Source organism: Mustela putorius, unplaced genomic scaffold, assembly GCF_011764305.1.
Source record: "Mustela putorius furo isolate JIRA1106 unplaced genomic scaffold, ASM1176430v1.1 tig00003870_pilon_pilon_pilon, whole genome shotgun sequence".
In the NCBI taxonomy this organism is placed as follows: domain Eukaryota; kingdom Metazoa; phylum Chordata; class Mammalia; order Carnivora; family Mustelidae; genus Mustela; species Mustela putorius.
The window spans coordinates 1,696,951-1,767,573 of NW_025422022.1; the positions used below are offsets into that span (position 1 = coordinate 1,696,951).

The 70,623-nt window shown below is 41.1% G+C and overlaps 3 protein-coding genes across 8 annotated transcripts; 1 reads left to right on the top strand and 2 right to left on the bottom strand.

Annotated features, from left to right (window-relative positions):
- Positions 1-371: 371 nt before the first annotated feature.
- FAM217A (family with sequence similarity 217 member A) lies at positions 372-15,304 on the bottom strand. Its single transcript, XM_004753635.3, has 9 exons — positions 14,950-15,304; positions 13,049-13,281; positions 8,628-8,753; positions 7,413-7,500; positions 5,252-5,336; positions 5,080-5,093; positions 4,383-4,457; positions 4,234-4,301; positions 372-2,016 (listed from the first exon to the last, which is right to left on the bottom strand). Exons 1-9 carry the CDS (start codon positions 14,965-14,967, stop codon positions 798-800), a joined length of 1,926 nt encoding a protein of 641 aa, XP_004753692.1. The 5' UTR covers positions 14,968-15,304; the 3' UTR covers positions 372-797.
- Positions 15,305-15,370: 66 nt separating this feature from the next.
- On the top strand, positions 15,371-52,591 carry CUNH6orf201 (chromosome unknown C6orf201 homolog). 3 transcript variants are annotated; one of them, XR_199518.3, is made up of 6 exons: positions 15,371-15,654; positions 31,026-31,224; positions 37,035-37,257; positions 41,793-41,878; positions 42,401-42,591; positions 52,352-52,591. XR_199518.3 is itself a non-coding variant. In XM_004753642.3 (5 exons), the coding sequence occupies exons 1-4, from the start codon at positions 15,462-15,464 to the stop codon at positions 41,874-41,876; spliced, it is 699 nt and encodes a 232-aa protein (XP_004753699.1). In that variant the 5' UTR covers positions 15,371-15,461; the 3' UTR covers positions 41,877-41,878; positions 42,401-43,706. The 3 variants fall into 3 exon arrangements, 2 of the variants coding, with proteins under 2 accessions (XP_004753699.1, XP_012912240.1); XM_004753642.3 differs by lacking the exon at positions 52,352-52,591 and having other exon boundaries at positions 42,401-43,706; XM_013056786.2 differs by lacking the exons at positions 42,401-42,591; positions 52,352-52,591 and having other exon boundaries at positions 41,793-41,897.
- ECI2 (enoyl-CoA delta isomerase 2) lies at positions 37,368-58,161 on the bottom strand. Of its 4 annotated transcripts, XM_045066982.1 has the most exons (11): positions 58,050-58,130; positions 57,752-57,804; positions 54,977-55,131; positions 53,006-53,104; positions 52,585-52,773; positions 50,661-50,730; positions 44,907-45,009; positions 43,755-43,875; positions 40,003-40,092; positions 38,290-38,433; positions 37,368-37,620 (listed from the first exon to the last, which is right to left on the bottom strand). In XM_045066982.1, the coding sequence occupies exons 1-11, from the start codon at positions 58,103-58,105 to the stop codon at positions 37,465-37,467; spliced, it is 1,236 nt and encodes a 411-aa protein (XP_044922917.1). In that variant the 5' UTR covers positions 58,106-58,130; the 3' UTR covers positions 37,368-37,464. The 4 variants fall into 4 exon arrangements, with proteins under 4 accessions (XP_044922917.1, XP_004753695.1, XP_044922918.1 ...); XM_004753638.3 differs by lacking the exon at positions 57,752-57,804 and having other exon boundaries at positions 54,977-55,130; positions 58,050-58,161; XM_045066983.1 differs by lacking the exon at positions 57,752-57,804 and having other exon boundaries at positions 54,977-55,221; positions 58,050-58,133.
- Positions 58,162-70,623: the final 12,462 nt, after the last annotated feature.

Genomic DNA, 70,623 nt, shown 5'->3' on the forward strand with positions numbered 1-70,623 from the left:
CAAGTTAAGATGCTTTCCCTGCTTGCAGGGGGCGGGGCAGGTAAGACTTGCAAGAACAAAGAACTTTGGGAAAGTTCCATTAACATGACATTTCGGCTGCTCTGTGTACATCAACCTTTTCTCATTTTTCCTTTGACATTCCAAAACTGTTGTTAGGTCTGAGTGGAAGAGGGTTGTTTCATGCCTACAACTAGCTTTTAACCCCAAGAGAATGGATCTTGCTTTCATGTATGTGACCTGGGAAAGCAACAATTTTTAAAACACTGGAGGATCTAGAGGACCTTGCATATTAATTCAACAAAATCACAAGTAGTTTAGCTTTTAATGGCCAAGCAAATACCAAAAGATAGGTCAAGATGATAGACAAAGGAGATTTTTAGAGATAGTAAAGGAGAGGAAAAAAAGGTATCAGAGTGGGAAAAACTAAAAAAATAAATTCACTAAGAGGTAATTTACTCTTAAAGCTGTAACGGAAAATGAAATACACCAGCCACCAGTCGATTACAGCATTTACTGATGATGGAATTCTACTGGAAAACACAACAAAAGAATAATCTTTTGAATAGTTTACTAAGGGAAACATTCCTTTGAAACACGACATGCAAAAGAATGTCAAATACGTCAGGATGGAAGCTCTTGGATTTATATATAGACACCTCACCAGTGCTTTTCACAAGTTCCACTCCACAGCACAGCAAGTTCTTCACGTGTGTAATACCTGTATCTCGGCATGATGAACCGTATTTTTTAGCCAAGCTTCTTGGCAATAGATTTGCTCACATTGAGATATAGAAAAGTTACTTTTGATCAATGGGTGAACACTTGTCCTTGCCTACAAAGGAAGGTGATAAACAGTTTAACTTCTGAATATAGAATGGTTTGTTCAATTCTATGTTTTTCTGATAAGGTTTCTTTTTGGTCCTTGGTGCCTTATTGTCTTCTCTCTGATTTTCGGGAAAAGACAGAGGTATAGGCGAAACTGGTATTGGAGACCTTGGTGGCAGACATCTTGTTGAGACCATTTTAACCAACGATTGAGTTGTTTGGGAACTAGTGGGCTTGGCTGAGAGTTCTTGGCATTGATTTAAAATGGAGCTTTTGAGATTCCTAATGTCATCACAAGTTGGAATCAACTGTTTGGTGGTGGCTGAACTTTTTAGAGGTGGTGGTCTAGAAGTCCATTTGCATGTGTTGCCAGCATTGCTCCAATTCCATTTTGAAGCATTTTGTTCAAGTTTGCAAGACCCAGAACTGCTTTTTCTTTTTTCACGACTTTTATCTACACAAGTTGTCTGAAGACTCAGAGAGTCTGAAAGTTTTGGCTGTCTCATTTTGGGGACAGCTTTGGAGGAAAAGGGTCGTTCAGTAGCTGCTGGAGCACAGAAAGTAGTTTGTAGTCTGGGCCTTTCTTTTTGTATAGTCGTGTGTTGTAATCTTTCCATTTCCAGTAAACGGGTTATCAAACGTTCAACAGAGCTTTCTGGAGGTTCCACCGATGCTTTCCAATTTTCAGATTTTGAGAGGGCTAATTTGTGCAAGTCCAGACTATTGAAAGGAGAAGGGAGAAAATCAGGATATGGAAATACTTCAGTTGGTTCCTCTGTGAAAGATTCCTCAACGTTTTCTATTGTTTCTGGCTTTAAGTTCAGATCCATCTTTTTAAAATAGCTGAGCAAACTATCATTTGCTTTTTCACTTTCTGATAAATCACTTTCATCTGTTAAGTTTTCTTCCATACTGCTGTTTCCGTATTTCAAACTCCAATTTGGGGCAGATAAAGTTTCACCATTATTGTTTTCCACAGCTGAACATAAATTAATATAAGGCTCATTTCTGTCCTTAAAAAAGTCTCCATCAGCATAGGGCCAGCAAAGGCCCGATGGCACCTGTAGGCCAGGGTAAGAACCAACTTGCTTATCTACTGAAGCAGTAGTCAGTGAGTGGTTCAGTGTGAAGAGCCTCATGGGGTTATTGGTTACGTTAAAGCCAGTTTCCACTGCAGACTTCTTGAAATCCCTTTAAAAAATGATTTAAATAGTGAATGGTTTGTTGACTAGAATTCAAATGCTGTTAAAATGATAATCAATAAGCAAAATCATCAAAGACTGGGTAATGTTTGGTTTCTAATGGCCTATGCGTATCTATCTGTGAGAGATATATTCATTTCAAATATGCTCAATTATATAAAACTACATACGTTTTTTAAAGTATAGATTACAATATTAACTAGACAACCCTCTGTACATGTCCAGGTGACTAGATCATTCTACCCACAAATGGCTAGCTGTTTGTATGAATGCCCACTAGGGTAAAAAAATGGTAATTATATCTATTTGCCCATGAATATATTGTACATGCAGTGATGAGGTCTGAGACGGGGGCTCTCCAACTCAAACTGAAATTACAGTGAACCATTTAGGGACCTGGGATTAGATGAAAGGAAACTCAAAGAATGTAATTAGGTTACTCAATAAAGTCTACTTTAGCCACTGTGGTTTTAAAAAATTATACTAACATAAAAGGAAGCAAAACAATGTTTACCAAAAATTATCCCTTAGTAGAAAAAGGAATGAAGGAAGAATGGAAGGGAAGGAGGGAGGAAGGAGGAAAAGAAGGGAGAGAGAGAGGAAGAGAGAGAGAAAAGAGACTAACTACACAATTACAAATTATCTCATAGTAATTTTCATTAGATGGTGCTCTTTTATGAGTAATGCTCCTAGGTAGTTTATTAGAATGAAACTGTGAAAGAGAGATGCCATAGAATATTGAGTTTCGAGTTCTTTTTTTTTTTTTTTTTAAGAGCCTTCCTCTTTTTTTTTTTTTTTTAAAGATTCTATTTATTTATCAGAGAGAGAGAGGGAGCGCGAGCAAGCACAGGCAGACAGAATGGCAGGCAGAGGCAGAGGGAGAAGCAGGCTCCCCGCCGAGCAAGGAGCCCGATGCGGGACTCGATCCCAGGATGCTGGGATCATGACCCGAGCCGAAGGCAGCGGCTTAACCAACTGAGCCACCCAGGCGTCCCTCAAGTTCTTTTTTTTAAAGCTTATTAGAAATACCGACATTGGAAGAGCTGAAGCATTAATTGACATATATATAGTCTCACCCTCTTCTCGCTCCTTTAATGCCAGTTTACAATAAAGACAGCAAAGTATTCTTGAGGGATTTTGAAAAACACTTTTATTTCTATAGAAAATACTAAAAAAATTACTGATTCAGGTAAATATTAGTTAAACTCACTTGCCTTTGTAAAGCAATAGAAAAGTCACTTTAAATCTACAATTGAGAAGAGACACGATCCCTGTTGTTTAGTGAAAAGAGCATGGAATCTGGGGGTGAGGACATAGGTGTGAAACCCTTTGCCGCCAGAGGTAATGATAGTACCAAACTCGGGGTGTCTGAGAAGCAAAACAATTACATGAACATACTTTGCAAAAACGTTAAATGCTAAAGGAAAGGTATTTTATTCTTTTTTTTTTTTTGAAAGGTATTTTATTCTTGATGGCATACTGAGGAGAAACATTTCGGTAAGGGAATATTTCACTGATACGGGACTTCCAACTCAACAACATACTCAGGCTTCCCCAGGATTAATAACAAATACCTAACAAACATCGGATTCTGTTTAGTCCTCACAACAACCCCACAAGATAAGCATTATTTTCTTTTATGGGAAAGGGAACTGAGGCACAGCGTGGCTAAGGTCACACATGCAGTAAGGGGTGGAGGTGGGATTTAAACCCAAGTGGCGGCGCCCCGCGCTGGTAATCCTAGCCACTGCCCTCCACTGACTCAGTTTCCGTTTGCTGTGTGTTAGCAGGGTAACATTCAATTCGTTTCATTTGACCTCTGACCTTGAAACCCTTGTTCCCAGCAGAGTTCGTTCTAGTCAAAGTAGCCTTTCCTATGCCCCTCACACTGACGTTCCCTTAGGACATGAGTCACGGTGGTCCCTTTAGCACTTCTTGGATTCACGCCTCGAATTTTGGCATGACGCTGAGTTTTGTCCTGAGCCTCCTGGAAGGAAAGTCCTCTGGGAGACTGCTCCTCAGAAGCAGGGACAAAACTGAGGAACTAATTCTAGTTCTGATCCAGAACTTGGGCTCTCCATTAAACCACACACTGTATGTTAAAGTGACCCGGTGTTCAATAAACGGAATCGCCACATGTTTTTTCTCCTTGTAATTAAATGTATCTCACTAATTTAGGGGCTTACGGAAATAAATATTCTCTCACCTGTTCTCCATGGTACTTCCTTCGTTAAAAGGATAACTCCACAACTGAAATATCCCTTGTTTACTATTCTGATAACAGAAAAACATGGACATTTTAGTAACTGCACGTGTTGAAAGAAAAATACTTTGAGTATGATGAATAAATCTCACCTGTGTTCTTTTGTGAGCATGTTCTGACAAATTTAGGTCTAGCACCAGTTGCTCTATTGGTATTTCCAAATGGTTCTATAAAGCAGCAGAAGACTTTTAAACACAATACATCTCTATTCCCTGTTATTGTTCTAAGAATGTATAGTTCTTGTTCTAACCAAGAAATATATAGTAAGGTCATATAATACTCCCTTTTATACATGCAGATATCACTTGTTTTTACTGACTTCAGCAGGAATTAGCATAATCTGTTACAAATACCAACACTGTGAACTAATGAGCCTCGAATATCATTAAGATTATCTTTATTTTAATAACCATTAAGTGTTTTATATTTTGCTCAAAAAAAGTAGATGAAAGATTAATTGACTCACCACTTCAAAACAAAACATTAATCATTTTAACTGCCTCATCATATCTTAAGAGCTGAGACTACTTTTCTTTTGGCAATGACTACGAAACACTATGGTCACTACAATGTTAATTTCCATTTCTGACATTACTATATTGAAAAAATATATAATAAAATATTAACTTAATGACCAGTTTGCAGCCCTGTAGAACAGAAAAGGCTTTGACTTGTTTGAAGAACTCTACAGAAATGAAATTGAAATTTTTAAAGAAAATTTTTTAATGAACATACATATAATTTCAAAAGTGTTTTGTGAATTATTTAAAGCCAAACATTTATCCTTACCTTGTTAATTTTGCCTGAAAGAATGTATATGGAAAAAATGACAATTAATAGTTACATAAAACTGGTTGTATGAAAAACAAACCCCCTTTAATATGAGTGGTTATTCATATTATAAATATGAATGAACATAAATTTGCAGTATGTATAAATACACACATCTAGGATTTCTTACCACCTGCTGCACTGTCCTTTCCAGGTGGGAGATTTTTATTTTCAGGAGCAGGTACTTCTGAATCCAAATTCCAATGAGACAAGTTCTAAAACAATATTTGTTTTAGAATAAACTTAATATTAAGAACACTTTAAAAGCTCAAGTACATAATTTTTCATGTCTGTGGCTAAAATATGAGAAAAGCATAAAATTTTGTGACCCATTCTCCTTTGTATAAGGACACTACCAGTATTTTTGAGAAGCATGCAAATTATTATCAGCTTGATAACACCTATTAGGAGATAGACTTTTACAATAATTTATGGGTTCATTCTTATTTTGTTAAAAATAATGACACACAGGTTTTCAAAATTCATTTAAGAAGTTTAAAAGTTTAAAAATTTTATATTTTAAATTTTAAAAATATAATGAAATACCTAGTTCAGTGTGTCCCTGGTACACAATGGCACATTCACCCAATTTCCTGTATCTGAACACCAGATCTATAAAATCTTTCCGTCCACCAAAGAAAATTCTCTAATCTTCAAATTGTACTCAACACTGACCAGTCTTCTACTCATTCTAGACTCCAGACATTGAAACACACTCAGGAAATATTCAAAAGCAAGTGAAAAATTGAATAGGGAATGGTACTAATATGTCCCAGTATTTATGTTCCAGACATTGTGCTGAATGCTGTGGGGGGGAAATGTAGGGTGTGTGCAGAAGAGGATTATAACAATTTATCCTAGAATAGGGAAAGTGAAGAGATGAGGAATTGATTTTTTTAAAGTAATTTTTAAAGAGCAAACTCAGTTGTTTTCTATCTCAATGGAGAAAATCCTTTGTAAATTAAACTCAGCAACACACAAATAAAATGTTAAGTATCACCCCCAAACTAAAGCAGGAACAGGGAGAATCAGCTTAAATATAGTACAAGAATTTAATTGGCCCACAAGAAAATTATGTCCTGCTGAGAAGGTAGCTGAACCTTGGAAGGTAGGCTGCAGATTATTTTTGGAGATTAATTCCCTGTTCCCCAAGATGACACGTAAATAGGTCTAGTCTCTGTGAAAATCACCTGGGGAGCATTTTAAAAATGATACTTGAGGGGCACCTGGGTGGCTCAGTTGGTTAAGCATCTGACTCTTGATTTCATCTCAGGTCATGATCTCAGGGTCATGGGATCAAACCCCAGTTGGGTTCTGCACGCAGTGGGGAGTCTGCTTGAGATTCTCTCTCTCGCTCTAGCTCTCTCTGCCCCTTCTCCTGCTTGCGCTCTCTAAATTAAATACACCATTAAAAAATGATACTACTTGATGTGGCGCCTGGGTGACTCAGTGGGTTAAAGCTTCTGCCTTCTACCCGGGTCATGATCCCAGGGTCCTGGGATTGAGCCCAGCATCAGGCTCTCTGCTCAGTGGGGAGCCTGCTCCCCCCTCCACCCCCGCCTGCCGCTCTGCCTACTTCTGATCTCTGTCAAATAAATAGATAAACTCTTTAAAAAAATAAAAAATAAAAAATGATACTACTTGAAAAAAAATTGCTGTAAGGTCTGACTCAGTAGGATTAAGGTAAGTCTCAATTATTTATATTTTTAAAACCATCCTGACAGATTATTAGACTTCTTTCAGCTCTCTGATCCTGGTTCACTAATGTACAAAATAACATGTGGCAGAAATACCCTTATAGTGACACGAAAAGGGAAGCTGATAAAAACTGCAAGGTGAGATCTTTTATAAGATTAATATAACCCAATCTGTCAACCGGTAAGGGAGGCTATCAACTACACACGAGGTCTGCTGGATTGCAAACTTCTTACAGGTTGGGAATTGATAACGCTTTCTGACATCCCCCCAGCCTTATCAACATTTCTTACAGAATACCTATGAAAGAATAAAAAAAGGTGAGCACAGCCTGAGGAAGCAAGGTAGCATCTTTCAGGAAATTCAGTGCAATAAGAACCGTTTCCAAATTCGGAGAGAAGCTGGTTAATTTTTCCTTTGTTAAAAGAAAGAAAAAAATTCCCATTTGATATTCCAAAAAGTGCCAAGAGGACAACTCAGTGCAAAATGCTCACAGAGAGAGAAAGCTGCAGGGATGTAGGCAGTCAGATTCAGTGGGAGGGAGATCTTGACCAGGGGAGGGGCCCAAAGGCTCAGGTTAACACCATTAGCCTTACCTCATGGGAGATGTTGGTTGCACGCGGGTTGGTACCACTGTTCTCACCATTTCTTCTCCCCATTTTGCTCCTCTGTTTCCTTAAAATCCTATACAGGTTGTGGGACAGGCACATTTATGGGTAAGGTACACAACGCTTGTTTTAAAACCTTGAGCTTTGGTTCCAGTCTAAAGGAGGTCCAACAGTGCTTCAAATTCAGAATGGGACAATGAGGGCACATGAGGGCTAACAGTACGAAATCAGCCAGAAACAAGGGGCAAGCCAGTCCAAAAAAAAAAAAAAAAAAAAAAAAAAAAAAAAAAAAAAAAAAAAAAAAAAAAAAAAAAGAAAAGAAAGAATAATAAGAAGAGAAAAGGCACCGGGAAAAGCAAATTGTGAGATCTAACTGATGGAAGATGAGGAAATTAAGGTCTTAGGTGAGAACAGAGACATTATCAGACAGAAAGATAAAATACAAATTAGAAAGAACATGGTGAATTATCTGGAACTTATATAACAGGGCCATGAACTCTGCTTTTAATTATTCAAAACAGATGCTACGTTTGAAAGCAGGATTAACCTTACAGGCAGGACAGGCACCCCGTGTGGGTTTCGGGGTCCCTAAAAGGCCCACAGGGCCAAGCACCACTCTCCAGGCCCAACTACCGCGGTATGTGAGCCCACTGCTGTTTAAGGTAGAAGGATCCGAGAACTACCAGGTAACAGGAGAACAACCAACCACCGGGTTAAGGTAGGACTATCCGGAAAGAATCACAAATTAAAGCCACCGCAGTAATCAGTGTATTTGCGAATTGTTTACAATTTATTGTCTCCTAGAGGGAAAGGTGCATCCTGAAGAATCAGAGAATACAGTAAGTATTGCTCCCCCTGCTCCATGCTAGGCCTGGGATGCGACAATGAAGAGGAGGGAGTATGATGAACAGGTGGCGCTACGTGGGGACACCCACGTGTGTGCCACGGAGGAGGGCGCCGGGCGCCTGGAGGCGGGGCCCGAGGACACGGGGCCTTCGTGATCAGGGGTCAGGAAAGGAGCCTCGGGGGCCGGAGGGCAGGGAGGTGCAGGTGGACGGCCCAAAGCCCGCGGGAGAGCAACCCCTCCCTCTCGTACCAAGCCCCCCCCCCCCGCCTCCCCCGGGCCAGGGCCGCTCGGTCGCGAGCGCAGAGCAAGGGGCAGCAGGTGGGGCTCGCGGGCGCGCCCCGGCCCCGGCCTCTTACCCCACCGCGCCGCAGGCCCACGTGTCGTCCTCGGCGTCGTCTCCGAGGGCACTGCCGCCCCGAGGCCCGGGCACCTCCGCGTGCGGGGCGAAAGGCTTGACGGGCGCCCCCTCGGACTCGGCCTTCCTGCGGCGGGAGGACAGGGAGGGCAGCGGGCGGCGGGCGGCCGGGAGCACGGCCCCCTCGGCGCTGGACGGCCCCCGGGCCGCCGGGACCCGGGCCGGGCCCAGTGAGGCCAGCCTCGGCCGGGGCGGCGGCTCCGCGGGCCTCCCCCGCGGCCGGGTCGCCCGGCAGCTACCATGGAGCGCGGGCGCCCCCGACGGCTGGGCGTTCCACCGGGGCCACCGGTATTCGGGGGTCACCAGGCCGCCAGGCCCGCGGCACGGGCGGCGCCACCGGGGGAGGGCGCCGAGCCAGAGCCCGGGTCGCTGCGCCCCTCCGCGCCTCCCCAGCGGCGGCCTGGCCCGCTCGGACATCGCGCGTGGAGGGGCCGCCCTCGGGCTGCGCAGGGGCGGAGGTCACGGCCGCCGGGGCCTTCCCAGTCCTTCTCGGGGCCCTGACCTGACCCTGACCTGAGAGCTCTGCGTGGCGCCCCGTGGGGCCCTGGCGCCGGTTCGAATATAGCCAGCAGCTCGGGGGTGCAGTGCGGTAGACCAAGCTCGCTCTATGTATTTGCACCCATCATGTACGGTCCTGTCTGGGCTATAGTATATGGTTTTTAAATAATGCAGATGGAGAAGGAAGGTATCCCAGCTGAGAGCAAGCCCACCGCTGGTCGTTCCCGATCAGTCCTTGGTCTTACAACAGAAAGAACAAAAGCTGATTTTTTTTTTTCTACCTGGGGTACATGTAGATGATATGAGGCCAATTTTGCCCTCCAAGGGCCTATCTCTTACTTCAGTTCACTGAAATAAGTGTGTGGGGTGGCAGAGGGAGGAATAAATATATAGAGAGAGACACACACACACACACATAAATGGATATATTATAGATATATATGGATATATATGTGGATATCATATATATGGTTATATTACGTATATATATACACGAATATAATATGGATATATACACATTATTTGGTACATATGTATATAACAAGTATCTATATATGTGAATACTTACATATTTATGATTGATATGTGGGTGTAAGTAAACAAAATGTTTACTAAAACATTTACTAAAAATGTCAGATATTTTTTATAATGAGGCACTGACATTTGAGAAGACATTTTTGCAATCCTTTGCTGATGATATTATTGCATTCTGTTGGGTTGAACATCTGACTGTGGATTCAAGCCCCAAAATGCTTCATTAAGCATCTAAATGCACTGGTTCTTAACATTTGGGGGGAAGCGATGCCATGCTCTTCTGAGAGTCTTCCCAGAAAAATGCACATAGAAAACTAAATGTCCAACATAATTTCAAGGGTTTGTCAGCTCTTGGATCTCCCTCCCCCACCTCCTACCCAGAGGGGTCTGTCTCCTTCTTCTGCACATCTGTTTTCCTTTAGTAAGGCCAGCTCTGGCCCAACTTCAAATACACCTTCCCATCCACATGACTCTATTTCATAACACCCTGTTTTAATATTTTCTCTACTCTTCACAGTCTTGTTAATCCTGTGTGGTTTTCTATTGCCTGTTTCTTCCCAGTAGAGTACAAAACTATGATGGCAGAGGCCTTGCCTGTCTAGTTCATTGATACACCCCCTCACTTTAAAACTGTGCTAGGCATGGGATGCCTGGTGGCTCAGTCAGTTAAGTGTCTGCCTTCTGCTCAGGTCATGATCCCAGGGTCTTGGGATCGAGTCCTGCATTTCGCTCCCTGCTCAGTGGGGGAGTCTGCTTCTCCCTCTGCCTGCAACTCTCCCTACTTGTTCTCTCTCTGACAAATACATAAAGTCTTTTTTTTAAAACTGTGCTAGGCACATAGTAGGAGCTAAGTAAATATAGGAGAATGAATATAAGATTAGCATAGGCCTCTTCGGAGGCCTCCCTCCTAGGTGCTCTCTTCTCCTTCAGACTATTTTCCATTCTGCTGATAAAAAGCACTGATCTGCTCTAATGCCCTCCTGATCCCAAAGAATAAGCCAGGCTTTAGTGTCTGCTTATCACTTCCAGTGCCTACGTATATGCAAACACCTCAGATATTTTGCAATTTTTCTAAACACTCTGTCTCCTCCAGGACATACACCCCCCCCCCATAATAGCTCCTTCTTTTTTCCCTCCTCCCTCCTTTTACCCACCTAGTTAAGTCCTATCCATATAAATCTAGCTCACAAATCATCTTCCCTGTTCCCTCAGGGAAGGATAAATTGCTACCTCTTCCAAGACCCTTCATTCACATTATTATGATTTATTTGCTTACAATTCCCTTCTCACAATTACATTATAATTATTCATTTACAATATCTCACTCGCTATATTTTCCAATGCCTTAAAGGCAAGACCTGGCCTTATTCTATCTGGCCTGGTACCTGGCATATAGTAGGTACTCAATAAATGTTGGAATTAATTTAATTACTCCAAAAAATAACATTTGCAAGAAATAAAATTTGGTTACCATGGGGCAGGCCCAATGTTGAACATTTTATGTAGATTAATCAATATTATACTTTTAACAACACAGTGAAATTGGTCCCACTAGTTATTCCCACTAGTTATTCCTATTTTACAAATGAGCAACTTGAGCCTTTTCCTTTGGCTTCAGAACATGGACTGATCCCTGATCCCTTAAAATCCCTCTGAGAGTCATCATCCATAAATACATCCAAGATTCTTTCTCTCTTTTTTCTTGACAGAACATATTCCTAAAAACCTTTATAAATTCGTCTCTCCTTCCTTTCTCCGGAGACTTTTTGAATGCTTTGACATCAGCATAAAAATCATAAAGTTTTAAAATGATAGTGACAGTCTCGTCCCTGTAGAAAGTTCTACAGGAGAGCACGCAGTCGGGACAGTGAGGAGACACGGCTGAGAGAGAGGGAAAGTAAGAGTGAGACACTGTGGTCATGGGAAATATAAGGGCAACGATGAGAATCATATGCACTCCAAGACTTTGAGTCTGGGTTGGCTGTCATCCAGCCTTGAAGGAAGTCACTAGACAGTGGACTGGTCTCCAGATCGGGGGCAGCTCTAACATCAGTCCTTAGTGCAACAGAACACACCTTCCTTTGAGGCCTCCCTAAGGCCCCTCTGGGAATTCAGCTCTCAGATGTAGCATCAGGCTTGCCTTACTTTAAACCTGTATCTCTTTAGCTAATCCAGTGAGGAAAGGTGAGGTGATATTCTGTCTCGTGGCGTTGAACAAGCTCTTACATTGATGACCACAGAGGTGGTCTGAATTGGTGGAAAGAAGGGAAGCCGTGGGCCCATCCCTTGGTCGGTAAGCATGCTTTGCTGCTCACCTCAGTTTCCCCTACTCTGAGAGAGGTGACAGTTTGGGCCCACAGAAGACACTTTCGGAAAGCACTTTGATAAGACATTCCTTTTTGTAGCCCAGGGTGAGGCAAAGAAATGTCAGTGTCGACACTACTTAGCCTCTCATTATCCTGTGGGGAAATCCTTCCTCTTCAGTCCACCTCTTTCAAAACCTTTCATATTTTTAGGTAACCCGCGTGTTTGCCTCCACCTCCCTTTCTTTGCCCCTGCTGCATGGTCAGCATCACGGCTGGCTATTTACTGCCATGGAATCTTGTTCAGTGTAATTATGTAAATATTTTTAGGAGGTCAAGACCATATTTTCTAATTAATGACATGCATTTTGTTCTCAGGTACATACAAGGCTATGCAGTGGGAAACACTGCAGTTCATTGCTGGGCAATTTTATTTCGTGTGTTCCCCTGTTTTCAGCTTCTGCTTTCTCTTTTACAGGTAAATGTTCACAGAAATGGAGTCCTCAGTTGGGGACAGTCAGATTTATCCCCAACTGAGGCTCCATTTCTGTGAACATTTACCTGAAATGTCCTAACTTTCTGGGGCGCGTACAATTCCTTTTTAGGAAATACGTATAAAAATATTATTTTTAGTTAGAAGTTGTTTTTCTCTTTTAAAAATTCACCTTGAACACTTTGCTTCCTCGTCTAGGAGACCATGATTTTGTTGCAAAAGTGTCACAAATCTTTAAAATATATTCATTCCTAGAATGAATGTGATAGAGCTGCCAGGAATATCTTTCCAAAAGACAAACAGACCCATGGGCAAATTCTACACCTTTAGAAGTTGCAGCCAGGACTTTAGAATAAATTCTCCACTGTATATGTCCAGTTCTATTTTAGATTTTTCTGCAGGAATTGATGCCTGCCGTTGGAATAACTTTATGGCTTCCTGTCCTTCAGACATGTCTATGCTCTGCAGTCGTGTTTTCTTGGCCTTACATCACCAATACACTTGGAAGCTTTAAGTTTCAGGGTCAGGACTTACTTTCTGGTGCCAGGAAAGGTGTAGCCTGGGTCCTCCTCCTGGCGGCTGGAACCCTCCCACCTCATCTGCTTTGATCGGAACACTCTCTTTAGAACGCTTTCTTTAAGAAACTTGGAGATGATCTTTTCCCTTTGGACGTTACTGAACACTTTGCCTTCTGGAAGCCAGCTGATCTTGTCACATCCGCCGTGACAGAGAGGAAGGGGAAGGTGTTCCGGAGACACAACAGCCCTCTTTGGAACAAAAAAAGGAATTGCCGTTTACCTAAAAGTCATGAATAAGAGATCAGCCTAACTAGAAAAACAACCCCATGTCCTGCAGGTGATATGCTGTGGGATCAATTTAGTTAATAACACAACTGTTGCTCTACCTGAGCGGCGCGGCTGGCCCTTCCTAGCAACTCACGGTCGCCATAGAAAGGGAGGGACTGGCTTAGGAGGATTCTCTCTCATCTTTTCTTTGCGAAAATAATTATATGGTACCACTGTGGTTGTGGAAATGGAAATGCATCGATCATGGAAGAATGGTGTTGGAAATAAGCCAAAATCCAAACAAAATACAAAATAGAAGGGTCTGTTTCATCAGAGCACATTCCTTCTGGAGGCTGAGACCTGGCTGGCTGAGTTAAGATTACAGAACTAGTTAGCAGCAGGGGGGAACTGAGGTCCTGAACAGTGTTCTCTCCACTGCGGCACAATTAGAGAAAACCGAAGGAGATAGATTCCTTGGAGAAGTCTTATTCGTTGCAAAAGACATGTGTCCATCAGATAGTTTACTTAGAAATAAAATATCATAATTATGGCCTACTTCTGATTTCAGTCATTAAACCAGATAACTAGAAACACTCCATCAGTTGCTATGTAAAACCATGATTAAGAACATATGGTGGGGATGAAGGGTACAGTATAGGGAATACAGTCAATGGTATTGACATTGCATTATATAAATACATCTTCATCGATTAATTTATATTGATATATAAATTTATATATAGCATTATATATAATAGCATTATATATGTGTATCAATCACTTTATATTGATATATCAGTTTATATATAAATACATATATAAAAATTTACACGCAGTATAAAGAATCAATTTTAATATATCACTTCCTTGGCCTGTTGAATGGCTTAAAACATGGTCTGTTCTTTTTGGTTTAAAATACTTAGAGTAATACACTCAAGTTTGCTTAGAAGAAAGAAGTCTCCATCTATCAAAATATTCTACCCCTCCTCACTTCCACCCATTCCCTTCTCTTCCCCAAAACACCTGTGACATTATGAGAATCACATTCCATTCAAGCGGTTCTGATTCTATAATATATTTTAAGTATATTTAAAATACACCTGTTTGTGTATGTTTAAAAGTCTTAATTTTTAAGTTTGCAAATGGAAAATGAACCCGAAAGTTAAGAAGTGAAAGTTGGTATCTTCTGCTCTGGGCACTAACATATCCTACGATGTAATCCTGGAGTTTTTATAGTCTTGGCCAAGGGGTTTTACGTTTGGTAAAAAGCTGGCCAACTCTCCCAGCGCTTGCCCTCTGCAAGCCTGGCCCCCATGGCTTTCCCTGTTTCTGATCACTTTGCGATTTCCAGCCAGTTCATAAGACAGAGCAATGACAGTGAACCCGGCCCCCTGGGTGCAGCATGCTGAGATCAAATAGTAGCTAGAACCACCCTTAGTATTTGCATGTTTGCCCCAAATCTGGGAGGAGCCCGTGGCACCTTCTGTCTTGCTCTGGGCTGTGCCATCGAGTGTGGGAACTTAAGATGATTTAGTACTTCTGTCCAGGGTCCACAGTGAAGCATGGCTTCTGCCAGTCAAGCTAGAATTGAGCATTTGGTTTCCTCTGTTCAGTCTGGAGAAGAGAATAAGCAGCAGGTGGGCTCCTTACCTGTGTTAATCTGGACATTTCCTCAGTTTGGGATGATGGAGCTCGTTCCTCAGTTCTGCTCGGGAACTGTGTTGATGTCAGCGCTCTCCCTCAGGGCCCCGTCTGTCTGTGGAGTCGTAATTAGGCACACCCAGGTGGCATGGCCCAGGCGGAGCCCCAGCTGGAGAAACGGCACTGGAGGCGTGCACCCTGGCCTCCCCTCATCCCTTCGGGAAAGCGCGCTGTTTTCCTCAGGTATTGCTCATGGTCAGACAGGAAACCGGAGTTTCTGCCTGAAATCCCTGTAAGACTTGGCAAGGTGTTTTTGACTGGCCGATTTCCTCTGGTTTGAAGATAGGAGGAGCACTCAGTGTTCCAGACCAAGGTCCAGGCCATTGTGACTCTCAGAACGCTAAGCGATCAGAGACCAGAGAAGGGATTCCATAGCATCTCCTCAGAGATGGAGAAAAGTGTGGAGAAGGAACAACGACAAGGAGTCCCATCTTTTCTTGTCTCGAACTCAGTGGGTCATTATGGGGACAGCCAAGAACAACCACTTCCCACTGAAACTTCCTCTCCTAGGCAAACCCAAGACCCTGAAAAACTATGCGCAGCCCGAGGTTCTGTGTCACACCTTCGAGACTCTGTCCAGCCTTCACAGACTGCTGCCTAACCATCTGATGGAGAAACTTTATTCCTACAAGAGTGAAGAGGACAAACAAAACTGTACGTGGGTAGAGAGTGCTGTGAGTTCTTTTAACAAACACACACCTTACACTGGCACAAACTCCTGCTTCCTTTAGCCACAAAGACTGTTTTTTGTTTGTTTGTTTGTTTTGTTTTGTTTTGAGAGACAGAGCAGGGGGTGGGGCAGAGGGAGAGAGAGAGAACCCCAAGAACACTCCCCACAGAGCACCGAGCCCCACAGGGGACTTGATCTCACAACCTTGGGATCATGACCTGAGCTGAAATCAAAAGTTGGATGCTCAACCGACAGCCACCAAGGTGCCCCAAGAACTGACTCCCTACAAGGTGGGTGTGGTCCATCCTGGAGACCCTTGGTCCTATGCGTAGCCTGCCCAGCAATGGCCTCCACCATCACTCCTTCCCATTCCTTTTCTTTCACTGGTCTTTTATGATCTGGGATAAGTCTATAACTCTTCTCTCAGCAAAGCTTACCTATGGAATGATGGAAAGTGGACTAAGTGGGAAATAACCACAAAATTTAAGGTGTAGATGTGATTTTGAGATGAGTGAGAGAACTTTAAGTTGAAGGTCAGGCCTTTGCTCTCTTTCCTGCTGCTTCTTCCTCCATTTGTACCTCTCCAGAGAGAAGCCGGATATTCTCCCCCACCCCACGAGGCCTACAAATGACCTTCTCTTTCTGGAGTTTGGAGTGGCCCACCACTGCTGGAATCCCATCAGGACAGTTGATAACTGGACTGATTTGCAGAATTGAGTGGAGCTTGGCTCCTGAATTGTCATGTTTCAATGAAGCAAAGGTAGCTGGTAGCCACTTGTGCCCATGGACTTTAGAAAGCAAAGTAGCAGCTGCCACAGTGATTAAGACACAAGTCATGGGTAGGAAGGTTTGATGGCAAATTTGTCCATTTGTATTCTGGTTAGTCCTTGGTCCCTGAAAACACAGTCTTATGAATTGACCTCAACATCTAGATTACACTAACAATTACATAAAAATAATCAAGGAAAATATAACAAACCTACTAGAAGTGATACATGTCATAGATAGGCAATTCACAAGATGAAATGCAAATTATCGATAAGCACGAAAAATGTTCAAACACTCTGGTAATGGAGGAAGTAGAAAATAAATCAAGGTGGTATTTTTTAGGCCATCATACTGGTCAAATCTTGAAAGATCAATTGTGATGAACAAGTGGGGAAATTAATACCCTCACAATCAGTATTATCATGCTTATTGATTCAGAATTTTTTTTGAAGATAATTTGAAAGTCTGTCAAAATTTAAAATGTATGTTACTGACTTATTAAATGGGTTGAACTTGGCAAAGAGTAAGTAGAAAATAATTTTCATTTTTCTCACAACGTTCCTCTTTGGCCCATTCTCTTGCTCTTCGCTCATCACCTTTGGGTGAAGTTACGAGCAGACCTTACAGCTTTCCTGGTCATGCTCATTCAGATAACAAAAAGTCCACTGTAGTGTCCAAATTCCAAACACCTCAACCAGAGTAAAAACTTCCCTGCTCCCTACTCCTGTGACATGGTGGGGCCTTTTATTTTATTTTTTTTCTTTTTCTCTATGGCTCCTTCCCTGCTCCCTGGCTGATATTGGGTCAACAAGGGTGAGGGTAGGAAGAACTGAAAAGACTTCCTTGACTGTGAAATATCAAATTGTCACCAGTCATTCTAGGGATGGCAGCTTTCCAAAGCTGGCTTCTTTTTTCCTGGGCATTTGGTGGGTTCCCTTGGTGGAGATCTCTCATTCACTCAGCCTCCTGCTGACATTTCCCCTCTCCCAACCCCACCCCTGCCCCAGCTTCGGTAGGCTGTGCTCCCAACGTATTTCAGTGGAGATTGCCTCACCGGTTGACAGAAGCCGTCTTGAGAGCTTATTCAAGACGACTCAAACTCACCCATTTCGAGGGGTTTGCATATAGCATGTAGAAAACTTGACCCCTTGTCCTTCACACCTTCACCCAGCTGCTGGAAATGGAACCGGCTCCCAACACTGATCTCTGTCCCTGTGGCCACAGGCAGCTGTGCTCCTAGCCAATTATCTTATACTCTGAGGTGTTAGGGTTGAACTGCATCCCCCAAAATGATATGTTGAAGTCTTAACCCCCCAGTATCCCAGGGTGTGAATTTATTTGGAAATAGGGTCTTGAGAGAGGTGCAGATGTAATTAAGATGAGATCAGATGGGAGTGGGGTAGGTTCCTAGTCCAACACGGCTCTCCTTGTAAGAGGACAGAGATACAGACGGAGGAGATGGCCCTGTGGCAACAGAGGCAAAGACTGGACTGATGCTTCTGCAAGTCAGGATAACACCAGGAATTGCAGCAAATACTAAAACCTAGGAAGAGGCAAGGAAGAATTCTCCCCTAGAGGTTTCAGAGGGAACAGGGCTTGATTTCGGACTTCCAGGCTCCAGAACTGGGAGAGAATACATTGTTGGTTTTAAGCAACCCAGATTGTGACACTTCACTATGGCAGTCCTAGGAAATGAACACATCAGGCATTAGGGGACACAGCCCAGCTCCCCAACTGGTTTTTTTACTTATTTATTTACTTGTTTGCTTTTTTATTACTATTATTTTTTTAAATTTAAAGTTAGGCCACTAACTTTAAACCAAGATTGGTTTTGGGAGTAGAATTTAGTGAATCATCATTTACATGTAACACCCAGTGCTCAACACAAGTGTCTTCTTTAATGCCCATCCCCCATCTAGCCCACCCCTCCACCTCCTCTTTAGCAACCCTCTTAACTATGGTCTCTTATGTTTTGCCTCCCCCCCCTTTTTTTTAAGATTTTATTTATTTATTTTATATAGAGAGATTGGGAATAAGCAAGTGAGTGGAGGGGCAAAGAGAGAGGGACAGGGACAAGCAGACTCAGTGCTGAGTAGGGAGCTTGACGTGAGCCTTAATCTGGAGACCCTGAGATCCTGATCTGAGCTAAAATCAAGAGTCCAGTGGTCAGCCAACTGAGCCACCCAGGCACCCCTTCCTCTCTATTTTTATCTTATTCTATTTTTCCTTCCCTTCCCCTATGTTCATCTGTTTTGTTTCTGAAATTCCACATACGCGTGAAATCATATGATTTTCGTCTTTCTCTGAAAGACTTATTTCGTTTAGCATAGTACCCTCTAGATCCATCCATATTGTTACAAATGGCAAGATTTCATTCTTTTTCCATTGTACATGTATGCCACACCTTCTTTATCCACTGTCGGTAGTGCTGCTGTAGACATTGGGGTGCAGGTGCCCCTTCAAATCAGCACTTTCGTATCCTTTGAGTAACTGTCTAGTAGTGCAATTGCTGACTTGTAGAGTAGCTCTACTTGTAACTTTTTGAGGAACTGCCATATTGTTCTCCAGAGTGGCTGCACCAGTTTGCATTCCCACCAACCTTTTCTCCACAGCCTCGCCAACATTTGTTGTTCCCTGTCTTGTTAATTTTAGCCATTCTAACTGGTATAAGGGGGTATCTCATGGTGCTTTTGATTTGTATTTCTCTCAACCAAGTGATGTGGAGCTTTTCTTCATGTATCTGTTGGCCATTTGTGTGTCTACTTTGGAGAAATGTCTATTCATGTCTTCTGCCCATTTCTTGACTGGATTTTTGTTTTTTGGGTGCTGATTTTGATGAATTCTTTGTAGATTATGGTTACTAGTCCTATATCCAACATACCATTTGCAAATATCTTTTCCCATTTCATAGGTTGCATTTTGGTTTATTGATTTTTTTCCTTCACTGTGCAAAAGCCTTTTATCTTGATGAAGTCACAATAGTTCATTTTTGCTTTTATTTCCCTTGCTTCCAGTGATGTGTCTAGTAAAAAGTTGCTATGGCCAAGGTCAAAGAAGTTGCAGCTTCTTTTTCACCTGTAGGATTTTGAGGGGTTCCTGTCTCACAGTTAAGCCTTTCATCCATTTTGAATTTATTTTGCGTATGGTGTTAAGAAAGTGATCCAATTTCATTCTTCTGCATGTGGCTGTCCAATTTTCCCAACACCACTTGTTGAAGGGACTGTCTTTTCCATTGGATATTCTTTCCTACTTCGCCAAAGATTAGTTGACTGTAGAGTTGTGGGTCGCAGGTCGTTCTCTTAAAGTACCTTCATCTGCCAGGGGGAGGAGAGGTGCTACAGTGCACAGCATTACAACAACTCAGCCTAAAGAAATCCTCACATGCCTTAAAGAATGTTTAGCTTTTTCTTGTTTGTTTGTTTTTTTAAGATTATATTTATTTGTCAGAGAGACAGCACAAGCAGGGGGAGCAGCAGGCAGAAGGAGAAGCAGGCTCCTAGCTAAGCAAGAAGCCTAATGTGGGACTCAATCCTAGGACCTTGGGATCATGATCTGAGCCAAAGGCGCTTAACTGACTGAGCCACGCAGGTATCCCATGTTTAGCAATTTTTTTAAAAAAAATAAATAGGTATGCTGTACATAGGTAAGAAATTCCCATCTACAAGATTTTCCTCAGACTGTGTGGCCTTAGGAAAAAACTGAAACAACATAAAAACTCACATTTTAACCTCCCATTACATACCTATGCCCTTTGACTTAGAAGTTCCCCTTCCAGTTAGTGTCCTAGAGAAATTCTTGCACCTGTGCACACAGATGCAGGAAGGAGTGTGTGTGCTGAAGCATTGTTTATCATGGTGACAGATTATAAATAGCTTCATGTCATTCAATGGCAGAACAATTAAATAACGGATGCATCTGTATTAGGGAATACTATTAAAAAAGAAGCTGATGTTTAAATATTTACAAAACACACTGTAGAATATTAATAAATAATCTGCAAAATAAGAAACACTGATTCCATTTATACCAAAAGAAGACTGTATACCTGTACGTACAAACATGTGTGTACACGCAGAGGGAAGAGTTCTGGAAGGGGACATATTCCAGCTCTTGGCTACCTCTGGAGAAAGAGGAATGACATGTTTCCTTTAACTATGTATACTACTTTAAGTTGTCTGACTTTATTCTGATGGAAATTTATCCTGTACTTTTGCAATTAAAATGCAGTTTTAACATTGAATATGCATTCAGCATTTATGTTAGGTAGCAGAATCAGGTTTTGACTCTCTTGTGATATTTCAGTTATATGTTGATTTCAGTTTTGTTCCCTTAGCCTGCCAATGGAGACACTGATAGGTATTGATACACCTTTAGCCACTGGGAGTGTTCCTGCCAGGTAAAACTGCCGCTCCTGAGCACTGAGATGGCTTTGTTTCAGAGGGGTTGGGCCGCAGGACTCCTCACTGTGGTCAGAAGTCAGTTGAAAGTGAGTGACGTAGCTGAGGTGAACGGCGTTCTCAGGCAGAAATGTGTCCTCAGAGTCCTGTGTCCTTGAAGGACCCGGGCCTGAGGCAGAATCCAGTCATTGAGGGGACGTTAGCCTCTGAGACCTTGAATTCTTCACTCAAAGACTGTTTCATTTCCAGAATGCCATTTCCAGTGATTGCCTTGATCTGCAAGAGATGACCCCATTTCTCACACTTTCGTCCGTCAGATCATGAATTCAATAATGGATACCAATGGCTCCCTGCTACATGTCTAAAGCCTCTGTCTAGTCGAAATTTCACCTGGCCTTAAAATGGGTTTTATTTCTTCTCACGCCAGCCCCATCTGCACCTGCTGGGGAGCTTTGCCTGCATTAGACTGTAATTATTACCCAGAGCCATCAGAAGAAAAAAAAAACAAGAGAGAGAGAACTAAACATTTATAGTTAGAAACACAGGGTCTTTTTTTTTTTTTCTGGATTTTAAATAATAGGAAGTTAAATCATATGAACAACATAAAATGAGGAATGAGGAGCCATTATACTATATGCGTTTAGATCTACCCTGCCCAGATAGCCGTCCCCAAACATCAAAAGCGTCTGTGAGTGACCCTCTTCCTCCTCACCCCGCGTCGCAGCACGACAGTCTAAGGAGCTATCCTGAGATAATGTTAGTATTGGTTCTATGATTTTTTTTTGTTTGTTTGTTTATAAACATATATTTTTATCCCCAGGGGTACAGGTCTGTGAATCACCAGGTTTACACACTTCACAGCATTCACCAAAGCACATACCCTCCCCAATGTCCATAATCCCATCCCCTTCTCTCAAACCCCCTCCCCCCAGCAACCCTCAGTTTGTTTTGTGAGATTAAGAGTCACTTATGGTTTGTCTCCCTCCCAATCCCATCTTGTTTCATTGATTCTTCTCGTACCCACTTAAGCCCTCATGTTGCATCACCACTTCCTCATATCAGGGAGATCATATGATAGTTGTCTTTCTCTGCTTGACTTATTTCGCTAAGCATGATACGCTCTAGTTCCATCCATGTTGTCGCAAATGGCAAGATTTCATTTCTTTTGATGGCTGCATAGTATTCCATTGTGTATATATACCACCTCTTCTTGATCCATTCATCTGTTGATGGACATCTAGGTTCTTTCCATAGTTTGGCTATTGTGGACATTGCTGCTATAAACATTCGGGTGCACGTGCCCCTTTGGATCAATACGTTTGTATCTTTAGGGTAAATACCCAATAGTGCAATTGCTGGGTCATAGGGCAGTTCTATTTTCAACATTTTGAGGAACCTCCATGCTGTTTTCCAGAGTGGCTGCACCAGCTTGCATTCCCACCAACAGTGGAGGAGGGTTCCCCTTTCTCTGCATCCTCGCCAGCATCTGTCATTTCCTGACTTGTTGATTTTAGCCATTCTGACTGGTGTGAGGTGATATCGCATTGTGGTTTTGATTTGTATTTCCCTGATGCCGAGTGATATGGAGCACTTTTTCATGTGTCTGTTGGCCATCTGGATGTCTTCTTTGCAGAAATGTCTGTTCATGTCCTCTGCCCATTTCTTGATTGGATTATTTGTTCTTTGGGTGTTGAGTTTGCTAAGTTCTTTATAGATTCTGGACACTAGTCCTTTATCTGATATGTCGTTTGCAAATATCTTCTCCCATTCTGTCAGTTGTCTTTTGATTTTGTTAACTGTTTCCTTTGCTGTGCAAAAGCTTTTTTTTTTTTTTTACTCAAATTTAATTTTTTATTTTTTATAAACATATATTTTTATCCCCAGGGGTACAGGTCTGTGAATCACCAGGTTTACACACTTCACAACACTCACCAAATCACATACCCTCCCCAATGTCCATAATCCCACCCCCTTCTCCCAAACCCCCTCCCCCCGGCAACCCTCAGTTTGTTTTGTGAGATTAAGAGTCACTTATGGTTTGTCTCCCTCCCAATCCCATCTTGTTTCATTTATTCTTCTACCCACTTAAGCCTCCATGTTGCATCACCACTTCCTCATATAAGGGAGATCATATGATAGTTGTCTTTTTCTGCTTGACTTATTTCGCTAAGCATGATACGCTCTAGTTCCATCCATGTTGTTGCAAATGGCAAGATTTCATTTCTTTTGATGGCTGCATAGTATTCCATTGTGTATATATACCACATCTTCTTGATCCATTCATCTGTTGATGGACATCTAGGTTCTTTCCATAGTTTGGCTATTGTGGACATTGCTGCTATAAATATTCGGGTGCATGTGTCCCTTTGGATCACTACATTTGTATCTTTAGGGTAAATACCCAATAGTGCAATTGCTGGGTCATAGGGCAGTTCTATTTTCAACATTTTGAGGAACCTCCATGCTGTTTTCCAGAGTGGCTGCACCAGCTTGCATTCCCACCAACAGTGGAGGAGGGTTCCCCTTTCTCTGCATCCTCGCCAGCATCTGTCATTTCCTGACTTGTTGATTTTAGCCATTCTGACTGGTGTGAGGTGATATCGCATTGTGGTTTTGATTTGTATTTCCCTGATGCCGAGTGATATGGAGCACTTTTTCATGTGTCTGTTGGCCATCTGGATGTCTTCTTTGCAGAAATGTCTGTTCATGTCCTCTGCCCATTTCTTGATTGGATTATTTGTTCTTTGGGTGTTGAGTTTGCTAAGTTCTTTATAGATTCTGGACACTAGTCCTTTATCTGATATGTCGTTTGCAAATATCTTCTCCCATTCTGTCAGTTGTCTTTTGATTTTGTTAACTGTTTCCTTTGCTGTGCAAAAGCTTTTGATCTTGATGAAATCCCAATAGTTCATTTTTGCCCTTGCTTCCCTTGCCTTTGGCGTTGTTCCTAGGAAGATGTTGCTGCGGCTGAGGTCGAAAAGGTTGCTGCCTGTGTTCTCCTCAAGGATTTTGATGGATTCCTTTCGCACATTGAGGTCCTTCATCCATTTTGAGTGTATTTTTGTGTGTGGTGTAAGGAAATGGTCCAATTTAATTTTTCTGCATGTGGCTGTCCAATTTTCCCAGCACCATTTATTGAAGAGGCTGTCTTTTTTCCATTGGACATTCTTTCCTGCTTTGTCGAAGATTAGTTGACCATAGAGTTGAGGGTCTATTTCTGGGCTCTCTATTCTGTTCCATTGATCTATGTGTCTGTTTTTGTGCCAGTACCATGCTGTCTTGATGATGACAGCTTTGTAATAGAGCTTGAAGTCCGGAATTGTGATGCCACCAACGTTGGCTGTCTTTTTCAATATCCCTTTGGCTATTCGAGGTCTTTTCTGGTTCCATATAAATTTTAGAATTATTTGTTCCATTTCTTTGAAAAAGATGGATGGTACTTTGATAGGAATTGCATTAAATGTGTAGATTGCTTTAGGTAGCATAGACATTTTCACAATATTTATTCTTCCAATCCAGGAGCATGGAACATTTTTCCATTTCTTTGTGTCTTCCTCAATTTCTTTCATGAGTACTTTATAGTTTTCTGAGTATAGATTCTGTGCCTCTTTGGTTAGGTTTATTCCTAGGTATCTTATGGTTTTGGGTGCAATTGTAAATGGGATTGACTCCTTAATTTCTCTTTCTTCTGTCTTGCTGTTGGTGTAGAGAAATGCAACTGATTTCTATGCATTGATTTTATATCCTGACACTTTACTGAATTCCTGTACAAGTTCTAGCAGTTTTGGAGTGGAGTCTTTTGGGTTTTCCACATATAGTATCATATCATCTGCGAAGAGTGATAATTTGACTTCTTCTTTGCCGATTTGGATGCCTTTAATTTCCTTTTGTTGTCTGATTGCTGAGGCTAGGACCTCTAGTACTATGTTGAATAGCAGTGGTGATAATGGACATCCCTGCCGTGTTCCTGACCTTAGCGGAAAAGCTTTCAGTTTTTCTCCATTGAGAATGATATTTGCGGTGGGTTTTTCATAGATGGCTTTGATGATATTGAGGTATGTGCCCTCTATCCCTACACTTTGAAGAGATTTGATCAGGAAGGGATGCTGTACTTTGTCAAATACTTTTTCAGCATCTATTGAGAGTATCATACGGTTCTTGTTCTTTCTTTTATTGATGTGTTGTATCACATTGACTGATTTGCGGATGTTGAACCAACCTTGCAGCCCTGGAATAAATCCCACTTGGTCGTGGTGAATAATCTTTTTAATGTACTGTTGAATCCTATTGGCTAGTATTTTGTTGAGTATTTTCGCATCTGTGTTCATCAAGGATATTGGTCTATAGCTCTCTTTTTTGGTGGGATCCTTGTCTGGTTTTGGGATCAAGGTGATGCTGGCCTCATAAAATGAGTTTGGAAGTTTTCCTTCCATTGCTAATTTCTGGAACAGTTTCAGGAGAATAGGAATTAGTTCTTCTTTAAATGTTTGGTAGAATTCCCCCGGGAAGCCGTCTGGCCCTGGGCTTTTGTTTGTTTGGAGATTTTTAATGACTGTTTCAATCTCTTTACTGGTTATGGGTCTGTTCAGGCTTTCTACTTCTTCCTGGTTCAGTTGTGGTAGTTTATATGTTTCTAGGAATGCATCCATTTCTTCCAGATTGTCAAATTTGTTGGCATAGAGTTGCTCATAGTATGTTCTTATACTAGTTTGTATTTCTTTGGTGTTTGTTGTGATCTCTCCTCTTTCATTCATGATTTTATTTATTTGGGTCCTTTCTCTTTTCTTTTTGTTAAGTCGGGCCAGGGGTTTATCAATTTTATTAATTCTTTCAAAGAACCAGCTCCTACTTTCGTTGATTTGCTCTATTGTCCTTTTGGTTTCTATTTCATTGATTTCTGCTCTGATCTTTATGATTTCTCTTCTCCTGCTTGGCTTAGGGTTTCTTTCTTGTTCTTTCTCCAGCTCCTTTAGGTGTAGGGTTAGGTTGTGTACCTGAGACCTTTCTTGTTTCTTGAGAAAGGCTTGTACCGCTATATATTTTCCTCTCAGGACTGCCTTTGTTGTGTCCCACAGATTTTGAACCATTGTATTTTCATTATCATTTGTTTCCATGATTTTTTTCAATTCTTCTTTAATTTCCTGGTTGACCCATTCATTCTTTAGAAGGATGCTGTTTTGTCTCCATGTATTTGGGTTCTTTCCAAACTTCCTCTTGTGGTTGAGTTCTAGCTTCAGAGCATTGTGGTCTGAATATATGCAGGGAATGATCCCAATCTGTTGATACCGGTTGAATCCTGATTTAGGACCGAGGATGTGATCTATACTGGAGAATGTTCCATGTGCACTAGAGAAGAATGTGTATTCTGTTGCTTTGGGATGAAATGTTCTGAATATATCTGCGATGTCCATCTGGTCCAGTGTGTCGTTTAAGGCCTTTATTTCCTTGCTGATCTTTTGCTTGGATGATCTGTCTATTTCAGTGAGAGGAGTGTTAAAGTCCCCTACTATTATTGTATTATTGTTGATGTGTTTCTTTGATTTTGTTATTGATTGGTTTATATAGTTGGCTGCTCCCACGTTGGGGGCATAGATATTTAAAATTGTTAAATCTTCTTGTTGGACAGACCCTTTGAGTATGATATAGTGTCCTTCCTCATCTCTTATTATAGTCTTTGGCTTAAAATCTAATTGATCTGATATAAGGATTCCCACTCCTGCTTTCTTCTGATGTCCATTAGCATGGTAAATTCTTTTCCACCCCCTCACTTTAAATCTGCAGGTGTCTTCGGGCTTAAAATGAGTTTCTTGGAGGCAACATATAGATGGGTTTTGTTTTTTTATCCATTCTGATACCCTGTGTCTTTTGACAGGGGCATTTAGCCCATTCACATTCAGGGTAACTATAGAGAGATATGAATTTAGGGCCATTGTATTGCCTGTAAGGTGACTGTTACTGTATATGGTCTCTGTTCCTTTCTGATCTACCACTTGTAGGCTCTCTCTTTGCTTAGAGGACCCCTTTCAAGATTTCCTGTAGAGCTGGTTTGGTGTTTGCAAATTCTTTCAGTTTTTGTTTGTCCTGGAAGCTTTTAATCTCTCCTTCTATTTTCAATGATAGCCTAGCTGGATATAGTATTCTTGGCTGCATGTTTTTCTCATTTAGTGCTCTGAAAATATCATGCCAGCTCTTTTGGCCTGCCAGGTCTCTGTGGATAAGTCAGCTGCCAATCTAATATTTTTACCATTGTATGTTACAGACTTCTTTTCCTGGGCTGCTTTCAGGATTTTCTCTTTGTCACTGAGACTTGTAAATTTTACTATTAGGTGACGGGGTGTGGGCCTATTCTTATTGATTTTGAGGGGCGTTCTCTGAACCTCCTGAATTTTGATGCTCGTTCCCTTTGCCATATTGGGGAAATTCTCCCCAATAATTCTCTCCAGTATACCTTCTGCTCCCCTCTCTCTTTCTTCTTCTTCTGGAATCCCAATTATTCTAATGTTGTTTTGTCTTATGGTGTCACTTATCTCTCGAATTCTCCCCTCGTGGTCCAGTAGCTGTTTGTCCCTCTTTTGCTCAGCTTCTTTATTCTCTGCCATTTGGTCTTCTATATCACTAATTCTTTCTTCTGCCTCATTTATCCTAGCAATGAGAGCCTCCATTTTTGATTGCACCTCATTAATAGCTTTTTTGATTTCAACTTGGTTAGATTTTAGTTCTTTTATTTCTCCAGAAAGGGCTTTTATATCTCTCGAGAGGGTTTCTCTAATATCTTCCATGCCTTTTTCGAGCCCGGCTAGAACCTTGAGAATTGTCATTCTGAACTCTAGATCTGACATATTACCAATGTCTGTATTGATTAGGTCCCTAGCCTTCGGTACTGCCTCTTGTTCTTTTTTTTTTGTGTTGAATTTTTCCATCTTGTCATTTTGTCCAGATAAGAGTATATGAAGGAGCAAGTAAAATACTAAAAGGGTGGCAACAACCCCAGGAAAATATGCTTTAACCAAATTAGAAGAGATCCCAAATCGTGAGGGGGGAGAAAGGGGATAAAAAGAGGTTCAAAAAGGAAGAAAGGAAAAAAAAATGAAAAAAAGAAACAAAAAAGAAAAGAAAAGAATTAAAAAAAAGAAAACAAATAAGAAAAATATAAAAAAGAAAATATATATATATTGGATAAACTAGTTAAAAAAGAAAAAGGTAAAAGTTAAAAAACAATTTACCAGAAGGCGAGGAAAAAAAATAAAAAATGAAAAAGAAAAAAATTAAATTAACTGCAAGACTAAAAAAAAATCACAGGGAAAAAGCCATGAGTTCCGTGCTTTGCTTTCTCCTCCTCTAGAATTCTGCTGCTCTCCTTGGTATTGAAACCGCACTCCTTGGTAGGTGAACTTGGTCTCGGCTGGATTTCTTGTTGATCTTCTGGGGGAGGGGCCTGTTGTAGTGATTCTCAAGTGTCTGCCCCAGGCGGAATTACACTGCCCTTACCTGGGGCTGGGGTGAGTAATCCGCTTGGGTTTGCTTTCAGGAGCTTTTGTTCCCTGAGCACTTTCTGTAGAGTTCCGGAGGACGGGAATACAAATGGCAGCCTCCTGGTCTCCAGCCCGGAGGAGCCGAGAGCCCAGGGCCTCACTCCTCAGTGTGCGCTCAGAGAACCGCGCCCAGTTACTCCCATCTGCCTGACCTCCGGCCGTGCTCCGAGCTCACCGAGCCTGCGACCGGTTCAAGGTCACCCCCAGCTGCGAGCTTACTGTCGGCTCTGTCTCTGTAGCCGGCTTTCCCGTTCCAATACCCGCAAGCTCTGCGACACTCAGACACCCCCGATTCTTCTGTGACCCTGCGGGACCTGAGGCCACGCTGACCCCGTGTGGGCTTTGCCCCGGGTAGCCTCTGGAGTGATGTCCCTCAGCAGAACAGACTTTTAAAAGTCCTGATTTTGTGCGCGGTTGCTCCGCCGCTTGCCGGGAGCCGGCCCCTCCCCGTCGACGCTTTGGATTCACTTCTCCGCCGGTCCTACCTTTCAGAAAGTGGTTGTTTTTCTGTTTCCAGAATTGCTGTTCTTCTTCTCTTCGATCTGCCGATGGATTTTCAGGTGTTTGCAATCTTTAGATAAGCTATCTAGCTGATCTCCGGCTAGCTGAAGTAGTCTCAGCCTGCTACTTCTCCGCTATCTTGACTCCGCCTCCTTGTTCTATGATGTTTTTTAAAGACTGTCCAAACCAATGTTTCAATGACTGGCACCAAACCAAAAAGTAGAAAGTGGGCAGAAGTTTAAGGCTTTTGTATGTTGTTTTTAATGCTTAAGAAGATGACTCTCTTAGCTAATTCACTGCTCCCCACACCCCCGAGCCCAGATGCTTCAGGAGGCTGCTTAACTGGATATAGGGAAGGACGAGGCAGGTGGGAAGAGTGGTTTCCAAAAGAGTGAGTGGGCTGGGGAAGGAGACCAGTTGGGCAGCTCTTGAAGCAGTGTGTGCATGTGTGTGTATGTGTGCACGCGCACACATACGTTGTTCACAGTCTGGCCAGCCACCGAGGGCCACCAAATCCATGACTTCCGTGTGTAGACTGGAGAAGACAATTAAGATATCTGAAAGCAACAAATCATTTTAAAGCCTGAAGTTCTAAGTTACTTATTTTTACTGCCTCTGGTAAATACACACACGCACACACACACACACTGGCTTGTGTACTTGCCTCAGGTACTTATGTACCTGATCTATGCTGATTTGTTTTGTGATTACTAATTCCTCCACCCATTCTTCTGTCTATCCATCTGCCCATCTCACATGTATTGCCCTTATCATACAAAACCACCCAAGTAGCTCACAGTCCAATATACCTAAAATGTCACTATAAATTGATATTCAATATTATTATACTTCCAATAATTTCTATTTTAATTAAGTTTTATTTATTTAAGTGATCTCTACACCCAACACAGGGCTCAAACTTTTGACCCCAAGACCATGGTCTTCTGACTGAGCCACCTCCTCCAATAATTTCTTGAGGCATCGAAGACCTGAACTGGGTTAATTAGTTCAGTTTAATAGTAACTTCAGCTTTGAAATTCTGACAACCAAAGCAGAACATATGTTCTTCCTATGATTCCAATGCCTGGGAGAGCTTCTGGGTGCCCTGCTGAGGGTCCTGAGCTAATATACTACTTCTAAGAGTAGTAGGTAGAAGCTGTCTGGGCCAGGCTTGAGACCACTGGGCAGGAGCCCCAGATTCCAGCCCTGTTTTTGACTCACTTGGAAGGATTTTCAGGCCTCTAAGGGTCAATCTATTAATCATGACATCATTTAGTCAGATTGCCGAGCTATGGCCCCGTGGTTTAATTCTTGGTTCGTTGGCGTCTGTGCCAATTACCCTGTCCAGTAGAGACGATCAGTGGTTCAGTCTGAGAAACAAGGGAGGCTGGACGAGTTCTGATCTAATTTCTATTGTAATTAAAATGCAATTTTATCATTGAAAATGCATTCAGTATTTCCTGAATCCCCGGGGCTCAACTCCTCTTCCTGCGTTAGGTTGATGACAGTGTCTTAGTTTCTCATACACCCAGATGGATTGCAGAGCCATGCACAAAGCAGCCTGAACACTGACTGTTGATCCTCTGATCATTACCAGTTTGCAAAGAAAAAGCTTACACTACAGTATAAGTCGGTTATGTCACTAAATCCATATTGTAGTTCTACTGACTCCTTTCCCTTCCCTTCCTTTTGGTAACAGGGCTGTCTTGATGAAGGATTCAGGGTATTGAATCACATTCTGGCACAAGCTCTTGGTCCCATGAGAGGAGCATTTGGTTAGGGGCCAAATGAGGTCAACATGAAGCCATGCATGGATGTAAATGCAGAGTGTGGTTAACATCTCCGAAGATAGAAATAATTGTGCAATCAATTGTCATTAATTTGAGAATCAGGCACAAATTGTTTAAATAGACTTCAGTATTCGTGCTGGTTTGTATGTTCATTCACTCATTCATTTGCTCTGCAGTCTATTAGATGTCCAGGACCAGGCTCGGGTCTAAGTGGAGCTCAGTAATGCTTTTGCAGTGAAGGCATGGCAGTTCAATAGTAATTATGAAGTAGCATAAATACTCTTTCTCAAATGAGTGCCATGTTACTCTTGCTATGCAAACATGGAAAGGCACGCTGAATCATAGTAAATGTTTCTTCTATTACTAGGTCAGAATTCTGAATTCTCTGGCTTAGAAAGGATCTTAGCAAGACACCAGTTCCCAAAAGAGATTAATGTGACCCCGAAGCCAAGTAGCATGCCCCTGTGGAAAAGGAAATCCATCAACAACTCAAATCGCGGGTGGAAGAAATGCTACTTGTGGAATAAAAACTTGGAGGTACCTCCAATGTCTACCATAGCTGTCAGGTAGGTGTCTAATTTTTGTCTGCTGCCGACATATTTAGAGATATACAGGGTGACCACAGACTCTATTTATGCCTGAGCTAAATAAATGACTTAATGTGGTCTTTGAGATACATGATAGGCTTGAGAGCAAGTATGGCTATTAAAGCACATAAGCCCCATTTTCACACAGCCAAGTGTCTGGAGGAGTCTTCAGTCAGAGAAAACTCAGGGACACAGGAGTGGGTGTGTGTCCCCCAAGAGCCATTGCATTGCAGGTTGGTGAGCAGAGATCTAGCAGGACTGGAATGGGATTCTTGGAGAGGGACCCAACACTGAGCTATGGCCCTTTTATGCTGCATGAGTCAGGAAGCAGGAGCTCATCCCTAGCATGCCCAAGGGCCCAGGATCCAGTAGCTTTAATAGCTTGACTTGGTCTGTCCTCTGCCAGATTTTACATGGACAGAAATGGGAGCCATTTCAGGGTCTTCAAAAGAGGGCTGACAAGATCTGATCCGAAACCTCCCTGGCCTGTTGGGGAGCGAGGGTGGTAGCAGTTGAGGGGTGGGGAGCATCAGACCAGGTGTTAACAGTGGGGATGTGGAATTGCCTGACATTTGAAGTTATAAGCTTTGGGGCACCTGGGTGACTGAACCAACGTTCAGCATCTGACTCTTGAGTCTGGCCGGGGTCATAGTCTTGGGGCCCTGGGATCGAGCCCCATGTCTGGCTCTGTGCTGGCTGTGGAGCTCGCTCTCCCTCTCCCTCTGCCTCCCCCCCGGTTCCTGCACACGCACTCTCTCTCTAGAAAGAAAAAAAAAAGAAAGAAAGAAAGAAAAAAAAGAAAAAAGCAAGTTATAAGCTTTGGTTCCTTGGCAAATTATCTTTGTTGGTCTGCTTGCTTCAGTAATTATGCCAGACAGATGATGTCTCCATATTTGTTTCTTTAGTATTGCTGTACGTGTTGCTGTACAATACCTAATAAAGGATTTCTAGTTAGTCCTTAGTGGGTATTCAAAACATGTTGCCAGGCTGACAGGAGAAATATGTAATTTGCTATAAAGACAGAGTTCTCTCTGCTTTGAGGGTGACAGACCCAGGCAGAGACATCCAGCTCATGAATTTGCCTGTAGTAGACACTCCTACTGTGGTCATTGTTCTATGGAAATAATTTCCTTGTCTATTTTTGTACCCTAGTATTCTCAGTGGCATAACTTGACAATTTGACTTAAAAATCCACCTTCAAGGGACGCCTGGGTGGCTCAGTTGGTTAAGCAGCTGCCTTCGGCTCAGGTCATGATCCCAGCGTCCTGGGATCGAGTCCCACATCGGGCTACTTGCTCCGCAGGGAGCCTGCTTCTCCCTCTGACTCTGCCTTCCACTCTGTCTGCCTGTGCTCGCTCTCACTCTCTCTCTCTCTTACAAATAAATAAATAAAATCTTTAAAAAAAAATCCACCTTCAAAAAAGATATGTTATAAAAAAAATTAGAACAGTGGTATTTTCTCCTTGGACAATACAAGGAACTAAATTTATATCTAGATTAAGGGTATAAGTTATTTTAAGTGATGATTCCTGATGACTTAAGATTATTTAACCATACTTTAGAGGCCTATAAAAGAGAAAAAAGCAATTTCACAATCGTGGGAAGTTTATACACCTCAATTTCAGGCCATAATGTCTTGACATGAACTAATATATTTTAATTTACATCCTAGTTTGTTTGGCTTCTGAAAAGATAGCTTGATTGTTAGAACATAAGAAATGATATATTTTTTCACTTTCTCTTCTATGAACATTCATTGGCTTTCCTTAAAAAAGTTAGGACTCATAAAAGCAGGCATCCTTTACTTGTTCTTCACATTAGGGGAAAATAATTATTTTGTTGGCTGTTGGTTTTTGCAGGTTACTTTTAATCAGTTTGAAGAAATTCGTGATTGTGGCTGGTTTGCTTAGTTTTTATCATAATGGATACAAAAGCTTTCTCTCTATCCATCAAGTTGATAGTATTTATCTTTACTATTAATATGGTGAATTGTTTTTAAAAATATTATCACGGAAGAATGTACACAACATAAAATTTCCTATTTTCCCCATTTTTAAAATGTGTACAGTTCAGTGGCATTAAGTACATGCACATTGTTGTGTAAACCATCATTGTCCATTTCCAGAAATTTTTCATCTTCCCAGAGTGAAACTCTGTCCCCACTGAACACTGACTTCCTATTCTCTCATCCCTCCAGCATCTGGCAAACATTATTTTACTTTTTGTCTCTATGGATTTGCCTAATCTAGACCCCTCAATAAGTAAAACCATACAGCATTTGTCCTTTTGTGTCTGCCTTATTTCACTTGCATGTTTTCAACGTTCATCCATATTGAAGCCTATGTCAGAAGTTCCTTCCTTCTAAAGGCTCAATATTCCATTGTCTGTATATAACCCAGTGTTTTATCCAAACAAAAACCCCCCACCATTTACTGAAAATGTCATCCTTTCCCTGTTGAATGGTCTTGGCACCCTTGTCAAATCATTTGATCATCAAAAACATTTGAAAAAAAATAAAAAATAAGGGCACCTGGGTGGCTCAGTGGGTTAAGCCTCTGCCTTCAGCTCAGGTCATGATCTCAGGGTCCTGGGATCGAGTCCCGCATCGGGCTCTCTGCTCAGTGGGGAGCCTGCTTCCTCCTCTCTCTCCTGCCTCTCTACCTACTTGTGATCTCTGTCTGTCAAATAAATAAATAAAATCTTTAAAAAAAAAAAACCCAACATTTGACCACATATGCAAAGATTTGTTCTAGTCCATTGTTTATGGGTCTGTCCTTATGCCATGCCACACAGTGTGTGTGTGTGTATAATTATGTTATATATTATTCCATATTGGAGGTCCAATATTTGACATGTAAATGTTTATGATTGTTATATCTTCTTGCTGTATTAACCCCTTTGCTATCATGTCTTTATCTCTTATTTATAAGTTTTTTAGACTCCTTTGTCTGATATTAGTATAACCATCCCTATTATCCTTTGCTTACTATTTGTAAGGAATATTTTTTTCATCCTTTCATTTCTGAACCATGCACATCCTTAAATCTAAAGTGAGACTTAGGGCACCTGGGTTACTCAATGGGTTAAACCTCTGCTTCAGCTCAGGTCATGGTCTCAGGGTTCTGGGATTGAGCCTGCTCCCTTCCACCCCCGCTGCCTGCCGCTTTTCCTACTTGTGATCTCTCTGTCAAATAAAATCTTTAAAAAAAATTAAAAAAAAAAAGTGAGACTCTTATAGGCAGTATATTAACTGAATCCTGACTGGTTTTATTATCCATTCTATCAGTCTATGGTTTTTGGAGAGTTCAATCCATTTACATTTGAAGTTAATTATTCATAGGGAAGCACTTACTTTTGCCATGTTGTTTTCTGTATGTTTTACATAGTTCCCTCATTCCCTGCATTACTGCTTCCCCTTGTGTTTAGTTAATTTATTATACTGACACATTTTAATTCTCTTTTCATTTCTGTGTACCTTCTATGGGTATTTGTGTGTGGGGGGGTTACCATGGGCATTACATAATAACATCCTAAAGTTATAACAATCTGTATTAGATTATTAACTGTATCTCATATGTAGTTGTAACAATCTATAACAATGTACCTTTAATTATTACCAACTGAACTCAATTGCTGCTCCACCCCTCCACTTAATGTTACTTGTTACATATTACTTTTATATGTTGCATATCCATTGATATAAATAAATTACATCTTATGCATTTGTCTTCTAAATCCTATAGAAAAAGTAGATTTGCAAACCAAAATTATAAAAATACTATTTTTATATTTGTGCATGTATTTACCTTCACTGGAGAACTTTATATATTTATGTGGCTTTGAGTTACTATCCTTTCATTTCAACTTGGACGTCATTTAGTATTTCTGGTGGGGGCAGATGTAGTGGTAATGAACATCCCGTTTTTGTGCAGGAATGTCTTAAATTTCTTCCTTATCTTTGAAGATGTATAGTTTGCCAGATGTAGGTTATCTCACTATTTTAAATATGTCATCCTAACTGCCTTCTGAACCATAAGATTTCTGGTGAGAAATCTAATGATCTTTTTTGAGATCACTTTATGTGATGAGTTGCTTTTCTCTTGCTGCTTTCAAGATCCACTCTGTCTTGGACAGATCTGATTATAACATGTCTCACTGTAGGTCTCTTTGTGTGGATCCTACTTAAAGTTCATTGTACTTCTTGGATTAGTATATTCACATCTTTCCTCAAATTCAGCCATTCTTTTTTTTTTTTTTTTTTTTTTAGCCATCTTTTTTTCAAATAACCACCCTGGCCCTTTCTCTCCTCCTTGCCCACCTCACTCCTTCTCTGCCTAAGACTCCCATTGTGTGTACATTGGTTGGCTTGGTGGAGTCGGTCCCATAAGCCTTTTAGACTCTATCCGCTTTTCTTCATTCTTTCTTCTTTTAGCTCCTTGAACTTGATCATTTCAAACAACTTCTCTTTAAGTTTGCTGATTTTTCTTCTTCTTGTTTGAGTTTGATGTTGAACCCCCTCTCGTGAATTCTTCCATTCAGTAATTATAATTTCCAGCCCAGGATTTGTTTGGTTTAAAAAAATAATAATGTGCACCTCCTTTGTCAATACTTGTATTTTCTTCACGTGCTGCTTTCCCGATGTCCTTTAGTTCTTTGTCCATGGTTGCCTTTAGCTCTTTTGAGGTATTCAACATTTGTTTTGAAGTCCTTATCTAGTAAATCTGATCACTTTTTTTGGGGGGGGGGGAATATTTCCAGAATTTTCCCTCCTTCTAGTGGGTTGTTTTTGTTTCTTTGCACACCTTATAATCCTTTGTTGAAAATTGGGCATTTTTGCAAAAACAAGTTCCTCTTCCACTGATGGGTAGACCTTCTCTCATGAGTGGGCCTGTGAGTCTTCAGCTTAGCCCAGGTCTTCTCAGGTATTTTCTGGGCATGCTTCCTGTCTAGGCCTGTATGTTTGTTTGTTTTAGGTTTTTTTGTTTGTTTTTAATTTTTCCTCAGCTGCTTTCAATGTCTAGAGTCTCCAGCTTCTTGTCAGGGCCTTAAGAGCTCTATATGATTCCTTTGCTGTGATTTCCCTCCCCACATTGGAGGGTATGCAGTCAGCTGTACCTTTCATGTTTCATTGCATGCCACTGCTTCTTGGGGTTCTTGACTCCCATCCAGACTACACCAACCTTTTCCTCCTGAACTGTGAGCCAGGCAAGACAGCAAACAGTCCCTCAGGCAGCCCCCACACAGCCCAGAAGGTTACAAACAAAGTTCAGTCTGTTCCTTCCATCCCAAGGCAGGGAGCTAGAAATTAGGTGCATTGCTTCCAACCACACCATGCAGGGTAGCGGGTGGGGCAAGGCCAAGACAGACCACCACACAGTGTCGTACAATTTTCAATGTATATTTTCTTTGTTGGACATTCACTGGTTTGCTGTAGATGTTTGGCTTCTGTAGAAATGAGGGTATTTAGGAGAGCAAAATATTTCATGCCAGTTTGGCAGTCACTGGAATTACGCCCTTGTCCTTCTCAATAGATCTGGCACTAATCAAAACAGGACCTTACAAGGATGGTTAAGGGAGTTTGTAGGTATGCCTTTCATAATATACCACATTGGACCAGAACTATGTCAAACATAATTACATAATAGCTGATCCGGATCACTGCTTTTATTTCCAGTGAAATAGCCCCATCTTCCCTTCTTGCCTTTCTATTAAGTTATGGGGAAAAACATGGGACTAAGATTGTAATTTCTTTTCTAATACTACTACTGCTCCATTTGTTCCCTTGCTAGGTGGTTGAAGAAGAACATGCAACCCACGGAAGACCTTCAGTCAGTGATCCAGAGGCTGTTGGTGTTTGGGCCAATTACGTCCGTCACCCTCTGTGGTCGGCAAAGCGCTATCGTGGTGTTCAAAGACATGACTTCAGCTTGCAATGCTGTGAATGCTTTTCAAAGCAGGACCCCAGGCACCATGTTTCAGTGCTCCTGGCAACACAGATTCATGTCAAAAGATGTAAGACTCCCTATGACCCAAATCTTACATAAATTCTTAAAGCTTCTGGTACATAACTCGTTTGTCATCAGGGCTCTAGTGAACTATGATAATCATAAATGATATGTTAGTGCAGAGAAAAGGCACAGTTTATTAGTTCAAGTATTAAAAATCAGAAATGACAGCACATCCCTTCCTTTGAAACGCATAACACTGCTGTAACAGGCATCACAGCTTGGCTTTTTGGGAGAAGAAGTTCATGATGGCATTCATGCACTCGCTCGACAGCCATCTTTCCTGGAGGATGCTGCTTTCTTTGGCGTTAACAGCGTGCAGCTTTTCTTTCTCCTGACTTCTGATGATCTGCTTTGAAATACGCAAGGCCTGAAAACACAAAACCAACAGTAAGGCTAAGGGGCATTCTAGAGGGAGTGGAGTTTATTCTAGAATGCTGAATTGTGTTTCTCCATGGCTCATGGAATCCTGTCCTGCCTTCAGATGTATGTGTAACATAGGACAGTGCTTCTCGAACTGTAATGTGTGTGCGAACCGTCTTGGTAGATGTGGGAGAGGACTTGAGATCACACATTTCTAAAAAGCCTCAGAGAGACACTAAAGCTTCTGATTCCAGGACCACATTTTCAGCAGAATGAATGTAAGAGCAGTCAGTCACGAGTCATCACATATAAAAACCAAAGTGCTACACAGGAAGAATATCCTAAAAGTCAACCTGATAAGGCTTCGCTACTGGATTCAAGAAGAAAAGTGCTCGACAAATACCGCCCATCCTCCTCCTCAAAGTTATCTCCAGAAAGAACTGTCCCTCTGCCTTCATACGGATCATCGCACTAAAATGCCTCCTTGAGAAGTTTTTTTTTTTAAAAATCAGCATTTCTAACATCATTATGGTTATTTTTAATCTCAAATTTAGATGTGCTTAAAGCCAACCAAGTTATATCTTGTTTTTTAAAATGCTTATTCTCTTAAGGCAAATAAACAATTTCCATGGTTTCTACTAGGAGAAAAAACGAAAAACCGAAAGACAACACTAACATTCTGGGGGAGCTTTGAATATGCTTTCAGCCTGGTCCAAACTTCTTTCTGAAAGGTGCTATCAGGAAAAACTTCAGTAACAAGTCCTTGAGCATAGGCTTCTCCAGCAGTTAACTTTTTCCCAAAAATGAGCATCTCTGCTGCCTGAAACAAAAGCGAGATTAAGACATTAACTTAATGAAACACAGGTCAGTTAACCTCAGAACTAACCCCTGAACTAAACCACTTTGAGGAGACAGATGGCAGTTCTTTTATTGTCTTTTGAGGCTGCCAGTATTTCTTAAGGGGGAAACTGAAGACCTAGATAGGCAATGCTTAACAAACTGTGCTGAGAGCATCTCAGGCTCTCTGGAAGGTTTGCGAGTATTTTTGCTTCTGTATGTCTGTGCTGAGAAGGCAAGATCAGAGAGCTCAGGGCAGAAAGGACCTGAAGTAGATGCTGATCCTTTAACCCACACAGCTAGAATTTTCCGTTTTATATACTACGAACAATTATAAAAGAAAAAAGAACTTTAAAAAGAAAAAAAAAAGAAAAGAAAATCCAGGTCACAGTGAATGCCAACCAAACTTTCAAACTTCCCTTCCTTGGAATCTCTACGCAGTGGTCCAACTCTGACACTTTTCTTTACCTGCCTAGGTACTATGAATTAGTTCACCTGATCAAAGAAAAGGGAAGAAGGACTAATACTCGGTTTCTAACAAAACAGAGGTCACCAAGCGGATATCCTCTGTATTTCCAGTAGTGCTTTCGGAAAAATATTATTTCATAGTCAAATGCCCTAAGCCTTGGAGTTGGCTCTGCACAACTTTTCAAAGTTAAAATCTGTCATAAAGACTCAGGACACGTGATGGAATAATGAGCTTTAGAAAACTATATATTTGCAGCGAAAACCCGGCAGTCAATGAAAACAGGCTCCATTCCAACCCCACCCCATTCGGAGCTCCAAGAATTGGCTAAGCCTTCCCTATCCTTGGCTCTTTGCTGTTGGGTCTCATCATGCACAGAGCCTGGAACCTGGGCTTCCAGAGACATGGGGACAGACCTGCACAGCCACGGAACCATTCTGGAAGCCTGAACACATAGCTAAACCTACTGATGTGGAGGCTGCTATGACTGGGAGCAGCTCTGGAAGGCGTAAACCCCCGTGAGGACAGCTTCCAGGGGACGCTGCTCATCTACACAGATATCAAGTGTGACCCCAAGCTGGCACAGCCCTGGTCCTCTAATGACTTGATGCCACACAGCAGTGGAGGACGAGGCACCGGGCACCCAGGGGCAAAAGCAGATCCTAGTCCTGGGAGTTGGGGAGAGTTTCTAATTTTCCCTCATATCAGACATTTCCCATAGCTTATTTGCTCTTCTATATTTGAAACTTTTAGAGTTGAGGAGCAAATAACTCACTTTTCTTCTGTCTAGATTATCAAGAGAAAGAAAAGAGTATAGAATTACTTTTTGAACAGAGGTTACTTTTTAAAAAAGATTTATTTATTTATTTGAGAGAGAGAGAGTGTAAGTGGGGGTAGGGCACAGGGAGAGAGAGAATCCTCAAGCAGATGCCTGCTGAGCGCGGAACCTGACACGGTACCTGATCCCAGGACCCTGAGATCGTGACCCGAGCCGAAATCAAGAGTCAGATGCTTAACCAACTGAACCACCCAGGCGCCCTCAGAGGTTACTTATTACAACTTATTTTGAAGGTTTCCAAGAGTTACCTTGGCTGGGCCCATTATCTTCGGAAAAGTGTAAGAGGAACAACCTTCTGGAGTTTGGCCAAGGTGACTAAAAGGAGTGTGAAATGTTGCCTATTTGGAGAAAAAAGAAAAGAAAGACAATTATTTTTTCATGTGATTTTTAAAAATCACTATTTGTATATATCCTCACGATACTAAATTGAGGAAGTTCTGTTTAAATTAGGGTTGCTGTGGTATTATCGAACACAAAGTTCACTCTTAGATATGCAGCTTGGTGAGTTTTAGGAAAGGTACATGGTGACGTAGCCACCACCATGTCAAGATGTAGAATTCTCTCCATCACCCCAAAGGGCATCTTGTGTCCTCTGGAGTCAATCCATTCCTGACACTCCAACACCACCACTGCATCTGTTTTCTGTCCCTTGTTTTGCCTTCTCTAGAATTTAATATAAATGGAATCATGCATTCTGTAGCCATTGGTTCTTAGCATAAGACTTTTTGGGAGTCACCACGCTACTGTACGGGTGGCTCGTTCCTTGTCATTTTGGAGTAGAATTCCATCGTATGGACACCGCGGTTCCTGTATCCACTCACCAGCTGAAGCCACTGGTGTTACTTCCAGTATTTTGGCTATGATGAATAAGACTGTTAATGAAAACTTGTACACAGATCTCTGCATGAACATGTTTTCAGTTCTCTTGGGTAAATACATAGGGGTGGAACTGCTGGGATGTGTGGTAAACTGTGGTCTAAGACCAACAAAAGAATTTCCAGCGTGGTGTACCATGTATCACTCCCCCAGTAGTGAATGATTCCAGTTGCTCCACATCCTTGCTAAACCTCTTTGCCCATTATTTTTAAGTTAATAAGTTATCTTTCTTAGTGACTTGTGGTTCTTTACATATTCTGATTGTAATAGGTTCTTCATAGGGTCTTTTCATATGTTTTAAGGAGCCATTTATATTTTACTTTTTGTGAGCTATGTATCCCTGTCCATTGCCCATTTTTACATCAAGTTGTTGATCACTTTATCAAATGTATTTTTAAAAAATATATTACAGAGATTAGTTTGATAGTATCACCTGGAAAATAGTTTCGTCAGTCTGTCATTTGTCTTGATTTTACCTCAGAGAGGTTTTATTGAATTGCTTTAAACACAAGAATCTATTTAATTGCTTTAAATACGAGAATCTATTTCAATACTGGTTATTTAGACCATAGAGTCATCTTTAGTTTTTGTTTTAAAGTAGATTGCAAGCCCAGCATGGAGCCCAGTGAGGGGCCTGAACTCGTAACCCTGAGATTAAGACCAAAGCTGAGATCAAGAGTTGGATAATTAGCTGACTGAGCTACCCAGGCCCCCCTTGTTTTTCTTTTTTTAAAGATTTATTCACCTATTTTTTGGAGGGGAGGGGGGCAGAGGGAGAGACTCTCAAGCAGACTCCCTGTGAGCATGGAGCCTGACACAGGGATGGATCTCATGACCCCAAGATCGTAACCTAAGTTGAAACCAAGAGTCAGAAACTCAACCGACTGCACCACCTAGATGCCCCCTGTCCCCTTTTTTTAATTTAAGAAATATTTTTGTGTATTTCTTGATGAATGAGAAGTCCTTATGAAAGGAAATCAATTTATAATTGGCAATATGTATGCAGAACATTTCGACTCATATCCCATAATCAGATATGGCTCTCTTTCTTAATGAATATTGTTAGAAGACATAAATATATAATATATGCAGCATATAAGTAAAAATGAAAATATCAAATAAAAAGTTACTAACGTCACTTATCACTCCCTCCCCCCAAAAGCAAGCTTATTCAAGAAGATGTACTGAGAAGTCACAGCCTAAGGAGTATAAGAGGAAAGTGAAAGAAAACGTCAACCGCAGCTAAAGGTATGTGCAGAACTGACAGTAAGCAGCATTTAGCTTCTTTTCAGAAAGAGAGCAGTAAATGTAATTAAGGGTCAGGCTCTGGCATCTCACTGACTGGTGACTTATGTGTGCATAAGTGAGTACGCATCATGTGCATCAACAGAGAGCCCAGGACGTCGTGGGCACTCAGATACTATTTTTATGATTTCTACCCTTTTATTACCTCATAGGGGAAATGTATGATTTGCCAACAAAGAAGCTAATGGGCATTGTTAACTCTTGCCTCTTGCTCATAATAAAGAATAATCTGGTTTTAAGAGTGTTAATCCCACATTTAATATGGTATTTGTTTAAGAAGCCAATAATGGTAAATCCTATAAAATGCATTCCTCTCCACAGGTTCTTTCTTCTGTGTCTCTGATTTTAAATTGAACCTTCTTTTAATTCAATTGGTCAGCAGTGATCTCTATTTGTCAAATATTTTACTCTGGGCCAAATGTTTTAGCACTGAAAATATCTACATATGTTTTCTTTCTATTTCAGTTCCATTCTGTATCATAGGACCACAGTCCTAGATAACTTGAAAAGATGATGGATGTGACAGTCATTTTAAATTCTGAGGAAGAATCTGGAGAATATTTAAACAGGATGATGTATCTGCCTTCTAAGTACTGAAGAATGAGATCCTTAAGTTCAGGTCAGGACCTCCTGACCTCACCCCTGGACAAGACCAGGTGATCAATCAGTCCTCTAACATATATGATGTGACCACAGCCTATTGATTTCTGCCTTTCAGCAAAATCTTCTACCTATGAAGGTTAGGCAGCCTAGCACCTAGATTCTCAGTTGTTATTTTCATGGGACAATTATTAAAAACAATTAGGTCTGACAAGATGCCCAATCCAATCAAACTGAAACCAGTGGGGGGGGGGGGAGATGAATTCAAGAGATAAAGATCTTAAAATATGGTCATGTCTATCAGAGAAAACACCTTCAGACAAAACTAGGCATTTCTTCAGTGGTAAAAACCAAATGTTTCCCATAAGGTTGTAGAGCAGGAAACTGTACTTCTGCATAAACAAAAATTACTCTAAGAATCGATAACCCTAAAAGTGGTTATTAGTTCTACAGTAAAGCTCTAAGATACATGGTCATCACATCTTTGTTTATAATGACAGAATGGGAGAGATCCTAGGGTTCAGCAGTCAGGGACTGGTTATGTCTAAGTGGTAAGCTAAGAAGTGATTTTTAACTTAGCCCTTCGTGCTTTTCCAGATCTTTCAAAATTTTATCTTCTACTATGATATACGTTAATACTATAGTTAGAACAGAAATTAAAATCAATGCAATTCAGTGGTGAACACAACACTAAACCGTTTAGGTAAGTAACTTGAGCTTTCATTTACTTATCTGCAAAGAAGGGAGTGAGGGTAGATAGTCCTTTTAAACCCCTTCTTATTCAAAAATTCTACTATTCTAAAATTCTAAACCCCGCAATTTGTTTACAAGGAAAAAGGTATCAAATTATCCACTTGCAAAACATGCAAAAATACTGTCTCCCCCTGATCCCACCAATAGCCAGCTTTCAAGATCTCCTATTTTAAATTAATTGGAAAATCAAAAGTTGAGGAACTGTTACATAATCTGATTAGAATATAGAACCAAAATAGTTGGAACAGTGTTCACAACAATACTGGTGTTTAGGAAAACCAAAGTTAGTAATGAAGGATAAATAAAACAATTCAAATTAAACTAAGAGTAATTCTTTGGGAAAAAGCACAATTTAGTCCATTCTACTATATCATGTAATACATCTACTAACAGCCAACAATAAAAGAGAATTCAGAGGACCTCATTTTTACTGTATGACTTTCTATGTTGCTGGGAGCTCGCTCACCCTGTCGGTCGCGTACACAAGATCAAATAGCCCGAGAACGGTGACGGAGATTCCCACAGCTGGACCGTTGACCACGGCAACCAGAGGCTTAGGAAAATCTATGAAAGAGCCTACAAAATTCCTACAGAAATGGAAACACAAAAGCATCGTTAAATGAGCTGGAGGGGATTATGCTAAGTGGAATAAGTCGAGCAACAAAAGACAATTATCCTATGGTTTCACTCATATGTGGAACATAAGGAATAGAACAGAGGACCATAGAGGAAGGGAGGGAAAACTGAATGAGAAGAAATCAGAGAGGGAGACACACCATGAGGGACTCTGGACCCTGGGAACCAAACTGAGGGTTACAGAAGGGAGGGGGTGGGAGGTTGAGGTAACCAGGTGATGGGTACTAAGGAGGGCACGTGTGGTGATGAGCACTGGGTGTTAGACGCAACTAATGAATTGTTAAACACTACATCAAAAACTAATGATGTACTGTATGCTGGCTAACTGAACATAGTAATGATAATAAACAATGTCCCAACGCAGCATGACTGAAGTACAGTAAGGAAGACAGCACGAGTCTGAAATGAACTCTGGCCAGCCTGGACACCCATCTAGATGGCATTTGATGGAAACTCATAGACTGAGTCCTCTATGCTTGACCTTGGTTCAGCCTCAGCCAGGTCAGGGCTGTAGGTCAGCTGCAGACTTGGAGATCGGGATGGCTGGCTAAGCGTATGTTGCAGTATTATAGCTTATGGGAATCAGGAACCCGGTAGGGATACATGAGTTAAGAGAGGCCTTCATGTCCTCTGTGCTGAGGACTTCACATGTCCCATTACCAGCAATCATGGCAATCATGCATTTTTCTAGCTGGATGAGAATCCCCCTGCTTCACTATGAGAGAACTTTTTTTTACAACTGTAGTTAACTTTTATGCTTTCTAATTGAACCTCACGTAGAGCAGCAGGATGAATGGGAAACAGTAGTTAAGGTGGTAAAATAAGTGCCCACAACTGATAGAGGCGGTCTGGAGAAATGCGCTTGTCCAAGTCGCATTAATGACACTGACACAAAGAAGCATTTATCTTACTTCTGCTGGCCTAAATGCCACTTTGATGAATATGAACAAGTCCGCTGGGATCAGACAAGTATCACTCTTACCTCAGTAAAATGGCACTATTTTTAGCTTTCGCCTCTACTCCTTCAGGAGGAATATTAGTGAAATTAGTCAGGTCATTTCCACTAGAGTAATAATCTCCATTTCCTGTAAATGAAATCAACAGATTCACCATTCATTCATTCTGTAATTACTGAGTATCTGCCATGTGCTGGGTTCTACAGCAAGCACTGCAAACACACTTGTGAACCAGCCATGGCTCTTGCCCTAATTTACAGACAGGTGAGTAAGCTGGACATTGATCTAGAAACATACAAACAAATGTAGATAATACAACTCTGATACAATGGGAAAATACTCAATGATGATATGAGAGAGTCTAACAGAGGATCTGTTTTAACCTGAAGGTTTAAGGAGGGGTGTTTCTAAGGAAGGAAAAACTGAACTGAGATCTGAAGGACAGGCAAGGTTGGCTAGAAGGAGGGTAGGAAGAATTCATGCAGAGGGAACAGCATGTGCAAAGGTCCTGTGAAAAGCTAATTCTGGCCACTGTACCAGAGTAGAAAAAGCCAGAGGGGAAGCTGGTGTAGGAGGAGGACGGGCAGCATGGACCATTCGGGGCTTTGCTGCTCCATTAAGACTTTTTGACACCACTGAAGGTGTTCTGTGATAAAGCATAATTTACAGACAAGAACACCAATTTTAAACATTCAGTTCAGTGATTTTTAATGATGGCAAATACCTGCACAATCACCATCTGAAACAAGAGGTAAGACCTTTCTACCCTCCCAGAAAGTTCCCTTAAGCTCCTTCCCAGCCATCCCACCCCACCCTGCCCTGACGCAACCACTTTCTGACTTCAATCACTGGAGAATATTTTTGCCTATTTTAGAAATTTTATAAGAGGAATTCTATATGGACTCTTGCGTCTGTGTACTCTTTGCTGAACTGTGTCTTAAAGATTCACCTATGTTCTCGAATCAGTTCTCCATTCCTTTATATTGCTGAGTAGTAGTTCACCGTATGTCCAGTCAACACTTTGTTCATTCATCTGTTGGTGGACATGAGTTGTTTTTGGCTCCTGTGAACTAGATTACAAATCATTCAGTGGATACCTGTTCAATTTAGCTGAACTAATTGCTTAGGAGTGGACTGATAGGTCACTGAGCTGGCAGTTTTATTCCATAAAAAGCTGCCAGTTTCTGAAGCAATCTCATCTTAGAAATGTGGAGAGGTCCCAGTTGCTCGGAATCATCACCAACATTTCATGTCTGTCTATCTTTTAGATTTTAGTCATTCTACTGGGTGAAATATTTCACTGATTTTAATTTCCATTTCTCTGAAGGCTAATGATATTGAGCACCTTTTCATGTATTTATTGGCAATCTGTGTTATCTTCTTTTATGAGGTGTCCAAGTCCTTTATCTCATTTTTAAATCTGGTTGTTAATTGTTTTTTTTAAAAGATTTTATTTATCTACTTGACAGAGATCACAAGTGAGCAGAGAGGCAAGCAGAGAGAGAGAGAGAGGAGGAAGCAGGCTCCCCGCTGAGCAGAGAGCCCGATGCAGGGCTCGATCCCAGGACCCTGAAATCATGACCTGAGCTGAAGGCAGAGGCTTAACCCACTGAGCCACCCAGGCGCCCCGGTTGTTAATTGTTAATTTCTAACGAGTTCTTTATATAGTCTGGGTAATAATCCTTACTCCAATTTATGTAGAGCAAACAGTCCCCTACCCCAGCCTGTAGTACCTGTATATTCATTTTCTTACTATTGTCTTTGATAAGCAGATATTTTAAATTCTGATGAAGTCCAAGTTGTATATAGTTTCTTTTATGGCTAATGCTTTCTGCATCCTGTCCAAGAAATCTCTGCCGTAGTCAAGGTCACAAAGAGATTGCTTTCTTCTAGAAGCTTTATGTTTCTGGGTTTTATGCTTACATAACTTTTTTTTTTTTTTTTTTTTAAAGATTTTATTTATTTATTTGACAGAGAGAGATCACAAGCAGGCAGAGAGGCAGGCAGAGAGAGAGGAGGAAGCAGGCTCCCTGCTGAGCAGAGAGCCCGATGCGGGACTCGATCCCAGGACCCTGAGATCGTGACCCGAGCCAAAGGCAGCGGCTTAACCCACTGAGCCACCCAGGCGCCCGCTTACATAACTTTTAAACTAGATTTTGTATAGGGTGTAAGATGGGGTTGAAGTTCATTTTTCCCCATATGGTTATTTAGTTGCTCTGGCATCATTTGTCAAAAGATTTTTCTCTTTCCACTGAATTGTCTTGGTACCACTGAAGTTTTAACTGGGGGAGGAATAAGATCTTTATTTGGAAGAAGATTCTATTGGATCTGTGAGACTGGACAAGGCACGGGAGAGAGGAGGACAAAAGAGAATCATAAGGATGAGATAGGGACTGTTTCAGTTCAGACAAGAGTCCCTGGTAGCTTGGACTAGTGCAGAGGACAGAGAGCGACGGGCTACTGATGAAAGGAAATGGGATTAGACTGGTTGGAGGAGGTGAGAGAGGGACAAGGTCAATCATGAATGTCTGTGCAATGAATGGTCTACATAACAGGGCCAATGTGGAGCCACCCACTGTGATCTGGAACACTGAGAAAGCTCCAGAAAGAAAGACGTGGGGGGCGACACCTATGAGGAAATGCCAGGTGGAAATACTGGACGGGAGCCCTGGTGAGTATCTTGACCCAAGAGATACCAAGGGGGGAAGCACCAGCATATGGACTTTTGTTGGAGAGAGGGCATGGACGCAGAGTCCGGGGAGAAGAAGAGAAGAGAAGAGTGCCTAGAACTAAGCTTTCAGGAACCCTCCCTTCTGATGACCACACAGAGGATGAACCTGCAAAGGAGATGAGAGACAGCCGACTGGAGGGCAGACCTAGGGAAGCCTAGGGAAGACAGAGGTTTAAGAAGGGGGAGAAGATAGAGGAAGGCTGAAAAATGGCCCTGGATTTAATGATACAAAGGTCAGAGTGGGAATCTAAGCAAAAGGTAGCAACCACACTCGAATGCGCTCAAGGGCAAGTTTCAAAAGAAAAATTCAGAAGATGTATTTGTTTTGTAGTTGGGCTTCAGTTATACCTGGGGAACTGAGAAACAAAGAGCTAAATTATCGGCAGTATTTTTACATAATAAATTTGTTCTTTAGTCTTTTTCTTACATTACTATCAGGAGCAAATGGTGTCATAAATAATATTTTCAATAATTTTATGAGTAATAAAGCTTCTTTTCCAAACACATTGTTATGCTGGTCTCCAATGTATATATAAAAAATTAACAGCTGAATTTTTCTGTGGACACAAAACAGAAGTGACGGATGAGAGAAGGAAAAGAAAAATGCCTGGGAGAGTTCAGGAGGCAAGAAAGAAAATCACAACCACTAAAGAATGATGGCATTAGAGGCCGTCAAAAGGACAGGCATCGCTCAAGATGCAATCAGAGTACAGGACTGAGAATAGTGAGCAAAGCAACAGAAGACAAGAGTTAAGAATTCAGAGACAATAAAAGATAAGAATCCCAGCAGACCAGACATTTCTTCTATAACTAGAATTTCTTTCAAAAAGAACAGATCAACTGAAACAACATTCAGAGATACTATCAAAGAAAACTTAAAAAAAGGCCTTACTAAAGAGTTTTAACAGGATACATATGTTCTATGCAAAAGTGATAAAGAATGGGAAAGTACCCCCTGGTCTTCTAGGGGGAATAAAAAGATCTTATAAAAACAGAATTAATGGTAGCCTCAAACTTCTCCAGGGCAACATTCTATGCGAGAAGATAATGGAACACTACTTAACAGACCATATACTCAGAAGAGAGGTCTGAGGAGCACTGGAAAATGCGTGCTCCCTTCCTCGCCTCTCATAGGGGCAACCAAGAGACACTGTCCAAGGGGAATCAGATGAGCTAGAGATATTGATGGGTACCATGCAACTGTAACAGCAATTACTAAAAGCCGGAAAAAACCCTTCCAAACCATGAGAAGTAAAGCACACGCCAAGTCCAATCCAGATCACGAAGTAAAAAATAACAGTCAAAGGAAATGTAAGTAATAAGTATATGTAAGATGCAGAACTAAAACACAACAGATTTGTCATATACATAAATCAAAACAGGTAAAGGGACCTTTACAAAAAAAAATGAAATTCAGATTGGATCAAAGAGGGAAAAAATCTAACAATGTGTTCTATGAGATGCAGACTGTAAAACGTAATTCAGAAAGACAGAAAGCTAAAAGGATGGGTAAAGGTTTGCCACGCAAGTGCAAATAGTATCAAGGCAGGTGTTAAGGCATTAATATTTGATGAGGTTGATTTCAAGGCAGAAAGCCTTAAGTGAGACAAAAGATGACCATTTTATAATAAAGGATAACTATTCACAAGTCTTTTAGTGTCAATAAGATAAAAACTTGCTTTAAAGCAATTTTTTTGACATGAAGGAAAAAGTGAAAGAAACATAATAGCAATAAATGCCTTCGCTTTTTTCAGTCTGAGATTAATTAGAAGACAAAACCAGAAGTGGGGGAATCTAACATAAATTAGAAATGTCAGTCTAACTGATATATTTTAAACTCTGTATCTTCAAAGAATGAACTTATTTTTGAATAGTTCCTGGATGATATAAAAAGTTGGCCATTTCTAGTTCTTTATTTTCAAGGTAGAGAGTTCAATATGGAGCTATAGACACAAAGCTTATACTTATACACCAAGTCCAATCCAGATCACGAAGTAAAAAATAACAGTCAAAGGAAACGTAAGTAATAAGTATATGTAAGATGCAGAACTAAAACATAACAGATTTGTCATATACATAAATCAAAACAGGTAAAGGGACCTTTACAAAAAAAAAATTAAATTCAGATTGGATCAAAGAGGGAAAAAAATCTAACAATGTGTTCTATGAGACGCAGATTGTAAAACGTAATTCAGAAAGATTTTAAAAAGTAGATTTTTAAAAAGTAAATCTAGTGGGGCACCTGGGTGGCTCAGTCAGTTAAACGTCCAACTCTTTTTTTTTAAAGATTTCATCCATTTATTTGACAGAGATCACAAGCAGTCAGAGAGGCAGGCAGAGAGAGATGAAGGGAAGCAGGCTCCCCACCAAGCAGAGAGCCTGATGTGGGGCTCGATCAGAGGACCTGGGATCATGACCTGAGGCAGAGGCTTTAACCCACTTAGCCACCCTCGTGCCCCTAAGCGTCCAACTCTTATTTCAGCTCAGGTCTCATGGTCATGAGATTAAGCCCTGTGTCAAGCTCTGTACTGGGTATGGAACCTGTTTAAGATTTGATCTTTCCCTCCTCCCCTGCCTATCCTTCCATTCCAAAATAAATAAATAGTAAATCTCATAAAACTGATCGTCTGATTATAATTAAGTGAAACCAGTTATCAGTTAACAAAAATGGAAAACCAAAAACCAACCAACAAAATAACAACAAAGAAGCCTTTCTGGGAATCTAAGAAATTAACATTATTATGTAATGCTTGGATCAAAGAGGAAATAGAAACCAAAAGCGGAGAGTATATGGAAAATAACTATAGTAAAAGCACTATTTATCAAAACTTAACTTTTCAGTGTTCTCACCTATAAAATAAGTAATCATAGGGCCTAACTTCACTGGGTTTGTTCCAAGAAAGCTTAGAAGAAATGAAAAACTTAAAATTTAAAAAATAGAATATATCAGTACTGGAAAAGACCTCACAGCTATTTACTCAATTTCCTATTTGGTTGGAAATCCCCCAAAGTAAACTTAATTATTAAGAAATTCAAGAAAATGTCTTACCTGTTAAAACGGTTATGGTAGAGTCATCCTTGCTCGCGGCTTCAAGTGCAAGCATGATTTCTTGATACATCTATGTGAAAGGGGGAGACAAGAGAAAGAAAGGAACTCTGAAAATGACCACCGTTGTGTGGGATTCACTAAAAGTCCGTCTGTAAGCCTGTCCTCTGCAAAGCGCCAACTGTGATGCACGTTGTATTTACATAACTAAAAAGGCGGCCCAATACAGCTGAAAGGATTTTCAATCCTTTTACAATTACTTGGTGTGTGTTACGTACCATGTGCTCTTGTGGATACTGGGGGATATATCCACCTTTCCCCGAAAGTGAATGAATAAGACCTAGTCTTTGAGCTTTTGCAATTAATAGAGAGGGGGAGCTCTAAACTGGGTGGAAAGTACATCATGGCAGACAGCCTGGAGGAAGCACTGATGTCTAGCATGGGTGGGATGGGAGGCAGCCAGGGGAAGATTTCCGAGAAGCAGTCTGTTAGCTGAGACCTCAAAACAGAGCGTGCATGTCCCAGGTAGTCTGGAAAGTGTTAAAGGCTGGGATTTCAAGAAATGTAATGGTAGCCAAAGACAACGGGTCCAATATTTTAAATTAGCAGCGTCTGTGAAAATCTTGGAGATGCTGTTGTTACAGTTTTTAATGCACTGGTGTCATTTCTACCTCAGATAAGACATCGGTGTGGGAGAGAATGATGAAGAGGGTTGGTATTTACAGATACACAGACACTGAAAAAAAATATGGACTTGACATAATAGACAAGTAAAGGTGAAGTTGTATTCCCTGAGGGAGGAAATGAGGAAATAACTCCATTATCATTATTATGGTTATGATGACACAGCATAACTGGGTAACTGGCCAGAGCTGGGACTATGACATGGATATATTAGGGTTTTAATTTAGGTTTTCCAGCTTATTAGTTATGTGAATTTGAGCACATTCCTACTTATTTTATCGTTAAATAGTACTAGAAGTAGGACCCTTGTGGGAATTAAAGAAATCTCTGTGTGGAAAGTGCTGACACACACTAGGCACTCTGCAAAGAGCAGCCACTATTATTATCACCACCATCATCATCACCATCACCACCACCACCATCACTACCATTTTCATTACCACCATCATCCCCATCATCATCATCATCACACAGAAATGAGGCAATGGCAATGAAGTTTTGAGGATCAAATATTTTACCAAGTCAATGGCACATATCCAACTTCATGAAATTCTTATTTAACACTATTTTAAGTGAGCAGACTCCTTCTGCTATAATATAGATGACAAACCCAATGAAAAGGATTATAGCCATGCAAATTTTACTTGCAGTTCAGCACCAAGCATCCAATTAATTACCTACATATTTTTCAAGGGGAAGGGGTAGAAGTGGTTATTTTTATTATCATTGTAGTTTGATGAAAGACTCAAAGATCAAAGGAGCTCTTGTGAGCAGCTCATCTGAAGCAGAGTTGGGTTATGCTATATTTAAAATGAAGGTATTCTTTCCTTTCTCCCTCTACTTGTATAAATAAAGGCCCATGCAACTTGAACAGTAGTCACAAGTCTAAATGAAAGGAGCAAAGTCTGGGGACAGTCTGTGTCAAACTTAGAGAACCTCTACACCTACTCTCTTATATCAATGTATGTTTCATTTCTATTAATTTAATTTATTTGTGCTTCTATCATTAGGAGAGTTGCAGTGCTTTTTTGGACACACAGAACCTACCCAAAGCCAACAAATTCTAAATAACAAATACCCAACTTGGTTGTATGAAGAAGTAGCCACCATTAATAATCTTCCTACACAAATCAAACAAGAGATCACAACAATAGCAATGATGCTGAAACATTCTAGTTGTTGAGTGAAATAGACAGAAGGAGGAAAGAAAAATAGGACAAACTCCCAGGGCAAGTCACATTACCTGTTCGGTCAATGCATTCTTTTTGGCAGGCCGGTTCAACATGATCTTTGTGATGCCGTCTTCAGAGGTCATCACCACTGTTTCGTATTCAGCTTGTTTCCTGTCAGCTTCAGGCTTCGCTTGGCTAGAGGAGTCAGACGAAGAACTCAAACCAGACACCAAATCCACATAGTTCTGCCTAGCAGTTTCCTGAGGAGGAGATGACAAATAACCTCGATCCTCAGTCAGTAAGTAAGCACTATGAGAAACTTAACCATGCTAAGAAACAGCACCTTGCAATGAAGAAAGAAGAGGGGTCTGATTCAACAGAATCCAACCAGATCTTGCAGGTTCTACCTACAATGGTTTAACAGTGAGAAGCACCCATCTTCCTCCGGGAATATAGCAAGTAAAATAAAAGCAAAGTAGCAAGTAAATGTACCTTGGGCAGACTGCCAAGTGCATTCCATGCCTCCCATTTGGCCTTATTGATCAAGTCAAACACACCTGGTTTGGGTGTATTACAAGGTCCTTCAGTGGCCTGGGAAAAGGAGAGGGGCAATTATCAGTTACGTGTCCATGCAAATTAGAGTGTCAAATATTTAAGATTTAAAATGTACAACTAGCATGAATGCGCCTTCTCCTCCCAAACACTTTCAGAAGATACATAAATTCATCTTAACTTTCCCCTTGCACTGTCTTTGATGATGCTGCTAAAAAGATACAACAGAAAAAAGACCGGAGAGACAAAATGTGCCATCAGCTATCGGTCCCTAAAATAAGTTATAAATGCCTGAATATGAAAACAAAGTCACACAAGGGGTTTGGCAAAGTACTTTTTAAAAACTCCTAATAGTTTTGTATCAATGATCCCATTTTTCACACACAGTCAAAATATTCAAGCAAACTATCTTCAAACATAACCAGCCAACAAACATTTGGAAACCATTCTGAAACCCACTCAAAAGCACAAAAATATTCCACAAATTCAGTGGTGGATTTCTGCGAACCGAACAGAGTCGAACCTGGGGTCGCAGGGATGGGAGAGTGCCTATAGAAACTTAAATGAAGGCTACGCAAAGAGGAACCATAGAAAACAACTAAATTTTACTTGTTTGAGAGTAGGTGGACTGAATGTTTTGAGATGAATATCCCATGCCGCTTATGTAGCCACCTGTAAAAACTTTAAATTCCACCATTAGCTGAAAGAGGAAAGAAGAAAAGAGGCTTTGAGAAACAAAGGCAGTGGAGGAGGCATAGATTTTCCAAAGACAAAGAGGCAAGGGTCACCCTGCAAGAAGGAGATATCTGGAGAGGGAGAGGCAACACGGTAGGCAAGCCCCACTCCCCGCACCCAGCCTGCAGTCAGGAAACAGTACTTCCCCCAGAACAGATATGTGGTAACACACAGGGAGTACTGCCCACCAGGGAAGCTCACTTAAGCTCCTGCGGTCAGAGTTTTCATCTGGGGCTCCACGGCATAGGCATGGCTGATTACGTAGCCATGAGCCCTCACTCTAAACTACTGTGAGACTCAGGCCGACAGAGACACTCCTTAGCAGGCCTGACCTTTCGAGGCTTAGGGATTACTTCCCAGAAGTTAAGCGCGAAGTCCTGGCCTCTTTCTGAGCAAAGTCAAATTCTAGGACACTAAGAGAGGCTCATACCCATCATGGGAAGAGGAACACAGATCACACACAGGAGCCCAAAACCAGCTGACTTCCCGAGGTTGTCCTTAGATCACAACTTAAAAATTTTAGTTTGAAATTTTTGTTATACAAATTTTCAAACATATAGAAGAGTAGAGTATTATAACGAATTCCAAATACTCAACCTAACTCCATAACCATCAATTTCTGGCCATAATTGTTTTGTCCATCCTTTTCTTTCTTTCCTTCCTCTTTCTTTCTTTCTTTGCTTCCTTCCTCCTTCCTTCTTTTTTCTTTTTCTTTCTTTCTCGCATTTTAGTGGCTCTCAAAGTGCCATTCTATTTCAGCCCTACATAGTTAGTGTGCATTCCTCAAGAACATCAACATTTTCTTATATCACCATGGTGTCTTTAATAAGAACTCCTAGGTATCACCTAATACTCAGTCCCCACATTTCCCCAGTGGTCTCAAAACAGTTTTTCAGTTGATTTTTTTCTAGTCAGAAGCCAAATAAGGTCTACACCTTCAGTGGTTATCTCTTTTAAGTCTCTCTGACTCCAGAGTGATCCTGGTGGGTTCCTTTTTGCTGTAACAGTACTGCAAAGACGAGCACACAAAAACTCCCATGTAGACACTCTTCAGAGGAAAGGAAGCAATACAAACCATAATACGAAAGCTGCGTTTCAGTAAAACACACGGCAGATCTATCTGAGTAGCCATCGGCTCAAAATGTCTCTAGGCTACGTCAGACATTAGGCATTTACCTGCTTATAGAGTGCATAGAGTTTGAGCTTCACTTCATTTCCTGGGTCCTCCTTCAACAGTTTCACCTGATTCATCGCATTCTCAAAATCCTTCTGACTGGCTCCCATTGCTGTTTTGCTCACGTGCAGCTGAAGTGCCGGGACCTTCAGGGAGCTGCAGACAGGCAGGCTGATTTCTAAGGGCTGCCAATCCGTATATACCAAAACGCTCTGTTTCTCCTGAAATATGTTCCCTGTACCTGACCCTGTACAACAAGATGGCTGCAAACGGTTAGTGGTGTAAGGGTCATGGTTAGTGGTGTAAGGGTCCCGGGCAGGCCGTCCCAAGATGGGCCCCTTGGGCATGAGCAGTATTTTGAGTTAAAAGCAAGCAGAGCCCAGCAGAAGCGGGAGAAGTTCTCTGACTCCCCACCTACTGCCCAAGTTTACCTTGGAAAGAAGAGCCTGTACCAGGAAGAGACCCATGAACAGAGATTCCTTTTTAGCTAAGACACTTACCTGTGTAATGGGACAATCTTTGTTTTCTCAAGATCTCCTCTCACCTTCCTGCTAGTGGGCTTCCTCTGTATTGTATCCTCGGACTCCTAACCTTTCTCCTTAGCTCAGAATAGAAGCTTCAAAATATGTCATGTAAGCCTCACGCAGCCCGTCTTTGGAATTTCACATTTATGTGGATTCCATGTGGGTATGAAACGAAATTTGATTTTCTCCCATTAATCTGTCTCTTGTCAACTGGATTCCTAATCCAGCTAGAAGGCCCTTAAAGGGCAGAATAAATTTCTTCCTTCCCAACAGTGGTTTTCAAAATGATCCCTAAAAAAAGAAATACAGAAGCTAACTGTAGCAATCTTAAAGGAAAAGGAAGCTACAATCCAGCACAGCAATTAGAGCAATTCTAATTAGATACTGATAAAAGCCAGGGGTTTGTGAATGGCCATGTCAATACTGCCACAGGCAAGAAAGTAAATGAAAGGCACTGTAAGATGGAAGTGAGCAGGAAACTGAGACTGAAGACGTCAAGTGCACAGAATTTGGTCTTTTGTGTCCTAACAGCCAGAAATCCTGTCTGCCCTTGTTGCTCCTTTGATTACAGACCCATCACCCTCACTGATTAACAAAGTATAAATTATGAACAGGTCAATTCTTTCTGTTCAGCAAAATGTGTCCCAACCTATAGGTGGAAGTGATATTGGAAAGATGCTGGGGTTCAGAGCTGATGGCCAAGAAAGAATTCTTGAGACGTCTTTGGTGCAAAAAAAAAGGTGATTTCATTAAAGCCCAGGGACAGGACCGGGGGGCAAAAAGAGCTGCACCAGGGTCATGAGGAGTGGCCCATCACACACTTACTTTCTTTTTTGTTTTTCTTTTTCTTTTTTAGATTTTTTTTTTTTTTTAATAAACATATAATGTATTTCATCACACACTTTCAAGTTGGAAAGGGGTTAGGGACAGCTTAAATCTCTAGCGAATTTTGGAAACAAGGTTTGCGGGACCTCCAAGGACCAACTATTGTTAGGAAAAGGTCATTTATTACTGTCTAATGAAACTTCAGATGTGTATCTGTGGGTCATAAGCTTGGGGGATGATTGTCAAGACGTATCTTGGGGGGTAGAGATAAAGGACATTTCCAAAGGAATTCTTATATGTTAATGTGGACTTACAGGAGCCTGGGGGCTGGGTTTAGGATTGCTTTTTGCCCTTAGCAAAGTAGTAACATTAAGGCAACTGAATTCCCAGAGGAATGTCACTTTGTCTATTTCAAGGACTCATCAATGGACTGTTAAGTAGTAAGAAAATTTAATTTTTCTTTTGCTTTTGTTTCCCACATCAGAAGGAGGAGAGACTGGGTTAAGATACAAGAAGCGTTCAAAAAGATGAGCTGTTGTGGGCATTCCAGACAAAGAGCCACTTCTTAGTAGGTGGGGGACTTATCTAGAGGAAATCTAACTGTTTTGGAAGCTAGTCTGTGAAGCTGTGCTGATAACACGTAATGACTCACCCTGAGAAGGTTAACCAGCGAGCTAGGAGCAGAGCAGAAACAGCGAGCACAACCAGGCAGAGTGTTTAGTAGGCAGAGGAAGAGAAAATTTCGGTGCACAGTATTGAGGCCACAAGCAAAAAATTGATGTTCCCAATGAAGACCCTGGCATATAAAGTTGAAGTCAGTGGGATCCAGGAGGATTAAAATAATACAGTTTTAATAATGCCCACACCCAATGTATTACTTCCTCTGCAATAATACGACTTTCAGAGCATAAAGAACCCCTAGGTTCAAACTCTGAAATACTAGTAATTCAGTAAATTAGTAATTTTGCAATTTCTAATTACTAACTGAAATAAGTAATTCAGTAAAGACTTCAATAATTTTTACATTAAATAACTGAATTAGTTTCTCTCCAAAAAGGGAAAAACTCTGCATCCTACGTGATGTATGTTAAGCTCCAAATAGAAAACGAAAGAACAAAATGTCTATCACAAAGCCTAAATGTGCAAGCTCTCACAAAATACACACAAACTCACTTATTTGAAAGTAAAGTGAGCTTTAGAAAATTACGAAGCACTACCGTTTAATACATAAAATCGGGAAAATCATTTATAATCCCACCACACACATAGTTTGTGTCCCCCGCGGGTTAACACCACAGAAGCGTTCCCCAGGAAGCAGTCTGACCCCACACGGAGGAGAACGGCCTGCGTTTCTACAGCATTCAGCAGAAAAGCCAAGCGTGCAGAGATGTTCTACCCCGTTTTAGCGAATTAGGTTGGCAACCTAGCAGCAGCCAGGGTGGAGGGCTGGGTGGCCCGAGGGGAGAGCGGAGCGCGAACGCCTGCGGAGCAGAGTGGCCGCTCAGGCCTCCCCGCGCGTGCACCGGGACCATCGCGCGCCCAGCCGAAGAGAGGGCGCGCGTTTAAGGACACCTGCCATCACTCCCTCCCTCCTTGGAAAAACCATAAAAGCACAGCGCTGCGGCTACCCGGACAAGATAAGAGACAGGGCAGCTCCCGCGCGCGGCGACCGCCTCGGCTCGCCGGGATCCCACGGGCGACCCTGGATCTCCGGCTCAGCACTTACCCCGCGACCGCTCTCCGACACCAGCACCGAATCAGTCGACCGACTACCCCCGCCATGGCTACCCGGAAAGGTGGGGCGTGGGCGGAATTCTGGGGTGGCATCTAGAACCTGGATGGCCCGGAGGCAAAGGGGCGGGGAGTGGAGCGGGACCCGATAGGTCAGGATAGGGGGCGGGGTCGGACGGGGGCGGTTCCAGGGCCAGGGGTGAAGCCGCGACCCGGAGAGGGTGGGAAAGGGAGGGGGAGGCGAGGAGAAAGGGGAAGGAGGGGCAGGAGACGGAGCGGGTCGCGTCTCGGGGGATTAAGATGGGCTGTGTGGACGCGCGCCCCCTCTGGGGCGGGAACGGGAAAAACCGAGCTTGGAGGCGCGGGCTGTCCGAGCTCCTTGGGGTGCGTTCGGAAGAGCGAAGGTGTGTCATGGGGACACAGGAACTGCCAGCTCTGGGGCGATCGCTTCCCTACGCACCTCGATGTCCCTTCAGCCCCAGGAAGGGGTTTTGCATTACGGGGGGAAAACAGTAAAGGTGTGTTTAAAACACACACACACACCCCACCGAATTTACCGCTGCCGAAGATGAAAGGTTTACAGAGCCGGTAGAGCACCTGGGGATCAGAAATGGTCTGCCCAGTAGTTTAAAACCCGTCTTTTCATGTCCATAACTGTGGATATTTTCGAGTTCGGACAAAGCATTCAAGAAAGTATTTTCTTTGGGAAAGAATCCTTAACAGTTGGGACTTTGACTGTCACCTCCCCCAGTTCAAGAACAATAAAAATCACTGGTTTAAACTGGGCTGAAAAGAAAACCACAGGTGCAAAATAGAGTCACTTATGGTAAGGCTGCAGTGTTAGCAAACTAGTTTTAATACAAAAATAAATTTCAGTTTCATATCCATTCACCCCACCCATGTAAACCTTTAACCAGTCAACAGGAAATCTATGGATAAACGCCTTCTGTTCTCTTAGAAGTGTGACCTTGCCAAAAACCAATGCGTTCTTTGCTAATAATTTCCTCCCTCCTGCTTCTCCCTTTAAAAACATTTCCTTTTCTGCAACCCAACAGAGCTCTTTTTTTTTTTCCCCCAAAGATTCTATTTATTTATTTGACAGAGAGAGATCACAAGCAGGCAGAGACGCAGGCAGAGAGAGAGAGGAGAAAGCAGGCTCCCTGCCGAGCAGAGAGCCCGATGCAGGACTCGATCCCAGGACCCTGAGATCATGACCTGAGCCGAAGGCAGCGGCTTAACCCACTGAGCCACCCAGGCGCCCCAGAGCTCTTTTCTATATGTTAGATGGCTTGCTACCTGATTCATGGGTCATTTAAAAAAGTCAGTTAGCTCTTCAAATTTACTCAGTTTAAATTTTTGTGATTTACAGTGCTCAGAGTGCAATATCCAAGTAGGCATGGGGACAGTCAGATTTTGAAACTGACACTGGAATACTTATGGGCCAGGCTAACTGTAATTCTTTCCATAATCCTGTAGGAAAAATGGTGTTGTCCCATTTTGCTGTCGTGGAAACGGGGGTCAAGAAAGATTAATTAGGTGGCTTGCACAAAGACCAGAGACTGGAATTGGTCAGATCCCTATTTCAACTCAGAGCTCAGAGTTGAAGTCCCTAGTAATTTTATTATTTCATGCTGATGGCCCGTTACTATTTGTGCCTCATCAGGCAGATCTGGGTAATAGTGCAGGTGAGGCAAGACGGAAGGCCAGGGTAGAACAATTTAGAATTATTCTAAAACTTAAGGTAGAACAAGGTAGTGACTGGTAGGCTGAGCTGTCTCAAAGACCTCGGTCCTGTCCTGGGCTGAGTTAGGTGACCCTCAAAGGTGATGGAAATACACTAGTCAGAAATTGTAGAAATACTGGGCAATTCTCTGGACTCCAGAAAAGGAAACACCTCTCAAAGAAACATTAATATTTTTAAGAAGTCCCTTAATGCTGAGCATATTTGGGTTGGGAAACACTTCATAATACAGGTGAACTCTTCTCATGTTTATGTCTACTAGATTCCACACAGAAGAGTGGAATTGTGAAATTAGCTATCTTTGCCAAAGAGTAACTTAAGCAAAGTAGAAGGAGCATTTGTCCAAGATTCATTTAACTTGTTCATTAGGGAACCAACAGTTCAAAGTTCAAAAAACCAACAGTTCAAATTTCAAAAAAAAAAAAATTGAAAAGCAAGTTTATATAGTCTGTATGAGAAAAGAATGCTGGAATAGATTGCAAAGTTATATACAAAATTCGTTAATGTCTACAGAGCAATAAAACCATAAAATCTAGGGTGATTTTTTTTTTTCCTATTAGACAAATTACTGGCATCTCTGCTGGTTGTATTTACTACACTACACTCGTAATTCTCCCCAACCTCCCCTCATGATTACATGTCTTGTGGTGGGTCACCTTGGTTTTCTGAAAAAATTCAAACTTCTTTGCCTGATCTAAAGGCCCTCAAGATTTGGACCTGGCCTCCCAGTCCAGTTTATCTCCCACCGACCCCACACTTGGAACTTCCATTGCAGATGAACTGGGAATGACCTGTTTCTCTGAATCTTCATATCACCATCCTATCCAGGAAAGTTGCCTCTGACCCTCCACTGGGTATATTCTCTCCTTCTGAAGGACTATAACACCCCTACTTCTCTTTCTCATAGCACCTGTGTGTCTGGTTAGTAATTTGTCTCGTTAGTCACCCAATGGCTCACACTAAGAAGAATTCCACATACATTAAACCCCAGATCCTGTTTTCTGACATGCTGCTTGCTACAACATAGTCTGTAAATTGTGTGTTGAATGATGGATGAGTTATTGAAAATGTCTCTCTAGGCCATGTTTTTCCACCTTTAATAATAAATTGTGAATAAATTTTAGTATTTTTATTAAGTTGTCAGAAGGAATTAATATCAATGTTTTTGTGCTTTGAACTATTTCAGCAAGGAGAGGAAATTTGACTATTGCCAGGTTCCTGGAAATAGTCATGTTCCTAGAAAACATGGGATCAAGGAAACTATGGTATTATTTAAATCTCTAAATTTCTGTTAGGGGGGGGCATAGAAATACATTTTCTTCAATTAGTCATTAAAGATCATTAGTCCACGTTCTGTGCTCCATATCATAACTATTTCTTGCTTGAGTTCTGTGACATTGCTTGCGATCCGCTAAACCGCTATTAATGGTATTAATGGTAACTATTATGTTACCAAATTAATCCTCCTTTTTTCTGTGTAGGCTTTGTACCATCCTCTTATATAGTCTTCTATGTTATAAAAATATATTATAAAAATGATGTTAAAAATGATATTCTGGGATCTATGCTTTTGTGCATTATTTGTCTTTTTCAATTATTACAATTTAGAGAAGAAAGACATTTCAGATGTAAACATTTGACTTACTGTAACACCTCTGCCCGAGTTCCCTATGCCTGAATAATTTGTTCATTCACCCACATCTATTTTACCCACATCGTATGTGTGCATGTTGCACAAACATTAAACCAGTCTTGTGCTGATTACCTTTCAACCCCTTTTCTCACGCAAAGAAATCTCCCTCAGGAATTCTGCTCTGAGAATGATTGGGACTGATAGATATTAGCATGTAGGAAATTGCGTGTACTCCTGGGCCTTTCAAGTTATTCACAGATATGTACAGAGCCTCAAAATATTGAAGTTGCCCTACACGCATGTTCCCAGCTGAGGGGGAATAAGGTGACGTTCTGTCGTCTTCTTCCAGCTCTCATACTATAAACAAGTGTCTGTAAACAAGTGTCCTTTTCGTGGTCTATTTAGTGTCATGTTTCCCACATTTGTGTGTGTGTGTGTGTGTATGTGTGTGTGTGTGAGAATTATTGGTGGTGGTGATGTTGATTTGCCGTTTAAAATGGCCTCCAGGGGCACCTGGGTGACTCAGTAGGTTAAGCCTCTGCCTTCGGCTCAGGTCATGATCTCAGGGTCCTGGGATCGAGCCCCGCATCGGGCTCTCTGCTCAGCGGGGAGCCTGCTTCCCCCTCTCTCTGTGCCTGCCTCTCTGCCTACCTGGGATCTCTCTCTCTGTCAAATAAATCTTAAAAAATAAAAAATAAAAAAAATAAAATGGCCTCCAAGCATAGTGTGTTGAAGTGCTGTCTAGTGTATCTAAGTGCAAGAAGGCTGTGATGTGTCTTTTGGGGAATTTGGTGCTTCACTGAAAGCTTCACTGAAACATGAGTAATAGTGCTGCTGACTTGAATTCCATCTTGAAGAAATTTTCAGTGTATATTAAATAAGTTGTCTTGAGGGCACTTGGGTGGCTCAGTGGATTAAAGCCTCTGTCTTTGGCTCAGGTCATAATCCCAGATTCCTGGGATTGAGCCCCACATTGGGCTCTCTGCTCCACAGGGAGGCTGCTTCCTCCTCTCTCTCTCTGCCTGCCTCTCTACCTACTTGGGATCTCTGCTCGTCAAATAAATAAACAAAATCTTTTTTTTTTTTTTAAGTTCTTATCTTAAAAAAAATAAGTTGTCTTTAAACAGCAACATGTATAAAACAAGGTTCTATATTGATTAGTTGATGAAAATTTCATGACCAGAGGCTCACAGGAACCTAACTGTATTTTCCCTTGGAGCAATGTGGCTCAGTATTCACTAATTCATTGTTTGCGGTAAATTTAGAAATGCTCACTTTCACAAATAATGAGAGTTGACTGTATATGCAGCTGTGTTAGCTTGGGTTCCAGAAGCAGATCTCCAGAAAGAGTGAATTTGGAAATGATCCCAGGAAACGTTGGTATGGGGTTAGGGAAATGAGACAGAAAAGCAAAAGCAACCAATAAAGGGTGAGTTAATAAAGTAAATGACTTCTGTGGGCAGCCGAAACTCAACCCAGGCACCCTGAGAGCCGATGAAGAACACATACCATGGAGATTAATTCCATTATGGTCCACGTTCATGCTTTGTATGAATTCAATTCTTCTAAATTCATTTTAAATAAATTTGTCTTAAGGCCCAACATATGGTCTATCTTGGTTGAAGGTTTCACGTGTCTTAGAAAAGAGTGCGTATTCTATTGTTTTCTGGTAGATATTCTTTAAAGGACACTGATTTCCTGTCTACTTGTTCTGTAGATTACTAAGAAAGGAATGTTGATATAACAAAGTATATTTGTGAACTTGTCTGTCCACTTAGGCTTATTAGTTTTTGATTCATGTTTTGTTAGTTGGCATACAAATTGATGATTGTATGTCTCCTTGATTTTTTGACCATCTTTATGTATTGTCTGTTTTTATCCCTGACACGTAATTTGATATTAGTATAAACAATACAGCTTTCTTTTGATTGCAGTCTCTGTGGTTTATTTTCATCCTTTTAGTATATGTACATCATCATAGTTAAAGTAGGTTTCTTGTCAGTAGAACATAGTTGTTGTTGTTTTTTTTTTAAATATAGTTGTTTTTTATTTAAGTCCAATCTGAAAATCTTTTTTTTATTTTTTTATTTTATTTTTTTAATAGGTAATAAAAATTTTATTAAAGCCACTGTAATCAAATCAATATGGCATTAGCATAAAAAATATATAATTTAGAGGAACAAAGTAAAGACTCTAGGAGAAAAAGAGCACAATAAAAAATTGATACACCATCAAAGGTAATATTTTAGTTCAGTGGGGAAAATGATGGATTAATTATTTTTTTATAAACATATATTTTTATCCCCAGGGGTACAGGTCTGTGAATCACCAGGTTTACACACTTCACAGCACTCACCAAAGCACATACCCTCCCCAATGTCCATAACCCACCCCCTTTTCCCAAAACCCCTCCCCCCAGCAACCCTCAGTTTGTTTTGTGAGATTAAGAGTCACTTATGGTTTGTCTCCCTCCCAATCCCATCTTCTTTCATTTATTCTTCTCGTACCCACTTAAGCCCTCATGTTGCATCACCACTTCCTCATATCAGGGAGATCATATGATAGTTGTCTTTCTCTGCTTGACTTATTTCGCTAAGCATGATATGCTCTAGTTCCATCCACGTTGTCGCAAATGGCAAGATTTCATTTCTTTTGATGGCTGCATAGTATTCCATTGTGTATATATACCACCTCTTCTTGATCCATTCATCTGTTGATGGACATCTAGGTTCTTTCCATAGTTTGGCTATTGTGGACATTGCTGCTATAAACATTCGGGTACACGTGCCCCTTTGGATCACTACGTTTGTATCTTTAGGGTAAATACCCAATAGTGCAATTGCTGGGTCATAGGGCAGTTCTATTTTCAACATTTTGAGGAACCTCCATGCTGTTTTCCAGAGTGGTTGCACCAGCTTGCATTCCCACCAACAGTGTAGGAGGGTTCCCCTTTGGATTATTTGTTCTTTGGGTGTTGAGTTTGCTAAGTTCTTTATAGATTCTGGACACTAGTCCTTTATCCGATATGTCGTTTGCAAATATCTTCTCCCATTCTGTCAGTTGTCTTTTGATTTTGTTAACTGTTTCCTTTGCTGTGCAAAAGCTTTTGATCTTGATGAAATCCCAACAGTTCATTTTTGCCCTTGCTTCCCTTGCCTTTGGCGTTGTTCCTAGGAAGATGTTGCTGTGGCTGAGGTCGAAGAGGTTGCTGCCTGTGTTCTCCTCAAGAATTTTGATGGATTCCTTTCGCACATTGAGGTCCTTCATCCATTTTGAGTCTATTTTTGTGTGTGGTGTAAGGAAATGGTCCAATTTCATTTTTCTGCATGTGGCTGTCCAATTTTCCCAGCACCATTTATTGAAGAGGCTGTCTTTTTTCCATTGGACATTCTTTCCTGCTTTGTCGAAGATTAGTTGACCATAGAGTTGAGGGTCTATTTCTGGGCTCTCTATTCTGTTCCATTGATCTATGTGTCTGTTTTTGTGCCAGTACCATGCTGTCTTGATGATGACAGCTTTGTAATAGAGCTTGAAGTCCGGAATTGTGATGCCACCAACGTTGGCTGTCTTTTTCAATATCCCTTTGGCTATTCGAGGTCTTTTCTGGTTCCATATAAATTTTAGAATTATTTGTTCCATTTCTTTGAAAAAGATGGATGGTACTTTGATAGGAATTGCATTAAATGTGTAGATTGCTTTAGGTAGCATAGACATTTTCACAATATTTATTCTTCCAATCCAAGAGCATGGAACATTTTTCCATTTCTTTGTGTCTTCCTCAATTTCTTTCATGAGTACTTTATAGTTTTCTGAGTATAGATTCTGTGCCTCTTTGGTTAGGTTTATTCCTAGGTATCTTATGGTTTTGCATGCAATTGTAAATGGGATTGACTCCTTAATTTCTCTTTCTTCTGTCTTGCTGTTGGTGTAGAGAAGTGCAACTGATTTCTGTGCATTGATTTGATATCCTGACACTTTACTGAATTCCTGTACAAGTTCTAGCAGTTTTGGAGTGGAGTCTTTTGGGTTTTCCACATATAGTATCATATCATCTGCGAAGAGTGATAATTTGACTTCTTCTTTGCCGATTTGGATGCCTTTAATTTCCTTTTGTTGTCTGATTGCTGAGGCTAGGACCTCTAGTGCTATGTTGAATAGCACTGGTGATAATGGACATCCCTGCCGTGTTCCTGACCTTAGTGGAAAAGCTTTCAGTTTTTCTCCATTGAGAATGATATTTGCAGTGGGTTTTTCATAGATGGCTTTGATGATATTGAGGTATGTGCCCTCTATCCCTACACTTTGAAGAGTTTTGATCAGGAAGGGATGCTGTACTTTGTCAAATGCTTTTTCAGCATCTATTGAGAGTATCATATGGTTCTTGTTCTTTCTTTTATTGATGTGTTGTATCACATTGACTGATTTGCGGATGTTGAACCAACCTTGCAGCCCTGGAATAAATCCCACTTGGTCGTGGTGAATAATCTTTTTAATGTACTGTTGAATCCTATTGGCTCGTATTTCGTTGAGTATTTTCGCATCTGTGTTCATCAAGGATATTGGTCTATAGCTCTCTTTTTTGGTGGGATCCTTGTCTGGTTTTGGGATCAAGGTGATGCTGGCCTCATAAAATGAGTTTGGAAGTTTTCCTTCCATTGCTAATTTCTGGAACAGTTTCAGGAGAATAGGAATTAGTTCTTCTTTAAATGTTTGGTAGAATTCCCCCAGGAAGCCGTCTGGCCCTGGGCTTTTGTTTGTTTGGCGATTTTTAATGACTGTTGCAATCTCTTTACTGGTTATGGGTCTGTTCAGGCTTTCTATTTCTTCCTGGTTCAGTTGTGGTAGTTTATATGTTTCTAGGAATGCATCCATTTCTTCCAAATTGTCAAATTTATTGCCGTAGAGTTGCTCATAGTATGTTCTTATAATAGTTTGTATTTCTTTGGTGTTTGTTGTGATCTCTCCTCTTTCATTCATGATTTTATTTATTTGGGTCCTTTCTCTTTTCTTTTTGATAAGTCGGGCCAGGGGTTTATCAATTTTATTAATTCTTTCAAAGGACCAGCTCCTACTTTCGTTGATTTGTTCTATTGTTTTTTTTGGTTTCTATTTCATTGATTTCTGCTCTGATCTTTATGATTTCTCTTCTCCTGCTGGGCTTAGGGTTTCTTTCTTGTTCTTTCTCCAGCTCCTTTAGCTGCAGCGTTAGGTTGTGTATCTGAGACCTTTCTTGTTTCTTGAGAAAGGCTTGTACCGCTATATATTTTCCTCTCAGGACTGCCTTTGTTGTGTCCCACAGATTTTGAACCGTTGTATTTTCATTATCATTTGTTTCCATGATTTTTTTCAATTCTTCTTTAATTTCCCGGTTGACCCATTCATTCTTTAGAAGGATGCTGTTTTGTCTCCATATATTTGGGTTCTTTCCAAACTTCCTTTTGTGGTTGAGTTCTAGCTTTAGAGCATTGTGGTCTGAATATATGCAGGGAATGATCCCAATCTTTTGATACCAGTTGAGTCCTGATTTAGGACTGAGGATGTGATCTATACTGGAGAATGTTCCATGTGCACTAGAGAAGAATGTGTATTCTGTTGCTTTGGGATGAAATGTTCTGAATATATCTGTGATGTCCATCTGGTCCAGTGTGTCGTTTAAAGCCTTTATTTCCTTGCTGATCTTTTGCTTTGATGATCTGTCCATTTCAGTGAGGGGAGTGTTAAAGTCCCCTACTATTATTGTATTATTGTTGATGTGTTTCTTTGATTTTGTTATTGATTGGTTTATATAGTTGGCTGCTCCCACGTTGGGGGCATAGATATTTAAAATTGTTAAATCTTCTTGTTGGACAGACCCTTTGAGTATGATATAGTGTCCTTCCTCATCTCTTATTATAGTCTTTGGCTTAAAATCTAATTGATCTGATATAATTGATCCTGCTTTCTTCTGATGTCCATTAGCATGGTAAATTCTTTTCCACCCCCTCACTTTAAATCTGCAGGTGTCTTCGGGCTTAAAATGAGTTTCTTGGAGGCAACATATAGATGGGTTTTGTTTTTTTATCCATTCTGATACCCTGTGTCTTTTGACAGGGGCATTTAGCCCATTCACATCCAGGGTAACTATTGAGAGATATGAATTTAGGGCCATTGTATTGCGTGTAAGGTGACTGTTACTGTATATGGTCTCTGTTCCTTTCTGATCTACCACTTGTAGGCTCTCTCTTTGCTTAGAGGACCCCTTTCAAGATTTCCTGTAGAGCTGGTTTGGTGTTTGCAAATTCTTTCAGTTGTTGTTTGTCCTGGAAGCTTTTAATCTCTCCTTCTATTTTCAATGATAGCCTAGCTGGATATAGTATTCTTGGCTGCATGTTTTTCTCATTTAGTGCTCTGAAAATATCATGCCAGCTCTTTCTGGCCTGCCAGGTCTCTGTGGATAAGTCAGCTGCCAATCTAATATTTTTACCATTGTATGTTACAGACTTCTTTTCCCGGGCTGCTTTCAGGATTTTCTCTTTGTCACTGAGACTTGTAAATTTTACTATTAGGTGACGGGGTGTGGGCCTATTCTTATTGATTTTGAGGGGCGTTCTCTGAACCTCCTGAATTTTGATGCTCGTTCCCTTTGCCATATTAGGGAAATTCTCCCCAATAATTCTCTCTAGTATACCTTCTGCTCCCCTCTCTCTCTCTTCTTCTTCTGGAATCCCAATTATTCTAATGTTGTTTTGTCTTATGGTGTCACTTATCTCTCGAATTCTCCCCTCGTGGTCCAGTAGCTGTTTGTCCCTCTTTTGCTCAGCTTCTTTATTCTCTGTCATTTAGTCTTCTATATCACTAATTCTTTCTTCTGCCTCATTTATCCTAGCAGTGAGAGCCTCCATTTTTGATTGCACCTCATTAATAGCTTTTTTGATTTCAACTTGGTTAGATTTTAGTTCTTTTATTTCTCCAGAAAGGGCTTTTATATCTCTCGAGAGGATTTCTCTAATATCTTCCATGCCTTTTTCGAGCCCGGCTAGAACCTTGAGAATTGTCATTCTGAACTCTAGATCTGACACATTACCAATGTCTGTATTGATTAGGTCCCTAGCCTTCGGTACTGCCTCTTGTTCTTTTTTTTGTGTTGAATTTTTCCATCTTGTCATTTTGTCCAGATAAGAGTATATGAAGGAGCAAGTAAAATACTAAAAGGGTGGCAACAACCCCAGGAAAATATGCTTTAACCAAATTAGAAGAGATCCAAAATCGTGAGGGGGGAGAAAGGGGATAAAAAGAGGTTCAAAAAGGAAGAAAGAAAAAAAAAAAAGAAAATAAAAAGAATTAAAAAAAAAAAAAGAAAACACCTAAGAAAAATATAAAAAAGAAAATATATATATATTAGATAAACTAGTAAAAAATCGTTAAAAAAGAAAAAGGTAACAGTTAAAAAAAAATTTTACCCGAAGGCGAGAAAAAAACAAAAAATGAAAAAGAAAAAAATTAAATTAACTGCAAGACTAAAAAAATATCACAGGGAAAAAGCCATTAGTTCCGTGCTTTGCTTTCTCCTCCTCTAGAATTCTGCTGCTCTCCTTGGTATTGAAACGGCACTCCTTGGTAGGTGAACTTGGTCTCGGCTGGATTTCTTGTTGATCTTCTGGGGGAGGGGCCTGTTGTAGTGATTCTCAAGTGTCTGCCCCAGGCGGAATTACACTGCCCTTACCCGGGGCCGGGGTGAGAAATCCGCTTGGGTTTGCTTTCAGGAGCTTTTGTTCCCTGAGTGCTTTCCGTAGAGTTCCGGAGGACGGGAATACAAATGGCGGCCTCCTGGTCTCCGGCCCGGAGGAGCCGAGAGCCCAGGGCCTCACTCCTCAGTGTGCGCTCAGAGAACTGACCTCCGGCCGCGCTCCGAGCTCACCAAGCCTGCGACCGGTTCAAGGTCACCCCGAGCTGCGAGCTTATTGTCGGCTCTGTCTCTGTAGCCAGCTTTCCCGTTCCAATACCTGCAAGCTCTGCGACACTCAGACACCCCCGATTCTTCTGTGACCCTGCGGGACCTGAGGCCACGCTGACCCCGTGTGGGCTTTGCCCCGGGTAGCCTCTGGAGTGATGACCCTCAGCAGAACAGACTTTTAAAAGTCCTGATTTTGTGCGCCGGTTGCTCCGCCGCTTGCCGGGAGCCGGCCCCTCCCCCCGGGGTCTATCTTCCCGTCGCTTTGGATTCACTTCTCCGCCGGTCCTACCTTTCAGAAAGTGGTTGTTTTTCTGTTTCCAGAATTGCTGTTCTTCTTCTCTTCGATCTGCCGATGGATTTTCAGGTGTTTGCAATCTTTAGATAAGCTATCTAGCTGATCTCCGGCTCGCTGAAGTAGTCTCAGCCTGCTACTTCTCCGCCATCTTGACTCCTCCCCCCTGACAATCTTTTTAATGGTGTTTTTAAAATCATTTATAATTAATATGATAACTAATATGGTTGACCCTACCATTTTGTTATTTTTCCATTTGTCCCCTGTGTTTATCATTCTTCTGTCACCTCTTCCTGTCTTCCTTTGAATATTTTTTGGTATTCCATTTTAATTTCTTTGCTAGATTTTTTGGCTATATCTGTTTGGTTTTTTTTTCCAGTGGTTTCTGTACAGATTAAAATATACATGACTATGTTTTCAGTCTACTTAGAGATCATATTTTATAACTTCAGGTAAAATATAGGACTTATAACCATATAGGTCACTTTATCTGTCCCCTTTTATCTTATGCCTATTAGATGCATCACATTTACACCTTCCCAGACAAGGCTAATTTTTTGCTTTCAAACTTTATATATACTTTAGGGAACTTAAAAAAGAAAACTATCACTTTTTAAAGACATTTATCACTTCTATTTTTCTTTTATTCCTGAAGTTCCAAGATTCCCTCTGGGAACATTTTCCTTCAGCCTTAATTCCTTTAGCAATTTCTCTGATAGCAGATATATTGGCAATGAATTCTCTGTTTTTCTTCATCAAGAATAACCTTATGTTACTTTCGTTCTTGGAGGGCACTTTCACAGATTATAGAATTTTGAGTTGATATTTCTTTTGTCACTTTCAAGATATTGCTCCACTGCCTTTATAATTTCTGATGAGGAATCCTTAGTATTCTCTAGTGACTGAAATGTTAGAGTTGTTGTTCCTCTTTATGTAATGCATCATTTTGTTATGGCTGCTTTCAAGACTT

Excerpts from the sequence above, each read along its gene's own strand:
- FAM217A (XM_004753635.3), bottom strand. Across the intron at positions 8,754-13,048 it reads ACCTTTCCTGGCACCAGAAA|GAAGGCCGAGTCCGAGGGGG; the intron begins GTAAGTCCTGAC and ends CTCCCGCCGCAG. Across the intron at positions 2,017-4,233 it reads GGAAGTACCATGGAGAACAG|GGATTTCAAGAAGTCTGCAG; the intron begins GTGAGAGAATAT and ends CATTTTTTAAAG.
- CUNH6orf201 (XM_004753642.3), top strand. The coding sequence starts at position 15,462 with ATGGGGACAGCCAAGAACAACCACTTCCCACTGAAACTTCCTCTCCTA. Across the intron at positions 15,655-31,025 it reads TGAAGAGGACAAACAAAACT|GTCAGAATTCTGAATTCTCT; the intron begins GTACGTGGGTAG and ends TTCTATTACTAG. Across the intron at positions 37,258-41,792 it reads ACAGATTCATGTCAAAAGAT|CAAGCTTATTCAAGAAGATG; the intron begins GTAAGACTCCCT and ends TCCCCCCAAAAG.
- ECI2 (XM_045066982.1), bottom strand. The coding sequence starts at position 58,105 with ATGGCGGGGGTAGTCGGTCGACTGATTCGGTGCTGGTGTCGGAGAGCG. Across the intron at positions 52,774-53,005 it reads CACTTGGCAGTCTGCCCAAG|GAAACTGCTAGGCAGAACTA; the intron begins GTACATTTACTT and ends TCTCCTCCTCAG. Across the intron at positions 40,093-43,754 it reads TTGTGTACGCGACCGACAGG|GCAACATTTCACACTCCTTT; the intron begins GTGAGCGAGCTC and ends TTCTCCAAATAG.